This window comes from Gossypium arboreum, chromosome 9 (assembly GCF_025698485.1).
Source record: "Gossypium arboreum isolate Shixiya-1 chromosome 9, ASM2569848v2, whole genome shotgun sequence".
Classification (NCBI taxonomy): domain Eukaryota; kingdom Viridiplantae; phylum Streptophyta; class Magnoliopsida; order Malvales; family Malvaceae; genus Gossypium; species Gossypium arboreum.
This window is the reverse complement of record NC_069078.1, coordinates 6,907,541-6,979,629: the sequence shown is the minus strand read 5'-3', so window position 1 is coordinate 6,979,629 and position 72,089 is coordinate 6,907,541. Positions and strand designations below refer to the sequence as shown.

Genomic DNA, 72,089 nt, shown 5'->3' with positions numbered 1-72,089 from the left:
ATTGGCTTCACTTCTTCTAAAACAGACCCCTCACTATTTATTCTTAAAGATGAGGGAAATATTACCTACATGATTATGTATGTTAATGATATACTACTAATGGGAAGCTCACATGGGACAATCGAAAATACATTTGGTCAATATCACAAACAATTTTCTTTGAATTACCTAGGCAGTCCTGAGTATTTTTTGGGAATTGAAGTTCAATCTATTGGTAATGGTTTCTTCATCAACCAAAAGAAATACACATTGGACTTTCTTACTCAAAATGACATGATGAATTGTCAACCCATAACAACACCAATAGCAGTCGGTAAGAAACTAGCTAAAGATGATGGTAATGCTCTTAGCGATCTTCAACACTATAGAAGCATAGTAGGGTCACTGCAATATCTCTGCCACACAAGGCCAGACATATCATATAGTGTCAACAAAGTTGCTCAATATATGCAAAATCCTAGATATTCTCACTGGGTTGCTGTTAAGCGAATTCTTCGTTATTTAAAAGGTACTTTAGATCATGGATTGGTGTTCACTTCTGGTAAAATAATGAACCTCGTAGGATATGCTGAAGCTGAATGGGGAAGCAATGACTATGACCGAAGATCAACATCGGATCACTGTGTTCTTCTAGGATCCAACATTATTTCATGGAGTTCCAAGAAACAAAGGTCTGTCTCTCGATCGATTGTGGAAGCAGAATACAAAAGCCTCACTGCTTCGGCCTCAGAAATTATATAGTTATAGTCCGTATTATTAAATTTCCAAATCAACTTAATTGAACCACCCAAAATTTGGTATGACAATTCAAGCACTGTTGCCATGGCTGCCAACCCTGTACTACATTCGAAAACAAAACATGTTGATTTAGATCTTCACTTTGTTCGCAAAAAGGTGTTCAACAATCAAATTCATGTTGAATATGTTCCAGCAAAACATCAAGCTGCTGATGTCTTCACTAAACCTTTCCTGACCAAGGCATTTCAAGAATCACGAGAGAAGCTGTGTGTCATCTCCTACGATAAAGCTACGACTCTGCTTAACAAAGAAAAAAGACAGAAAACATAGCCAATATTAGTTGTATATCATAGCATGTTGTAAGCCTATTTGCTGTGTGATACAGCCACGTTAAACATTTTTTGTCTATATTCTCCATTCTGCTACAAAGGACAATCTTTTGATATTATATACTTACATGCATTATAATTGTAAAGAACAGGTTTTCTAGCAATACAATGCTTTAGAAAAAATATTAAGGAAGTGCCCTCTCCCTCAAGTCTTGCCCAGGCTCGCAAGATGAGGATTTGCTCAATTGTGGGAAGTAAGATTTCCAACCAAAAAAGACTAGAAAAAAGTCTTCATTGATGCTACTTGTTCCAAGAGGTATGTCATTGCTCTTAAAATGAGTATTGTAGAAGAGATTCATTTTTGCTAATCATGGCATAGTACTTCTTGGGAATAGTGGTTATGAAATTTTATGCTAATTTGTTGCAAAATGTTTGTGAAAAAAATAATTAGTTGCTTTAGAAGGTATTTTTACGTACAGAATGGTATGATTTTAGCCTTATAATGTTAAGCAAGGTCTTGAACTATTACTGTCAGGATATGGTGGGTGTTGTTGAAGGGGAAAAAAGATTCTGAGAAGCTACCATTGAGAGGGAGATGAACTACTTGGTTTACAATCGAGGAGGAGTAATTTTGATATGAAAAAGCTAAATAGGAAGAAGCATTTCTAACCTAGGAAGTGCCCACTACCACAAGCACGAATTCCATTCCTAGGGGTATAAGGGCTAGAGTTATTTCTGGTATCCGTGCCTTAATCGAATTTTATTAAAGACATTGTGATAGGCTGAGAGCTGAAGCCAAAATAATTAAGAAGATGAATGATATATAACAAGCCTTACTTGCTAATCTTCTGGTCTGATCTAGCTAGGAATAGTTTGGCATTTTATTGGACAAAAAAGGGGAGGAAAAAGAAAAGGATACTTGATAATGCTGGAAGATATTCTTGAGGGGGAAACTATCAAAAGGGGGAGATTTCTATTATTGCATTGAGAGAAGAAGTTTTCAGTTTTTGGATTTTTAATTTATTTTCTTCTACAGTTGCCACTTCATTTTGATGATGATATTACTAGTGATTAATTCTAAACTACTGGTGTATTAATTCTGCTTATGAATTTTTTTTTACTTTGATGCATTACCTCATCACTTAGTTAGCTTATTTAGTTATAATTATGGTTGGTTGGTTATTGATGCAAAGTCAACTAAGCATTGATGATTAATTTACTTAATTATTTTCTAAGTTAAGTTTATTGAGTTAATGGGAAGATGCTTAGGGGGAGCTGAGGTTACTTGATAATTTAACTTCTTGCTTTGTGTATGTTTCGTACAACAAATTGCCAAAAGGGGAGATTGTTGAAAAAATTAAACTAACAATTTGGTGCCAAAGGGAATCCCCATTCCCCTGACCACTAAATCTGTACGAAGATAGTTTTCATATTTAAGGTGTTGCAATTTATTGAACTACTTATCTGGACTATGTTGAGTATATGGGTGCTATCTAGCCTATCAATGAAGATTATATCATTTGAAGAAGCATATTTTGGAGATTGGATTGAATCGGATCACCCATTATTTTGTTTAGCAAATAAAAATTTTATTGAAATAGGCACAAATGCCTCAAAGAAAACTAAAATACACCATGGAGAACGAATGATAAAGGATCACACCTAGAAAATCAAGACACATAAAACGATAGATCAATGCAAACAATCCCTCGTAATCAAAAGCGCCCGCTTGATTGAATGCATCTCAAGTACATGCTGGAAAAAAAATGTGTGTGCAACAGAACATTCACAAATGACACTTCTCCACCGTACTGGAAATTAAATAAAAAAACTCTTGAAAAGCTCCCAAAAGATACCATAAAAACCAGCTGAAGAGAAACACCAAGCAAAAGACATCTGAGACAAAGATCAAATCAAAAGATACGCCTTAAACTTCCAATAAAAACCAAAAGAAGCAAAACTCTTGACAACATTTCTAGAAAACATTTGGCCAACCATCAAAACCAACTCATACCATAAAACAATTCTGAATTAAATCAACAAAGCAATGAAGCATCAAAATCCAAAAAACTTCCACCCCATTAACCACTGTAAGACATTCCATGGCCATTAAAAACACCTTAAAGAAAACAAATCATCACTCAAAGAAAATCAAAGAAAATTTCCATGTCTCACTCCATATCACTCCCCAAACATATGAAATCTAATCCATTGAATCAAAAAAGGAGGATTGGATTAAATCACTAAAGGCTTAGTTGCCAAGAATCCTTATTTATCTTGTTCATTATTATTATATTGTATTTAGCTTATATAGTGGTTGTTTTATAAGGATTGTGATAGATCTTCTTTTGTAAGCAAGTCTCGATAAACTTTATATAATTGAGAGACTTGTATAGGTTTACTTACGAAGAGAATTGAGCACTTAATTTGTTCTAAGTGAACATTTGTGTTGTGGTGAGAATATTTAGTCTTCAAGGTATAAAGGTGAAAAAAATTGTTACGCAGGATCTGTGATAGATTAAAATCACTTCTTATCAGTGTTGAAAATAGTAGATATTTCTCACTAAATTAAACTTCGTAATCGAACCGCGTAAAAATTTTTTTTGTGTTCTGTTTACTTACTGTGTCATTTGGTGCTTGATGGAAAGTCCACTACGTAAGCACCACTTCAACTATGAAGTTTGATTCTTAGCAACGAATTAATTATTTCAATTATAACAGTTTTAATTGATTGTTCGTATAAACTACGCATCTACTCTTTATTAAAAACATGTAAAAATAAATATAAATTTGTTAACATGTGTTATCTTATTCACAATGCATAAACTTATAAATGCAATGGAAGATTGCTTACATGAATAAAATATAAGAATAATGTTAGTTAATTTATTTAAAATTATTTAATAGACATTTATATATAACTGTAGACATTGCATCCCAACATGAAGTGTAACTTTGTAAAAGTCACGTTCTCATATATAGAATATTGAGGGCTTTGATTGCTAATGTTAACAAAAATTACCTGCAAGCCATGCATGCAACCAACTACTGTTCTGTGCATCAAGGGCGAATCCAGGGTTCGCATGGCTCCGTCTCTCCAGAATGAAAATTTTTTATTTTAGTTTTTAAAATTTTAAAATTTTAAATTAATAAAAATAAAATTACACTTTAATCTTTCTAAAAATAATAAAATTTTAATTTAATCTTTTAAAATTATATTTTTACGATTGTAAAATTACAATTTAATATCGACTTCCTAAAAAATTCCAGACTTCGCCCCTACTGTGCACGCAATAAAAAATTAAACAATATGAAATTGTTGTTTCAAATTATTTATGGTAGAACCATTGAAGTTGGTTCAATTTAGGGTGTTTTCGATAATTTAGAAAATTAAGTGTTGAACTTTTTAGTACTGAATTTTATAAGTACTGTATTTATATGATAGAGTTGTTTGATATATTAGTAAAAATAAGTATTAAATACAATTATTTTATTTGATAATAATAATTTTAATTTTTGAATTTATTATTTCATAATTTTAATTTAAACAAATTATCGAAAATCATTGAAGCTAATATGGAAGGGTCACCAAAATTATCTGTGAAAAAATCTTGAATTCCGGTGAAACTTAATTTCCTGCCATAAATGGAATAATGATACCTTTTCTATTACTACATTCAAATAAATATTTCTTACCTATGAGGATATATTCTAAAGAAAAAAAGAGAAATATATTTTTTCTTTTTGTGTGGAAAAACTTCAAATTCAAATATAAATGATTTGCTAAAACCAATATATGACCTATGAACAAATACTTTCGCATTAATTTAAAGCCAATAAATAGCCAATTAAATCTAAGAACGCCATGGCAATAGAAATTTTGCAGGAATTGGTAGTCATAACAAACGGCAAGTGAGCGAAAGAGATATGGTGAAAACTGAAGGGATTTTGGGTATAACAAGGGCAAATATGACAGGGCCATTAGAGGTTGCGGTGGGGGAAAAAAGGGAAAATTTTGGTGATGAGGAACTATGGTTGGGGAATTCTACCATCTACTTGCAAAATAGAAAATCAAAATTTCTAACTAAAATGTTAAAAATTTTGGTAACGTTCTTCTTGTTGATGGTTGTTGAATGTCTTCATACATCGCAAGATCAAGAACAAGAATTAAGACTTTGGAGATCAAATCTTTTACCAAAGTAAAGCAAGTTAATTAATTAAAACGAATATTATTAATCTCAAATTAATTATTTAAAAATTAAATTAAAGATTCCTCGGTAATTGAACTTTTACTACTTTTACAATTTACTCTTTGTGCCTTAATTAATTACTTATTTTGGAAAAATTATTTATCTAAAATTCAATTTAATTAAAAACTAACTCTATAAATATTAAATAGGAATATTTATGGTCTCAATTTACAGAAATGGGGTCTCGAAACTGTATTTTTTGACACCACTAACTTTCAAGTCATTACATCACATTTCAAGATAATTCATATCATTTCTCATTTTATTCAATCGTAAGCGTTGTACTTCAATTCAATTAACCATTTATACATACGATCATAAAACATATATCAATATAAATTTCTAGCCAATTCACAACCAATTATCAATTCATGCATATTTTTCAATTTATTCAATTTAGTCTCTAAACTCCGAACAAGCATATCTTTCGATTTCTAGCCTCATATTAAAATATGATTTCATAATAGTTTTTCATTTTATTTAGTTTAGTTTTTAACATATGAATTCTATAATTAAATTTTACAATTTAGTCCTTTTCATAAACTAAGTTTAATTCTATCAATTTTACACCTAATTCTTCAATAAATCAACAATGAAAACTTTCTAAAACTTTAATAATTTTACAAATTGACACATAGGTTAGCTGAATCAAGCTTCCATGACTTCAAATCTATAAGAATTACAAAAAAAAAACCCTTAAATTTACTTACAAAATTATGACCGAATGGTAAGAAAAATTCTTTAGGTTTTTCTCCTCTTTGGGACCGCAATGGGAAGAAAATAGATGAAGAAGATGATAACATCCACTAACTTTAACTTTTATACATGGCTTTATGGTTAATTGCTTAATTTATTTAATTAATTATGTTTTTACCTGATTAATCTTTATTTTCTTAAATTAATCAACACACATTAGCACATGAAAAATGGTTTATTAACCATTTTGGTCCTCTAGATAATTGTAATTTAAGTCCTCAAGTTATTTCTTAATAAAAGATTTGAGCGATTAGACTTGACAATTTAGTCCCTATGCCATAATTAACTATTAATCCAATAAATATATTAGATCAATCTTTAATATATTTTATATAAACTTCGTAAATATTTATATTTAATATTTACAGACTTAATTTATGAAAATGAGATTTCAAAACCGCAATTTCTAATACCACTGAAAATCATGTCGTTACCATTTCAAAATAGTTTATAATAGTTAAAAGACTTAATAAAAATTACTCAATTTGTTAAAAGAAACTATATTTCCTTTTCTGTCGTAATCAAATTAACGTTGGAGCTGCATGAATTAATGCTTAATATTAAGCTTTTCTCTCAACAACATAAAACGAAAGGCGAAGTGTAGCCTTTTAGTTGTGGCATATTGAATCTTATTTTGTTAAAATTAATAAGGACATGTTCTTGTTTGCTATGGTGCTCAATTTTTTGACAGTATTTATATTCTTTGTAAGCAAAGAATGGAAGGCAAGAACATGTTTTATTAAATCATACTAATTAACCAAAAGCTTACAACAACAATGACGACGACAACCCATAAGGAGAAGAAAAACTTAAAAACAAAATAATGACCTGACCACGAAATGAATTGCAAAAGAAAAACACAATTTTTGAGGATAAACCAACATGAAACAAAGTTTATCAGCGAAGAAACGAAGTTGGAGGGTCAATTTTTGTAATCAACTGGTCTCTTCTGTTTCACTATCGCTTGTGGCACCACTGCTGCTGCTGCTGCTGCTTTCACCACTGAAAACCTGGAAATAGTTCCATCCAAACTCACTTGCAGGGTAACTGCTTCCTTGTGGTCCTGAAGGGTAATGTCCTGGCCCCACATCTTGACCGCCAAAAAGCCCTAAATTGTCGCCTTCAGGTAGATCGGTATCGCTGTTAGGGAATTCGAATATCATGAAAGGGGATGTTCTTGAGCTACCGCCAGATGGTGGTCTTGGCAGCCTCAAGTGATCAACAACAAAATTTGAGGAGCTACCCTCACTAAATGGAGGCCTTAGCGGCCCCTCTTCTGCAACAACACTTGAGCTTGCACCAAATGAAGGTCCTTGCAACCGTAGGTGAGGTGCAAGGCTTGAGTCGCCAGCACCACCTTATGGTGGTCCTAGAAGCCCCGCACCTGAAATGGGTTATGAGACTTACTACTCGATATGCTGCTACTAGCTTCACCTCTAACCATAGCTTTGGCATCGCCAATTTGGTCTGTAGTTGCAGGGCTTTGGGATGGTGGTGGTAAAGGAACATATCCTTGAGCGGCAGCAGCTGATGAAGAAGGGAATCGTTGATAATATTCTCTACGTTTCCTGATGTCAGTCCACATTATTTCCACATACCAGATCAAGCAATCCAGTTCATTAACATTAAAGTCATTCAACATCTTACCTTGATGTATTTGGAGCATGAACTGCGCTGCCTCAAGTTCTATATGTTTTATCAATATGCATCTAAATTTTATTATAAGTTGTATATGTTTACACATGAATAAAGTCTACCGTCCAAAATAACTTGAGAAGATGAACAGGAAAAACATGGAACTTGATGTATTTGGAGCATGAACTGCCCTGCCTCAAGTTCCATGTTTTTCCTTTCATCTTCTCAAGTTGATCTTGCAACATGGAAATCTTCTATTGCATATAGGTCTCCAAGTTCATCATTTTCTTAATGCGTTAAAATCAGGAGCTTGATAGAACTTGATCAGTCGTTGCACCTCGTCATGGGATGGCCATACCACTGGTGGTTGTTCGTCGGGACTATATATAACAAGACAAGCTTCTGTACCACACAGCGTTGTCAGCTCCATCACTTTTTTCACCAAGCCTAGCCTCCTTTTCTTGGGGCTAGCTCGTCGGGCAGCGTTGTCTGCTATCCAAGCAAGTTTAACCCTTTTTGTCATTGCTATTGCTTTGCAAACCGCCTTTAACAATGGGTGAAGGAGAGAACTGGTTTGCTTCAAAAGAGTGGCCAGTGAGTCCTTTATATAGTGAGTGAGATAGAGACAGACATTTGAAGGCCTAAATTTTCATTTGGGATTTCAAGTGTAATTTGGAGATTCAAATCCATATATTTGGTAAGATAATTTAATTTGTTGCTTATTTTGATAATAAAATTCACCATTATTTAATGCTGGATTTGTTTTAATTATTACTTGAAATAAACTCTTTTCATTTACCGTGAATAGCGTAGAAGATAAGTAAGAACAAGTTTATTTGTCTAATTAACTTAGAAAAAGTAAATTTATCCATCGGTTGGTCGGTTTTTAAAAATATTATATAAATTGATCGATTTTTAAAGACAAAATTATATTATCATATGCTAAAGAGATTAATCTCTTTTATCTATTTAATTCATAACAAAAAGTACCGATCATGTAATCAATCTTCAAGATAAACACGTATTATCTATAATGAATGTTATTATATGCTAGAAAATTTATATGTTCACTTTAAATGAGAGATAAATAAACATATTAATTTTAATTCAAATTAATGTACTCCAATAATCTAATTTGACCAAGATAAATGTAATGTCGATCAGTCGTCATCTATATTTTACATTGAAGAAAAACATATAATGTTAGAGTAGAAAATACAAGCATTTTAAATTTTTATTCAAATACATAATAATTAAAAAGTGAAGATATTATCGTGTATATATATATATATATATATATATATATTTCCATATCTAACTTCTAAAATATATAAGAAAAGAAATCATAAACTATGTAAATCAATCAACCATCCAAAATGTGTATAATTGACAATGAATTTTATTGTAGGAGCCAAAATTTCAAATGCGAGAAAGAGAATGAACATACTAATTTAAATTTAAAGGTCATTATAGTAGTTTTCTTGGACATTATACTTTATTCATGTACGTAAATATAACTTATAATTAAATTTAGATGTATAGTGATAAAATTATGAAAACATACTATATGTTTTCTTCATTGTAAAATATAGATGACAGATTGTCGAAATTACATGTATCTTGGTCAAGTTAGATTATTGGAGTACATTGATTTGAATCAAAATTAATGTTTAGTTATCTCTCCTTTAAAGTGAATATATAGATTTTCTAATATATAATAACATTCATTCGAAGATTAATTGCACGATCAATACTTTTTGTTATGAATTAAATAGATAAAGGAGATCAACCTCTTTTACATATGATAATATAATTTTGTCTTTAAAAGTCGATTAATCTATATAATTTCTTTAAAAACCATCCCATCAATAAATTTACTTTTTCTAAATTAATTAGGCAAATAAACTTAGTTCTTACTTATCTTCTAGACTATCCATGGTAAATAAAAATAGTTTATTTAAGGTAATGATTAGAACAAATCCAATATTGAATAATGGTAGATTTTACTACCATAGCAAGCAACAAATTAAATTATCTTACCAAACATTATTCATCTTTATATTTAGAGTATTCACAAATTGATTTGAATCTCCAAATTACTCTTGAAACCCCACATGAAAATTTAGGCCCTCAAATCTCTATCTCACTCACTATATAAAGGCCTCATTAGCCACTCTTGTGAAGCAAACCAGTTCTCTCATTCACCCATTGTTAAAGGTGGTTTGCAAAGCAATAGAAATTACAGGAAAAAAGGTTAAACTTTCTTGCATAGTCGACAACGCTGCCTGATGAGCTAGCCTCAGGAAAAGAAGGCTAGGCTTGGTGAAAAAAGTGATGGAGCTAACAACCCTGTGTAGTGCAGAAGCTTATCTTGTTAATTGCTATATATAGTCCCGATGAACAACCTCCAGTGGTATGGCCATCCTATGACGAGGTGTAACGACTGATCAAAAAGTTCTATGAAGCTCCTGAGTTTGAACGCATTAAGAAAATGATTAACTTGGAGACCTATATGAAAGAGAAGATTTCCAAGTTACAAGATCAACTTGATAAGATGACCAGGAAAAACATGGAACTTGAGGCAGGGAAGTTCATGCTCCAAATCCATCAAGCTAATAGCTCAAATACTACCGCTTGTGGCACCACTACTGCTACTTTCACCACTAAAAACCTCGAAATAGATCCTTTCAAACTCACTTGCAGGGTAACTGCTTCCTAGTGGTCCTAAAGGGTAATGTCCTGGCCCCACATCTTGACCGCCAAAAAGTACTAAATTGTGTTGGTGTTGAGAGTAAAGTGAAAACAAGTTTGAACTAAAACTTGTGCAGCAAGGCTCGATGCTTGCTGAAGAAACAAAACAAAAATAAAAGGAGGAATTGAAAAAAAAAGAATGTGGAGAGTATTTTGAATGAATAATTCCAATGAATTTTCATTAATTTGAACAATGGCATGATGTCAATACAAATATCAAAACATTTTCTGATCAAGGTAAGGCAAACATCACCTAAACACTACCTAACTCCACTAATTACATTGAAAATGAAATACTATGCTTGCACACTTGGAAAAGTTATTTTATCAGCTCAAATGTAAACAAAAAATACATCAAATACATCATCAACTTAGTTCAAATTTAACTAGATTACAAAACATAACAAAAAACACAAGTTGAAATTGGATAGCAACATTGAACTTCAGCTGCTGCATGCATGGCTCGACTACATGTGCTTCATGACTGCTTGTGCTACATGGAGACCAGCTTCAACACTCCTCCTTGGTCTCCATGTTGCAAATTCCCATTTTCTTTCTCAATTCAATAAACCTTGACACATTAGGAGGTTTAGTTAAAATGTCAGCAAGTTGCTCTTTAGAACTGCAATGAACCAGTTCCACTTCTCTAGCTAGTTCCATCTCTCTAATAACATGAAGCTTGATATTGAAGTGCTTTGTTCTTCCATGAAAAACCAGATTCTTTGCAATTGCAACAGCAGATTTGTTGTCACACATTATCTCTGTTGCTCTCTCTTGATATAGGTTTAAATCAGTCAAGACTTTTCTTAGCCACACAGCTTGGTTAATGGCTCCAGCTGCTACTACATACTCTGCATCAGCAGTTGATTGAGCAACTACATTTTGTTTCTTCGAGCTCCAACAAAAAATGGCTGAGCCAAGGGTGAAAACATACCTTGAGGTGCTCTTCATGTCATCCATCGAGCCAGCCCAGTCACTGTCAGTATAGCCAATCAGTCTAAAGCTCTCAGCCTTGCTATACAGCATTCCATAGCTCAGGGTAACTTTGATGTACCTGAGAACCCTTTTTGCTGCTTGAAAATGTTTTTAATTGCAACAATGCATGAACCTCGAAAGTAAGCTTACATCAAACATAATGTCTGGCCTAGTGGCAGTCAGGTATAGTAAACAACCAACTAGACTCCTATAGACAGTCTCATCAACTTGCTCAGAAATAACTTGGCTCGATAGTTTTTCTCCCATAGCAACAGGAGTGCTTGTTGCTTTACTGTTTTGCATGGTGAACTTGGTCAGAATTTTTGAGGTAAAGGTTTTCTGCCTTAGGAATATTCTATTTTCAGTTTGTGACACCTCCATACCAAGAAAGCAGGTCATCCTTCCTAGATCAGACATCTCAAACTCTTGCTCCATTTTGGCTTTAAAATTAGCCAACATTGCTCGGTCTCCTCCTGTAACCAAAAGATCATCAACATACAGGGACACAATGAGCTGTGTTTCAGCTTTTTCCTTCTTGACATACAATGTTGGCTCACTAGAGCTCCTTTCAAACCCCAAACTAACCAAGTAGCTGTCAATCCTGCTATACCAGGCTCTAGGAGCTTGTTTCAGGCCATACAAGGCCTTTTTAAGCCTATATACCATGTGTTCTTTTCCAGACACAACAAATCCTTGAAGTTGATCAATGTAGATTTCTTCTTCAAGGAAGCCATTTAGAAATGCAGACTTTACATTGAGCTGATGGATCTTCTATTGTATTTGTACAGCTAAAGCAACCAGCAACCTGATGGTGTCTAGCCTGGCCACTGGTGCAAATGTCTCCATGTAGTTCAGGCCATATCTCTGACCGAACCCTTTCATAACTAGCCTAGCTTTGAGTTTGTTCAAGCTCCCATCTGTATTCTGCTTGGCTCGATAAGTCCATTTTACCCTAATGACCTGTCTGTTGGCTGGTCTTGCAACTAACTCCCATGTCTGGTTCTTTTCAATCATGGCAATTTCATCATTCATTGCTTGTTTCCAGCCTTTATGAGCTTCAGCATCTTCAAAACAGCTTGGTTCTACCTGAACTACCTGAGCCCTTCCATAAATGTCAGCCATTGTCCTTGTACCCCTAATTGGTTCATCATCAATATTCATTTCAGGACCATTTTGATCAGCCTCAATCTGATCAACCACAAGTTCTTCTGAAACTGTCTCTGGTCCATTCTTCTCCCAATTCTAGCTTGTTTTCTCATTGAACACTACATCTTTGCTTACTAGCACTTTGTTTGTTGAAGGATCCAAGATCCTATAGCCCTTTTTAACTAAGTTATAGACTACCAAAATGCCTGCTTGGGCTTTTTTAACCATCTTGCATCTTTTTGCAGCTAGTACTTATGCATAACACAGGCAACCAAAGACCCTCAGGTGAGCCAGTGATGGCTTGAACCCGAACTAGGCTTCAAATGGTGTTTTGTAAGCCAAAGCCTTGGTTGGAAGCCTGTTCTGAATGTACACTACTGTGTTGACTGCCTCAGCCTACAAATTCTTGGGTAGATTTTTCTCAAACAACAAGCACCTGGCCATTTCTATTAGACTTCTATTCTTTTTTTCACTTACATCATTTTGTTGAAGTATGTAAGTATTAGTAAGCTGATGTTTAATGCCTTGTTCATCACAAAAGGCTTGAAACTGAGTTGAGGTATACTCAGTTCCATTATCAAACCTTAGGGCCTTGAGCTTGCAACCTGTTTCTATTTCAGAAGTAGCCTTGAACTTGCAAAACACATAAGCCACCTCTGATTTATGCTTCAAAAAGTAAATCCAGCAGTATCTTGAGTAATCATCAATAAATAGAATGAAATACTTACTTTCATTCAGTGACTGAGTCTTCATAGGGCCACACCCATGAGTGTGCACGAGCTGTAGCCTTTCAGAGGCTCTCCGGGCCTTGTTTGAAGGAAATGATTGCCTACCTTGCTTTCCAAGTTGACATGTCTCACAAACATCCTCCTTCTCAACTGATTTAATGAAGTTTTCAACCAAATCCTCCTTGCTTAGCTGGTCCATAGATCTGTAATTGGCATGACCAAGCCTTTGATGCCAAAGCTTGGATTCATCTGAAGAAGTAGTATAGGCACTATCTAGGCCTTTGTTCCAGTCCACAATAAAACTCTTATCTGTCATAGCTACTGTCATAAGCATGGATCCTCTTGGATCACTGATTTGGCACTCATTGCCCTTGAACACAATAATATAGCCCTTCTCAAGTAACTGAGCTATGCTGAGCAAATTTTTACCGATTTCAGGTACCAACATCACATTTAAGACTAGTTTATTACCTGTTGGAGTACTTATTAAGACATCACACTTTCCTTCTGCCTTGATGAAGTGACCATTTCCTATCTTCACCTTTGTTTTGCAACTTCTGTCTAATGTCTTGAAGATGGCAGCATCTGGTGTCATGTGATTGGTGCAACCACTGTCTAGAAGCTATCCATTTGAAACTGTCTTCTGAGCTACTGAGCACAATACAGTAAAAACTTGCTCTTTCTGGTCACTGCCCTCTTTTGCTACCCGAGCCTAAACATTTTGTTGCTGGGGTTGATTTTGTCTTGGTTTGCCTTTGTCTTTGCAAACTCTTTCAATATGCCCCATCTTTTTACAGTTTTAGCACTGCACATCTGGCTTAAACCAGCATTTGGCCTCTGGATAACCAGGCCTTTTGCAATGCCTACAGGGTCTATCCCATTTTCTTGGAGAATCTGACTTTAGCATATCTCTCTAAGTCTTCTTACCTTTATAGGCAGTGGTACTCGAGGTAGCCTTAATTTTGGCTTGGAAAGCACCCTCCTAGTGCTCCTCCAGTTTGCTGGCTCTTTTTTGCTCTTGTGCATAAAGAGCATTAATCAACTCAGTTAAAATGATGTTGGTCAGGTCCCTTGAGTCTTCGAAGGAAGATATTTTTACTTCATACCTCTCAAGTAAGGTCGAAAGCACCTTCTCCACTATCCTTACTTCATTGAACTGCTCTTCAAGGATTTTTATGCTGTTTACTACAGCCATTATCCTGTCTGAGTATTATTTAACAGTTTCCTCCTCATTCATCTTCAAGTTTTCGAAATCCCTTCTCAAGTTCAGAAACTGTTGTTGCCTTGTTCTCTTAGTCACTTGAAACTCTTCCTTCAATCTGTCCCAGGCCTGCTTTGGTGTCTCACAGGTTATGATCCTTATGAAGATCACATCTGACACATAGTTCTGAATGCAGGAAATGGCTTTGTGCCTCTTGGTCCTTTCATCAGCATGTTGCCTGATCTGAGCCACTATGGGATTGGGTCTGAGTGGTGCTGGTTCAGCATCTGATTTGACCACCTTCCATAGATCGAATGCTTGTAGGTAGGTCATTATTTTGACCACCCATGTGTGATAGCCTTCTCCATTGAAGACTAGTGGTATAGCTGGTGAGAAGCTTGATGAAGCCATCGATTTCAAAGTTGAAAAGAAAAATAGGTCCACTGAGATTACAGCTCTAGATACCAATTGTTGGTGTTGAGTGTAAAGAGAATACAAGTTTGAACTAAAACTTGTGCAGCAAGGCTCGATGCTTGCTGAAAAAACAAAACAGAAATGAAAGGAGGAATTGAAAAACAAAGAATGTGGAGAGTATTTTGAATGAATAATTCCAATGAATTTTCATTAATTTGAACAATGGCATGATGCCAATACAAATATCAAAACATTTTCTAATCAAGGTAAGGTAAACATCACTTAAACACTACCTAACTCTATTAATTACATTGAAAATGAAATACTATGCTTGCACACTTGGAAAAGTTGTTTTATCAACTCAAATGTCAACAAAAAATACATCAAATACATCATCAACTTAGTTTAAATTTAACTAGATTACAAAACATAACAAAAAACACAAATTGAAATTGGACAGCAACATTGAACTTCAGCTGCTGTATGCATGGCTCGACTACATGTGCTTCATGACTGCTTGTGCTGCATGGAGACCAGCTTCAACAAATTGTCGCCTTCAGGTAGATCAATATCAGTGTTAGGGAATTCAAATATCATGAAAGGAGATGCACTTGAGCTACCGCCAGATGGTGGTCTTGGCAGCCTCAAGTGATCAACAATTACATTTAAGGAGCTACCATCACTAAATGGAGGCCTTAGTGGCCCTCTTCTGCAACAACACATCAAGGTAAGATATTGGATGACTTTAATGTTAATGAACTGGATTGCTTGATCTGATATGTGGAAACAATGTGGACTGACATCAGGAAACGTAGAGAATATTATCAACGATTCCATTCTTCATCAGCTGCTCCCGCTTAAGGATATGTTCCTTTACCACCACCATCCCAAAGCCCTGCAATTACAGACCAAATTGGCAATGCCAAAACTATGGTTAGAGGTGGAGCTAGTAGCAGCAAATCGAGTGGTAAGTCTCATAACCCATTTCAGGTGAGGGGCTTCTAGGACCACCATATGGTAGTGCTAGTGATTCAAGCCTTGCACCTCACTTCCGATTGCAAGGACCTTCATTTGGTGCAAACTCAAGTGTTGTTGCATAAGAGGGGCCGCTAAGGCCTCCATTTAGTGAGGGTAGCTCCTTAAATGTTGTTGTTGATCACTTGAGGCTGCCAAGACCACCATCTGGCGGTAGCTCAAGTACATCCCTTTTCATGATATTCGAATTCCCTAACACTGATATCGATCTATCTGAAGGCGACAATTTAGTGTTTTTTAGCGGTCAAGATGTGGGGCCAGGGCATTACCTTTTAGGACCACTAGGAAACAGTTACCCTGCAAGTGAGTTTGGAAGGAACTATTTCGAGGTTTTCAATGGTGAAAGCAGCAGCAGCAGCAGTGGTGCCACAAGCGGTAGTATTTGAGCTATTACCTTGATGTATTTGGAGCATGAACTACCCTGCCTCAAGTTCCATGTTTTTCCTGTTCATCTTCTCAAGTTGATCTTGCAACTTGGAAATCTTCTCTTTCGTATAGGTCTCCAAGTTCATCATTTTCTTTATGCGTTCAGACTAAGGAGCTTGATAGAACTTTACAATCAGTCATTGTACCTCGTCATGGGATGGCCATACCACTGGTGGTTGTTCGTTGGGACTATATATAATAAGACAAGCTTCTGTACCACATAGGGTTGTCAACTCCATCACCTTTTTCACTAAGCCTAACCTCATTTTCTTGAGGCTAGCTCGTCAGGCAGAGTTTTCGACTATCCAGGCAAGTTTAATCTTTTTTCCGTCATTGCTATTTCTTTGTAAACAGCCTTTAACAATGCGTGAATGAGAGGACTGGTTTGCTTCAAAATTGTGGCCAATGAGGCCTTTATATAGTGAGTGAGATAGAGACGGCCTAAATTTTCATGTGGGGTTTGAAGTTTGGAGATTCAAATCAATTTGTGAATACTCTAAAGATTATAAATAAAGTTTGATAAGATAATTTAATTCGGTGTTTGTTATCGCAATAAAATTCACCATTATTTAATGTTGGATTTGTTCGATCATTAATTTAATAAATTATTTTCATTTACCATGGGTAGTGTATAAGATAAGAATGAATCAAGCCTAATTAACTTAGAAAAATAAATTTATCTATCAATTGGACGGTTTTAAAGAAATTATATAGATTAATTGGCTTTTTAAAGACAATTATATTACCATACGTGAAAGAGATTGATCTCATTTATCTATTTAATTCATAATAAAAAGTATTGATCGTGCAATCAATCTTTCAAAATAGACACATATTATCCATAATGAACATTATTATGTGTTAGAAAACCTATAAGTTCACTTCAAAGGAGAGATAAATAAACATGTTAATTTTGATTCAAATTAATATACTCCAATAATCTAACTTGACCATTATAAATACAATATCGAACAATCGTCATCTATATTTTACAATAAAGAAAACATATAGTGTTTGAGTAGAAAATACAAACATTTTTAATTTTTATTCAGATTCATAATAATCAAAAGTGAAGATATTATTAAAAGGTTTAATATTTAACTCCTAAAATGTATATAATTCACAATGAATTTTATTGTAGGTGTCAAAATTTTCCCATGCTAGAAATAGAATCAACATACTAATATAAATTTAAATGTCATTATAATAGTTTTTCTGGACCGTATACTTTATTCATTCATGTGTAAACATATACAACTTATAATAAAATTTAGATGCATATTGTTAAAATTATAAAACGTTTAAGGTAAGTAAGTATATATTATATATAGATTTGTATTTAATTCATTATCAGTATATAAATTACACACTAAAAGCTAATATGGAACCTTTTTCTGCAGCTGTCAAAGCTAAGGCTCTTCTGAGCTAAGAACTTTTTGGGGTTTAATTTAACGGAAGAGGGTAGGCAAGGTTTTTATCTTTCTATTGTCGGCTATAATATGCCATTGAAGTTAAAAGAAATAGGCTTAATTAACTTTTGCATGTTATTGCTCGAAATTGAAAGAGGGTTAACAGCTTTATATTGGCTCCAATAGGAACCCAGGATTTCAAAGAATCACACCCTTATTGCTAGTGATTTGATTCCTGTGATTAAACAAAATTACAAAAAAAAAATTACAATTTTTAATTATGCATTAGTAGACAGTTTGGAAGACCAAAAATTGTACATCTTTCGTTTTTAATTCAACTTTTGGCACACCTTACAAACATGGGCTCTTAACAGGGAGAAAGATTGCATCTCGGGCAACAAAAATCAAAACAGTACAAAAGTAATATCTTCAATAATTTTATCAATATCGATACGGTACAATAACCCTGCTCACAAGTTACAATCATTGTTATGCTCGACTCATAATATTTATATACCAACAATGAAGGATCCAACCTCATAATCAATGAACCTAATCTGGTTAGGAGCTACAATTTCCTCTATTCTCCAAAATTTCAAAATCCCCGAGGTTTAAGAGTGCAAACCATGCATCGTACAGGGCACATGCAAAAGTATGTCATGCAAAAAACGAAAAATGAAATCTTTTAAGTATTATGGTTCGCCCAGCTGTAAAGACTACCTTGCTTGTACAGCCACCAAGAAAGCTTCCTCGTGTACTTCAGGGTAAATTTATATTCATTGATCCGCCTTTGCACATGCTTGTTCACCAAAACAGTGTCGATAATTCAATAATATTCAGCCATCGGAGCAATAATATCCATCGAACACCAATCTCGTCTACATCTATAAGAACATTATTCCCAGCAAGGACTGACAATGTGCTATCATTCTTCATCCACCATAGACATGACCGGGATACCTTTACTTTCTATGTATTTTACTGGGCCACGATAATCCACTAAAGGCCTATTAACTTAAGTTTTAATGTTTTGTCCACTGTAATCCCTTCTTTATACCAAGTTTTCAGTTGAGTCTTAATTCGACTGACATGAATTTTTTTATCAATATAGGAGAATGTAAGTTTGAATATATTAAAGCGTATTATCTTCTTATTTATCAATATATTTTTAAGATTATTATCTTATTCATTACGAGTTTATTTTTAAAAATTTCAAAAATTTAAACTAGAATTAAACTAATTTTTATTTTATTTATTTTTTCAAAAGAATGCATATAATAGTGAAAACTCAATTATGAATATATAAAATATAAAAATATTTATATTATTTAAAGTTTTGATTGAATTAGTGTTACTCTCGATTAGATTTTAACTTATTTATAAAATTACTAAAAGTTTAATAATTTTATTTAAAGTTATTTTTGTTTTTTATAAACTTTAGAAAAATACATGTCTATATGAAACTTGATAAATTTAGCTTTCATATCATTTTTTTTTATAAATTTGTGTTTCACCCACGCCTTATGTCTCATAATGTAAGAATTAGTTGCATCAAATATCTTTAAACTATGATACTCATTTTAAATTAGTCCTCAAATTTTAAAATATTTTAATTGTATTCTTCAACTATTGATGTTATATCAATAAGATCATTCCGTTAATTAAATTATTAATTTAACCATTAAATAAGATGTCAAATCTTATATGACATAATTTTGACTAAAATTTCATACTGAGCTTTATTATTTCATATTTAACAAAGAACAGAACAAAAGATAAAAGTTCAAAAAATTGACAGTAAGCATAACCAACGAAATTTGGCCCAAAACTAAAAGGTCCGAAATAGTTTAGCAGAAATCAAATAAACAGAACAATCTAGAACCGTAAAAGCACCGAAGAGTTGCCCAATCAGAATTCTTTGTATTGCCCATCTCGGTTTCAATTCTCAGGAAAGCCTGTTCTTCAAAAAAAAAAAAACTTTTCAACTGCTATGTGATACTTTCCTTTAACCTTTCCCCTCTCCTGGCCTATTTCAATTTGGTTCTCGCATCCAGTCAACAATCTTTTTGCTTCTCGGCATACCCAGGGACGTTCTTTAACAGCTAAAACTCCTCCCACTTCTACAGAGATTCTGTTGTTAGTATATGGGCTAAACCATTTGCTGATCTCGGAGTATATTTGAACATAATATTGTTGAATCTGTCTGTTATCTGATGAATATCATGAATGTACACTCCTACTTGTGATCTATCTTGACTTTTTGATTGACACTTTTTGATGATGGCTAATGAGTCCCCTTCAATAATGATCTCCAGCTACTGCATTTCAATACCTATTTGAACTGCTTTACGGCATGCAACTGCTTTGGCAGCGAAAGCGGAGGGTACCTCTTTACGCGTCTCTGAGTAGGAAAGAAGAGCGATTCCTTCAGCATTTCTGGCCACAATACCCGATGCCGATTTGTAGTGACACCCATCATACGCACCATCAAAATTGATCTTGACAATAGAACCAGGTGGGCCACTCCATTTTATCAGCTCCTACGGTTTTGAGGGATTTCTTTTTTCAATCACGTTTAGCTCAGTTATGTAATTATTGACAAAAATCGCTATTTCTTGACCAGTGCTAATTTTCCTTTCATGGATTCTAGCATTTGTCTCCCCAAATGGTCCAGAGTGCACAACAAAATATTCGACAACAAAATATTCGACAATGGCGGGATACGAAGTATCTTTTTAGCATCTCCCTTCAAAAAGGTATTAACAGTCAGCTCTTATTTCATTTTAAATTATATCACATGAGCTCTGAAAAGGTATTAACACTCATTTTAAATTAGTCATTAAATTTTAAAACATTTTAATTGTATTCTCCAACTATGGACCTTATATCAATAAGGTTATTTCAGTAATAAATTATTAATTTAACTATTAAATAAGATGTCAAATTTTATGTGACATAATTTAAAATAAAAATTTAAAGAAAAATAAATATTATAAAAGTTGATGTTCTAAAATTTTCATTTTAAATTATATCACATAAACTTCTACATGACATTTAATAGTTAAGGGTTAAACATAAAATTAGTACATAAACTTGTTCACTTCTCCCAGATTGATACTTATGGATTTTTTTTGTCCCAGATTAGTCTTTGAATTTTTTTTCATCCACTGGTTTGGTACCTGAACCTAACATTATTAACATTTTGCTGACGTGGCAGCGTTCACCACGTGTCACAATCCCATCACCCCTTTTGACCCGTGTTTCTTTTTTTTACCTAAACCTTTGGTAAAAAAATTAAATGCATCATTTAATAAAATAAGAAAAAATTAAAAACAATTAAACATCTTCCATCGGTTATTGAATGGATTGGGAAAAAATCCTTTCGATTAAGAAACTGTTGAGTTTTTTGTTGAAGCTCAAAAGGCAAGGAAAACAAAACATTTTAGCAATCCCATTTTAAAAAACTCTTCCTTCGATTACTATATTTCGTTTGAAACCTCTCACCAGTTCCAATTCTATTCTTAAGTGAAACCCTTTCGATTACCCACCCATCTAAAAAATTCTTCACCATCTCATTGGAAAAAAATCTTGTTTCATCATCGATTAGACATCCCTTTTAATTTACTCAACTATTTGTTGTATTCAAATCAAGATTGCCATATTTTCATTATCGATAACAGGTATTTCACTCTATTTTTGTGGGTTTTTTTATTTCATTATCGAATTAAGATTGTTATATTTTCATAATATAAAGCTTTTTTCATCTTTGATGGGCTTTTGGTTGTCTATTTTTTAAAAATAAAACCTCTTTGTTTTGACTCATTCTCACAAACTGACAATTTTTTTAGGAACATTCGGTTTTTTGGTATAGGGTTTAGGGAAACAATTTTTTTCTTTTTTTTTTTGAAACATTCGATTTTCTAGTTTAGGATTTGGGGAAACAAAATTTTCTAGTTTGATATTGACAAATTTTTGTTTTTGTTTGTATTATATCTAACTTCAAATTTGTTTTTCTTTTTGTTGGCATTCGTGACTAGAGTGATTTTTTTAAGGTTAAAGAGATTGAGATTGAAGGTGAAAGGTATGTATGTTATGTATGTTTCTTTATAAAAGTATGTTATGTATATTACTATTATGTGTGTTGTTATTTTGTTTGTTATATATGTATGTTTTGTATGTTAAAAGAAATTGAGATTGAAGGTGAAAGGTATGTATGTTATGTATGTTTCTTTATAAAAGTATGTTTTGTTGTTATCTATGCATGTTATGTATATTATTTTTATGTATGTATGTTGTGTTTAATGTATGTTATGTTTAGCATTGTTTAAAATATGTATGTATATCATGTATGTATATTACAGTTTATACTATGCATGTGCAGTATGCTATTGTCACATCCTAAAAACTGGGTTAGTATAAATTGAGTTAATGAACCAAGAGAGTAATCGCCCAAATTTTATTTATTTATTTTAGATGATCTTTTGATATTAATAAATATCAAGTATAGTGGTTGTGTAGTGGTGGAGCTATTCATGATGACTTATGTTCAAATCTCATTCCTCACATTATTTTCTAAGTGGTGTAATTTTGTCTCAAAAGTTAGCAAAGGTCACACCATATTTTTAAAATAAATGTGGTAGGAATTAAAATAAGGAAGTAAAGTGGTCAAATGGTTAAGTGCTTTTAAGCTATCTTAGAGGTCTTAAGATTAAGTCCCTTTGTTTTCATCTTTTTATTTAATTTTTTTACACAATATTCATGAGCATAATGCATTTGCTGTCAACTAGAGATGCTCATGGGCCGGGCTGAGTTCGGGTCGGGCTCAACTAAAAATTCATGTCCATTTACTAGGCCCAGGCCCCGTTCGCCCTAAAAAATGGGCTTAAAATTTTGCCCAAGCCTGACCCAAATAAAAATACTAAAAGCCGAGCCCGACCTGGCCCGTCCATATTAATTTTTATATTATTTTTAAATATATATAATAAATCAAAATACTAAAAATATCAAAATAAATAATTCCCAAAAATTGAAAATAAATTTTAAAAAATATATAAACTTAAATAACACTAAGATAAATACAACTTAATAAGTAAATGTCTCTAAAATAATAACAAAATTAACTAATACCTTTAAAATAATAACAAAATTAACAATAAAATAAGTTTTATACAATATTCAAATAATAATAATAAAATAGTAGCAACATAATAGTAAAATAGGAGAAAATAATAAGAAAATAACATTCAAAAATAAATAAATAAAAAATATTTTGTCTTTTAGTGAATTCGGGCTAGGCTCGTGTCAAAAATGCCTTACCCGAGACCTAACCCATTTTTTAAACGGGTCTTTTTTTATTTGTTCAAGCTAATTTTTTGAGTTTATATTTTTGCCCAAACCCTCTCACATTTCGAGTGGGCCTTCGAGCAGGGCCGGGTGCTCAACCCATGATCAGGTCTACTATCCACCCCATTATTACCATGTTTAATTTGATTCATTTTCCCCTTTTTTGAGTCAAACTTGCCTTAAGTTGGGAAACATGATCCCCCTTTATGCTCTTATGTTTTCTCTCTTTCCTTTCACTTCATTCTTGCCTATTTGTTATAATTCAATGAACTTGGTCACAGTTGACCAAGCTTACCCTACCTCTTTGCCATCCATGCCACTCATTTGCTCCCATATTCTCATTTTTTTTTCATTTCTCCCTTTTTCATTTTCTTTCCTTTTTGACAAACAATTACCACTTTCAACCACCATCTAAAATTCCTCCACCACGAGCAATAGTTTCACCACCTCTACGCCATCGTCCAAGGTTCTCTTCTCCTCCTATTTTCTTTCAATCACCGCCTTTCATCGCCACCATCACCGTCATGAAACGCCACAAAATATTGTGGGAAAACCTTTCTCCACCACTCCTTTTCTTTTCTCTTTTCTCTCAATATTGTGATCGAACCCTTCGACTCTTTTTATATTTTTTTCTCTCACCTCATTGGACCACCGCCAAACCACAGTCGTCGATGCCGTTTTCTACCTGGATTTAGTTTTTCCCCTCTTTCTTTCCCTTTTGACCTCTCCCATCTTCTAAGGATTCAATTATCTTATTTTAATTATTTTGTGCTCAAGACTCATCGATCATATATTTTTGTAGATTGTTAAACCTCTCCGCTTATTCGTTAAGACTTATCAACGATCTTGTAGTATTGTTAAGTAGGGTAAGTGCACAAAGGGTGTTGGGAACATTCTTTCCTCTTTATTGTTTTTCCTCATAGCCGAATGGTGTTAAGACACATTTGTTTTTCATGTGTTAACATTTTATTCCTATATTCTTTGAAGGACTAAACAATGCCAATCCAAGAGATCCTCAGTGTGATAACGAAGGCATCGAATCTAAGTCTCGATTTAAGGGTAAGTAATTGGTGAAAATTATTTTAATGATTAATCTTTAAGTAATAAGACATCCGGTAGATCTATAACTTAAATACTTGTTTGATTCGATGGATTCATCTACCGGGTTTAGACCTAAGCAAAACCTTTTCTAATAAAATTGTGGCAATCGGATCTTCAATATAATATGTTGGATTTAAACCTTGATTTGAGTGTAATATGTTACTTTTATTTTTAATAAAATATTATTAAATAATTATTTGAGAGTACACTAAGTAAAAGCGGAATTGAAAAACTCATCATAGGGAAATTCTAAGTAAGTGTTCTTAAAATTATTAGTTCATGAAAACTATGGTTTGTGATGTATTGATGTATGTGATGATGATATGTGTGTATATCTCATCTCTATGTTATGTGATACATGGCTTCATTGATATGTGATGATCTAAATATGTGTTATATATATGTGTATGTGTGTGATGAGATCCATGATTTAATATGAAAATATATTAAAACATACTAAAGTGAATAAAAAGTGAATATTATGTGATATATGAAAAAGTGAGCATGTTTACATGCAAATGTGTAAAATTGAGAAATATGAAAAGTGATTATATGTGTTAAATTTGAAAATGCCATATCACATGCATGGGGTGGGTCTGTTGAAAGGTAGAAGTTATGTGGCAGTTTATCTACGATTATGTGGCTATTATCGGCAATTTTGTGGTGGTTTGTTCACAATGTGTTATGTGGCCATTTATCAGCATATATGTGGTGGCTTATCCAGAAATGGTGTGTTATTGGATAGACGGGTCATGGGAAACTCGATACTATTGTGTAGCGGAGATGGGTAGAAAACTTTATAAAATGTGCATCGTTTTAAAATATGCATTGGCATGTTCATGCATAAGAATCAGTGTTATAATTTATGAATATTATGATGATTGATATGTTGAGATTGATATTTTGTTATGTATATGTTTGTGTTGATCTCACATTGGGCTCTTTAAAGCTCATCACTTTACTTATGTGTTTCAGATAATCCTCGTGGTTAGGACTCGGATGCGGTCATCGGTGATGCTATCAGAATGGTTTTTAAATAAATATAGACTTTCATTTATGATTTGAATTTTTATGGACTTTATTGCTATTTGGGACTTTTTATGTTAAATTATGGTATTGTGGCATGAGACTTTATTTTGGGGATTTTTTATTCTGATTTGCATAAATTGCTTGCATGATATTAAATTTTAAAATTTACATAAAATAGTATTTGATAAGATTTCACTTGAAACTCAGCTTTTAAAATAGAATCCATCAATGTTGCATTTCTAAAAATGTGTTTTTAATAATATTAGAATTAGTTTTCAAAATTATTAATGTTTACAAATGAGTTTTCTAAAGTCATTTGAATTACGGTTAATATGTTTTTATTTCCAAAATAATGACGAATAACCAAGTTCTCTCAATTTTGAATAAAACAAATGCTTTAGAAGTATGATTGAAAACCTGAAATAGTTTTGAATAAATGATTGAATGTTTACAATTGAGATATTATTTATTTTGATTCTTGAAATTTGCACGGTTTTTATGAAATTAAAATAAATGCTTTATTTCATTTGTTTTGAATTGATAAGCCAATAGTTTTAAAATAAATTTTTAAAATTTTCGAAAGTTTATTTCGGCCATGTTCGTGGACAAATGGTTTTGGAATAAGATTTGAAAATTAAGTTGAATATTCGATTTTATTAGTTTTGAACGAACCGTGTAAATGGTTTAAAAAGTATATTTGAAGTTACGATAGTTTTTCTGGGTTATTTCGGTGGCCAATGTAGCCTTCCGAAGTCGGCCACAATGATTGGGTCGGGTTTGGGGCGTTACAGCCATAATGTCTGGTGATAAATGTGTGATGCATATACATTTGGGTGGAATTTTTGTTACAAATCCTTGTACATCCTATGTTGGAGGGAAAGTGCTGCAAATTTTGACCTTATTTTTTGTATCATTACACTTTGTATGAGAAGGTAGTGGAAGCTCGGTATAAAGCTATGAGGAACTTTGTATACTGTGAGGGTGGGGTAGATTTTAGTAAGAGACTTAGTGTTTGCTATGATAATTCACCATTCATAACAATGATTAACCATATTAGAAAAAAAAAGGTCCATACATGTATATGTTGAACACGAGGTAAACACATTTGATGTTGTTGATGATATCATGTTGTTGCCTACCATTACGGAAAAAGATGTAAATATTGGTAATGTGGAACCAAATTGTAATGAAGAATTAAATTGTAATGAGAAAGTTAATAGTGGGGTTGGGAAAACATTTATTGAGTTAGGTGAGTGATAAACCGTAATTTATACATATTTCTACCTTATGCTTAACACATTTTATGGATGATTTTTCTTTATAATTAGTGAATTCGATGCTCCTAATGCCTTAATTTCATGTTTTATACTTAGATGAGTATAAGAGAGTGAAAAGAACGAGAAACGGGTCAAAAACGGAGAAAATGGGCTAACGTACGAAATCAACACGGCTTGAACTTTCTCATACGGGTAGATCACACGGCCGTGTCAATTTTACAGAATCAAAGCACGACTCACACGGGTAGAACACACGCCTGTGTCATTCTAACAGGCTCGAGCACGGCCTGAAGTAATCGTACACGGGCGTGTCCTTGCCGAGCCTAAGTTGAGTCCAATTCGAAAAAGGCTAATTTTAAGGGCTTTTAAACATTCTAAAGCCTATAAATACACCCTAAAGGAAGAGGAAAAGGTGACGCAGAGAAAAGGAGGCAGGGAATTGTTTAAGGGAAGCCGATTGATCCATCTCAGAAGCCAAATTCACCATCAAGACTGAAGATCTCCCCTCAATTTTCCTTTAGGAGTTTTGGGTTTTCTCTATATTTTGTATTCATTATTCTTCTGAGATGTTTTCCTTTTTAGTTATGAAGTAAATCCCCTAAATACCTAAGAGGAATGAAACCTAAGACGAATCTTGTTATTATTTTCTAAATTGTATGATAAATATTTAACTTATTCGTAATTATGTATTCTTAATTTTTGTTTCGATATCCCAGGATACTGATTCAAGATAAGCTCTTATTCAGAGTAAGAATAGACCCTGTCTAAGAGTACATTTGTCATAATTAAGCGGAATTGATTGCGCGCCTAGAGATAGGGTAACAAGATTTTTCCGAATTAGGGTGAAACCTAATAAGGGGATCTATAGATCGAGTTAATGCAACCCTAGGGTGTTAATTAGAGAAAAGTCTCAAATATTCAATCTAGGGATTAAACGTTATTAGTCTTGAATAGGGATAATAACATAACTTTGGGATCTCTACGGAAAAAGTTAAATGAATAAATCGTCCGATTCGGAGTCAGAATAACAAGTGAAGTTTAGGTGGATTCTTCTTTAGGTATTGTTTTAATTCAATCGTTTTTCCAAAAGTAATTCCCAATTCTATTTTCTGTGAATTCTTAGTTTAGATAATTAGTTAGTTAAAACAAAACTCCCTTATTCTTAGGCTAGATAATAAAAAGACAGTCATTACTAGTACTTTTAGTTCCTTTGGGTTCGACAATCCGGTCTTGCTAAAACTGTACTACTGTTCGATAGGTACACTTGCCTACATCGTGATAATACTTAGTTTCATGAACGATTAATTATAAATATATAAAACTTACCTGTCACGAAAATCGCGATCAAGTTTTTGGCGCCGTTGCTGGGGAACTAAGATATTAGGAACACTAAATTTTTATTACTTTAGCCATTTATTTTTCTTGCAAGTTAATTCTATTTTATTTTTATTATTTATTAATTTACTTTTTCTTTATCTTGGCAGATTTTTATAGTTTATGAGTAAAAGAAACCCGTTAGGACCACTACTTTTTGACGAAGAAATCGATCGCACAGTTCGCAGAAACCAAAGAGAAATAAGGCAAAGCTTAAAATATACAGAGAACAAGCAAGAAGACGATATTCAAACCCCAACCGAAGAGATGGCTGAAAACCAAGACAACCAGCTATCTCCTGCGATACCCGTTGAACTAGCAAATTAAAATCATACTCCTCGTACTATGTATGATTATGCTAAACCTACTTTAACAGGAACTGAGTCAAGTATAGTTAGGCATACTATTGCTGCAAATAATTTTGAACTAAAACCTAACACTATTCAAATGATACAACAATTTGTTCAGTTTGATGGTTTGCACGATGAGGATCCAAACACTCACTTGACAAATTTTCTGGAATTCTGCGATACATTTAAAATTAATGGCGTTTCTGACGATACCATTCGTCTTCGTTTATTCCCTTTTTCATTAAGAAACAAAGCTAAACAGTGGTTGAACTCGTAACCACGAGGGACAATCACTACTTGGGAACAAATGACCGAAAAATTTTTATTAAAATATTTTTCGCCGGCTAAAATAGCCAAATTACGTAATGATATTTTTTTGTTTGTGCAGATGTACTTAGAAACTCTTTACGATGCATGGGAGAGATACAAAGACCTACTGCGAAGGTGTCCTCACCATGGACTACCTCTATGGTTGCAAGTTCAAACATTCTACAATGGTGGGAACCCCTCGACAAGGCAAATGATTGATACCGCAGTCGGGGGAACCATCAACAACAAAACACCTGAAGAGGCTTACGAATTTATTGAAGAGATGTCACTGAATAACTATCAGTGGCAAGTCATGAGGACTAAGCCAACTAAAATAGTAGGCATTTATAACATCGATTCAGTTATTATGCTGTCAAACTAGGTAAAATTTCTAAATAAAAAGATTGATAGTTTACTTGGTTTTACTCAAGTACATCCAGTAATGAGGTGCGAGACGAATGGAAGAGGAGCATGCACAGAGTATCAACCCTCCAACCCTAGCATTGTGGAGGAAAAAGTCCAATATATGGGGAAAAACAACTCTAAATCCCAAAATAACCCATATAGTAACACTTATAATGCAGGTCTCGTAGGGCGGTCAAGGAAATCAGAGACCACAACATCCTCCGGGTTTTCAACAACCATCCTATTAACAATAAAAGAAACTGAACCTTAAAGAGATGCTATCTAAATTTATCTCGGTGACAAAAACTCGTTTCTAGAACACTGAGACAGCACTTAAAAATCAACAAATGTCGATCCAAGGGCTCGAAACTCAGATAGGCCAGCTTTCCAAACTAATCTCCGAACAACCACAAGGTAGCTTGCCAAGTAATACTGAACCCAACCCAAAGGAACAGCTCAACGCGATTAATGTTCAAGATGAAGAAGGATTCGTTGAGCCTGATCCAGAATCGAGGCAAAAAACTGTGGTGAGCGGAGATCAAGGTGAGATAGGTCATAATAAAAACAAATCAGTGAATGTCGAATATAAACCTCATGTGTCATACTCCAACGCGATAAGGAAAGACCGCTCAGATGAATAATTTGGTAAATTCCTTAAACTCTTAAAAAAATTACATATTAACTTATCGTTTATTGAAGCTCTATCGCAGATGCCAAATGCAATGAAATTTTTAAAGGAGTTTTTATAAAATAAGCGAAAGTTGGACAAGGCATCGCATGTGGAGCTAAACGCAGTTTGCTCAGCTATTTTACAGAATAAACTACCCAACAAACTAAAAGATCCAGAGAGTTTTATGATTCCTTGCTTAATTGGTAGTTTATATGTTAATAATGCATTAGCTAATTTAAGGGCTAGTATTAACGTCATGCCCTACAAAATGTTCAAACAATTAGGTCTTGGAAAATCCAAATAAACTAGGATGAGCATTCAATTAGCAGATAAAACTATAAGATTTCCTAAGGGTATTATTGAAGATGTGCTAGTTAAAATCAATAAATTTATATTTCCCGTTGACTTCATTGTTCTAGACATAGAGGAGAATAGCAACACTCATTTGATTTTAGGACGGCCCTTTTTAGCAACAGCTAAAATGATTATTAATGTTGGCACAGGTGAGCTCAAACTCCGTATGGGAGACGAAACAATCACCATTCAAGCTCGCAATTCTGGCAACACATCGGAAATTGAAGGTGATCGTCTAAACCATTCTACTAAACTGACAATATGGTGTAACTTACTTTGCAGGAAATGAGTCTGAAGGAAGTACATGAGCCATTCTCAATTAGTAGCAGAGGACCTATTCATGAAGATCGAAGGCTACAAATCGAGGAGCTAGATGAATGGCGGATGCATAAACCGAGAACACACGATAAACCAAAACTACGCTAAAACGAGCTCAATACCTTCCCAAATCAACTTAAGGTTGGAGATAAAGTATTATTAGATGCCGCAGATCCTCACATTGTCACTACCAAATCGAATAAAGAAATCTCTCTTACGATACTTAGCATTTTCCCATTCGGTACAGTCGAGGTAAGTCATCTCAAGTTCGGCACTTTTAAGGTAAACAACACCCGTCTAAAACCTTATTTTGATGAGAATGATAGTAGAAATGAGGAGTATAAACTTCTCAAACCACCATGATCATTCAATGGAGAGGTAATTTGAGCTTAGACTATAAATAACTGCTTCTCGGGAGGCAACCTTAGCACTAACTGTATTAACTTCTTTCAATTTTAGTGTTTAACACTTAACTTACTAACGGAGCTCTTAAATACAGGTTTTCTACACAGACACAGCTAAGCACACAGGCGTGCTTATGACCGTGTGGAAATAGGACAAAGATTTTCCCAACACGGGCTACGATAAATTGCCACGGCTGTGCGACATGACCGTAGGCGAACCTGCCAAAACAGCACGGGCGTGCGACACGCCTGTGCCTTAAACCCGTGGTTGAACCTGTCAAATTAACACTAACGTACGACAAGCCCGTGCCAAGCAACCGTGGGCGAACCTGTTAAATTAACACGGGCGTGGGCCTACATACACGGGCGTGGGAGAAGCGAACGAAGCCAGACACGATCGTGCAACATGACCGTGTGTACCTACACGCCCAAGGGACACGGGCGTGGACAAAATGTCAGACGTGCTCAAATTCAAAATTCACAAGTCACACGGGCAAAAATTGGGGAACACGGGCGTGTTCCCTAGCCGTGTGCCCCAAAATCTATAAATAGGTAGCACTATTCATTGTCTTCTTCACCTAAAAACCCTAACCCTAGCCGCTGCAAGTCCACACACCCTCCCTATCACGCCAGTGCGCTACTTCCAACTTCATTTTTTACGCCCAATCCCTCTCCCTTAGCTTTTATTTACTCTTTTCACTTCTATTTTATTTATTTTTAAATGTTTATTATCAAAATAATCTTTATTTTTATCATACTATTTCCATTTTGCTCATTATTATCATTTAATTTGCATTATTAGATTATTTATCATACATTTCATGTTGAATCGAGTTGTTAGGAAAGCCTCATTCTATTGTCATACCCATGCCATTACTATGCTCATTTTCATGCTATTACCATGCTAATGTCGCAAAATTATGCTATCAAATCGATTATTGTGGTTGAGTTTAGTTAGTATTAGTAGCTTTGGATGAAATTGTTAGTTCAAATTCATGGTTTTTTCCTTTTCAAATTCATGTACCTATTATTATTCTTTTTATATTGCAGGTATACAATGTCGTTTTTACGTGGTAAAAAGGCTGTCATCCCTGCTTCAAAAAAAAGGAAGAGAGCGTTATCTTCCTCGGGTCCTACCGCAAAAATTCACTACCCTTTACTGCAATTCACCATCGGGCCCCAAGAAAAACTTTTCCAAATACTTCAGGTCTGACCTTTAATTGCGGGCTGCTGCATCGACTGGGCTACAGTAGGACAAGTTCAGTTGCCTGATGCGATTCGGGCCCTTCTAACTACTGACCCTTGAGAGCTTTTCTTTGGGATCATCGAGCCAACATATCTCGAGCTCACGATGAAACTATGTTCAACATTTCATAATGACGGACTACGATGATCCCGGCACGGTCCAATTTCTCCTAGGCGGATTACTCCGCCAGCTAAGCATCCTAGAATTCGGTACTGCACTAGGCTTATATACGGAGGAATTTAAGGAGGAGAATAACTTACATGCTCTCAATCGCCACAACTATTGTTCTCCTTCACGGTGCTGGGATGCACTAGTACCAGGTTCAGCCACCTACAATCCTAGCCGCTCCAAGGCATCGGTTCTCCCTCAATCTCTGAGGTACCTACACGCCATTTTGGCTCACACGATTATAGGAAAACGAGAGAGCACCGGCATCATCAACACTCACGACGCCTACTTTCTATGGTGTATGTCACACGTGCACGTCACCGACCTTGCCTATTTTATTGCCCTCACCATTCAACACCAGACAGAGCGGCATAGGAAGGGGGTCATCTCCGTTGGCCCCTATGTTGCTCGGTTGGCTCTACACTTCAGGATCTTCCGCACCGCGGCCCAAGAATCATCCTTGACCCTCATTGGCCAGATGTCTCCACAAGGCATCTCGAGCATGCTTAGTATGAGGATGATCGAAAAGCGCCGAAGAACTTACCCTCTTCAATATCGTCTCGCCCAATCTATCGAGGAGGAGGCTCCTGAAGACATTACTGATGATGTCTCCCCACAGCATGAGGACCCACCGTCTCAGCCACCACTACCCTCTCGTTTAGTTCATGCGACAACTTCATATGCTGACATTTCTGAGCGCCTTACTCGATTCGAGTAGCAGTATTTTCAATGATTTGACAATATTAATGCTACTCTACAGCAGATCTGTCAACACCTCCATATCTCATCGCCACCCCCATCTCGCGAACCATCTAGCGATGAAGATGTTTAAAAACTTTTATTTATTATTTTATATTTTTACTTTTATTTTGTTTTAAGACTACTTTTATTTTTCTTTCATCTTATTTTTATTAGGATTTATAATTTTTATTTAACAATTTTAAATTCTGGCTATTTCCTACCAAGTAATCATTCTTCCTTATATACTTTCTAAAAGAGTTTCTGATGCTATCACAATTATAAAAGGCTCCAAAGCTCACTATTACCCAAGGACTCGAAACTCCACCGGGAAAGGTTCTCCATGACTGTCATGTCCTGCTTGACCACTACTATAGCCACCACTAGATATAATATTCTTTTGGTGCAGAACTTATGGATTAATGAACCTTTACAACCGCCGGAGTATCCTCATCCACCCTCACGCCGATTATTCTCTAAAACTCCAGTTCAAGGAAATTCATTCATCACTCAGGAAGTTTCACTTCTCTCCCTATTTTATTTTTATATTCTTATATCTATCTTTGTACATTGAGGGCAATGTACATCTTAAGTGTGGGGGGTATTCATTTCATTATCAGAAAAATCCCTGAATGACTGTCTTGTTCTCTTGAAAAGCTCTCATATCATATCTAGGATAAATTTTGATTGATTTATGATTTTGATTGATATATCTTGAATTAAAACATAAGTATTTATGCATTGATTGTTTAAATGTCAAGATATTAGGGAATCAAGCATGATAAGTTGATTTTTAAGAATTTAAAATTTTCGGTTGTTTCCCCAAAGTTTAGGTATTACTTTGAGTTGGAATTCACAAGTTTGAAACATCAAAAAGCCATAATTCTAGTGAGATTTTTGAACCTTTTGAGCATCTATTAATTCTTTCATGCTCACTTTTATTATTGCTTTGAGTGCGTCAGTATTGAACTGTTATTCTAGAACTTGCTTGATTATGCATGTCAAGGCCACATTATTTGATTTGATATGTCAAAATGAGAAAGGCACTTAGGATTAACCCACTCATGCCATGAAAAGCCTATCTCCACATTAACCCTTAGTAAACCCTGTTGAGCTAACAAGCCATTTTTTGTATTATCCTTAATATTAACCTTTAACCCATTATTGTTGAAATCCCCTCAATTATTTTGATCCCTATTTGTGATTTGATTTGAATAAATTGCTTAGCTATGCCCTGTTCTTAATAGTTAGTTATTTAACTTGTTCTTAAAAAAAATGTATGTATACATATTAGTAGTAGTGATCTTTTGAGCCAAAGAAGTTAAATTCCATATTCTAAGAAGAAGCTCTGTTATTCGCGATTAATGACTACTCATTTTTCTAGTTAGGTAATTTTTCAATTCAATCTCGATTCTAACTTTTTCTTTCAGCTTGTGACCATACCCTCTAACCAAGCCTCATTACAACCCTCTAAAGACCTTTTGATTGATGTATCATCTTACTTTATAGTGGTGGAGATTTGATTTTCATGCAAGCCTATGGTAATAACTTTTCATATTGACTGATGAGTGCTACTTTCATTATCCTTAAACACTTTGAGTGATTTGAGTAAATCTTTTGTGAGGATGTTAAACTCCGTGAGATTTCGAAACGAGGTAACCACTTAGATAAGGGAAGATGCCTAAGTTTTGCATGATTAAATACTCAACTTGGAATGTTTGAAGCTCTAATGTTCTTTTAGTTGAATTTTCAATGTATGATTACCTGTGGATTATTTTGAGATATTTTCGATAGAAATTATAAGTTGAGAAAAATTTATTTTGATTATGAGTTGAGAATTTTGCTTGAGGACAAGCAAATGCTTAAGTGTGGGGGTATTTGATAAACTGTAATTTATACATATTTCTGCCCCATGCTTAACACATTTTATGGATGATTTTTCCTTAGAATTGGTGAATTCGATGCTCCTAATGCCTTAATTTCATGTTTTATACTTAGGTGAGCATAAGAGAGCGAAAGGAACGAGAAACGGGCAAAAAAGGAGAAAATTGGCCAATGTATAAAATTAACACGGCCTGGACTTCCTCACACGGGCAGACCACACGGCCGTGTCAATTTGACAGAATCAAAGCACGACTCACATGGGTAGAACACATGCTCGTACCATTCTAACAGGTTCGAGCATGGCCTGAAGTAATCACATACGGGCGTGTCCCTACCGAGCCCAAGTTGAGTCCAATTCGGAAAAGGCTAATTTTGAGGGCTTTTAGGCATTCTAAAGCCTACAAATACACCCTAAAGGAAGAGGAAAAGGTGACGCAGAGAAGAGGAGGCAGGAAACTACTCAAGGGAAGTTGATTGATCCATCTCAGAAGCCGAATTCACCATCAAGACTGAAGATCTCCCCTCAATTTCCCTTCAGGAGTTTTGGGTTTTCTTTATGTTTTGTATTCATTATTCTTCTAAGATGTTTTCCTTTTTAGTTATGAAGTAAATCCCCTAAATACCTAAGGGGAATGAAACCTAAGACGAATATTGTTATTATTTTCTAAATTATATGATAAATATTTAACTTGTTCTTAATTATGTATTCTTAATTCTTGTTTCGATATCTCAGGATACTGATTCAAGATAAGCTCTTATTCAAAGGAAGAATAGACCTTGTCTAAGAGTACATTTGTCATAATTAAGCGGAGTTGATTGCGTGCCTAGAGATAGGGTGACAAGATTTTACCGGATTAGGGTAAAACCTAATAAGGGGATCCATAGATCGAGTTAATGTAACCCTAGGGTGTTAATTAGAGAAAAGTCTCAATTATTCAATCTAGGGATTAGACGTTATTAGTCTTGAATAGGGATAATAACATAACTTCGGGATCTCTACGGAATAAGTTAAATGAATAAATCGTCCGATTCGGAGTCAAAATAACAAGTGAAGTCTAGGTGGATTCTTCCTTAGGTATTGTCTTAATTCAATCGTTTTTCTAAAAGTAATTCCCCAATTCTATTTTCTGTGAATTCTTAGTTTAGATAATTAGTTAGTTAAAACAAAACCCCCTTATTCTTAGGCTAGATAATAAAAAGACAATCATTACTAGTACTTTTAGTTCCTTTGGGTTCGACAATCCGGTCTTGCTAAAACTATGCTACTGTTTGATAGGTACACTTACCTACATCGTGATAATACTTAGTTTCAAGAACGATTAATTATAAATACATAAAACTTACCTGTCACGAAAATCGCGATCAGTTAGGAATCTAATGTGGGACTAAACTTTAATGGGAGTAGTGATGCATGTGCTGAGAGTAGAGAAAGTTCTGAAACTAGTAAGGCCAATGATACAGACAGCTCATTAGGCAGTGAATGGGCTTTAGGGGAAGAATTTGAGGATGAAGAGGTAAGAAAAATCAAAGCTTGATATAGAAAATATAAGGGGAGAAAAACAAAGAGGTGAGGGTCCAAAGGCTGGTGAAAGTAGTGAAAGAAAAGAGAAAAATGGTGAGGTTTTAGATCCATCAAGTGAGGGATTAATTACATTGGTTCATTAGATTTGGGTTCTTATGAGAGTGATTTAGATAGTGAGGTAGTTTGTAGGAGAAGCTGACATGTATGTTTAGATCCTAATAACCCAATCCCACATTTGGAGCTTGGTATAGTGTTTAGGGGACTAGAAGAATTTAAGACTACATTAGCAAAGTATGCAGTGAAAAAAAGGTTTGACATTGTTTACCTTAGAAATGAAAAGGGGATGACTAGGGCTAGGTGTAGGGAAGATTGGTGTCCATTTAAAATATATGTTACTTTAGATAATAGTGATGTGTTTACAATATAAAAACCTTCGTAGAAACCTACGAGTGTTCTATAACTTTTAAGAACAATAAGACATCTTATAAGTTTGTTAGGGAACATTTCTTAAGCAAAATTAAAGTGATTCCAAAGCTGAAGTTAATTGAGATGCAGAAAATAGCTAAGGAAGAGTTAAAAGTTGATCTCAGCAGGGATGCATGCAATAGGGCTAGAAAATGAGCACTGAAGGAAATAAATGCAAGGGTAATCTATGAGTTTAATAGCCTATAAGACTATGGAAATAGGCACTGAACGTAATAAATAGAAGGGTAAGCTATGAGTTTAATAGCCTATGGGACTATGAAAATGAAGTTAGAAAGGTAAATCCGGATGGCAATATAGAGGTAATGGTAGAAAGTCCAACCCTTATTAAGGTTCCCAAGTTTAGGAAATTTTATGTAGGGTTTCGTGTTTTGAGAAAAGAGTTTATAAAGTGGTGTAGACCTTTTATTTGTCTGGATGGATGCTTTCTGAAGGGAAGATTCAAAGGGGAACTTTTGTATGCTATGGGGAGAGATGGTAATGACCAAATATACCCTATTTCATAGGTAGTTGTGGAGAATGAAAGTAGAGAAATGAAAGTAGAGAAACATGGAGATGGTTTCTTACTAATCTTATTTCAGATTTACAAATTGGTGATGGTTCTAGATTCACTTTTATGACTGATAAACAGAAGGTATGTTAGAGACATTACTTCATACTTTATTAAACCAACCATCTAATACCTTTGTTTTTGTTTGCATTTAGAGATTGATGGAGGAGATTTCTGAGTTGTTGCTAAGGGTTGAGCACAGAGTTTATGCAAGCCATTTATGTCAATTGGAGGAGAAAATCCTGGAGAAAACCTACAACAAGCATTTGGAGAGCCTGCAAATCATACATAACTGCTGACTTTGAAGATTACATAAAAAAGATTAACAGTATCAAACATAGTGCCAAGGTAAGTCTACTAAGGATTGATCCTGAGCAATGGTCAAAGGCCTTTTTTTTTTGGTAGGTCAACATGTGATGCAACTAACAACAATTTTACAGAGTCATTTAATGCAACAATTTTAGGAGCTAGGTCAATGTTTATAATTTCCATGTTAGAAGGAATTTGGCAATATGTTATGAGAAGTATTGTAAACAATTTAGCCAGATGTAAAAATTGAAATAATCAAATTTATCCTAAGATATGTGAGAAGTTACACAAGAGTATCCAAATGAGTTCATACTGTCATGTTAAATGGAATAGAGCAAAAGGGTTTAAAGCGGCAAACTTTGGCGATGTAGTAGTTGTTGACTTATTTCAGTGGTCATGTAGTTGTAGGAGATGAGATCTCACTGGCATCCCATGTCCACGTGCTATTGCAGGCATTTTGTAGAAAAAAGTTGATATTTTTTATTTTGTATATAAGGGATTTAAAAAAGATATGTTTGAAAAATTGTATGGCTTTGTACTGCTTGCTATCCTAAGTGAGAAATTTTGGTTGAAAACTTATATGAGACCAATTGACCCCCATTCCAAGGAAAATTTTTGGGAGACCAAAAAAGAACACAGCCAGAGAAGAAAGAAAGAAGAGTGGGAGTAAACTAACTAGGAGAGGGAGGAAGATAAAGTGCCACAAGTGTTCCATGGTTAAATACAACTCTAGAAGCTGTCAAGTTTTATCTACTGTAAGTGTAACTCTATCCTATGAATTTTATTTTAATACAACACATGTTAAGAATACTAACATGTTTAAATTTGCAAAGTACACATCTACCAATTGGAGTAGCTCTAGTAGCTCATTTTCTACCAACTCCTACTCCACCAGCCCCAACAACTCTTACTTCACCAGCTCATTCTCAAACTTTTGCATCCGAAGCATCTGCATCATCACCACTAGCTCGTTCAACACAACCAACTCCTCCCACCATGCCAACCACTTCAACATAACAAATACTTACAAGACTTCGTAGCAGGGAAAAACAAGCTGTGCAAGGGATTAAGTTATACACAAATGAGAGGATAGGGATGCAAATTTTGAATGTAAGTAGCCGATTGTTAAATTGTTTATTGTATTTTGGTGACATATTTTTTAATTAAGTGTTTTATGCATTATAGCCTAATATGAGAGGGGAAACCATGGTGACTGCCTCAACCAAGTGCACCAATAAAAGGAAGGGAAGAAGCAATAATGACACTGCTGGTAGGACTCAAGAAAGTAAGAACACAAAAAATGCTAAGTCCAAATACCCACCCAAGCACAATCGTAAGCCATGGAGATAATTGATGTCAATGCATGTTTAATTTGACAGTTTTAATTTGTTAACATATGACAGATGGTTTTTTTTTGTTGGATCATTTTGATGGATGATTTAATTTTGTTGAATCATTCTGATGGTTGTATTTTGATGAACAATTTATATTTGACTTTTATATATGATGGTGGTAATAGATAGTTCAATTTTACTGATGTTGATTTTCGTATATGCATATACTTTTACATCAACATTATACAAAACCTTTATTCAATTCATTTATTCTTAACAACTAATGCAAATACATGGATACCATTTCACCATCCACGAGCAAGATAATCAAAAAACACCATCTATGATACAATTAACAACTTATAAAAAACTAATAATTTGTTGTTTCTTGACATTTTTTACTTGTACAATGTTATCTCCTCTTTTGAACGAGTTAACCTTGATCGCATTCTTCGCATTTTGTCAATATTGAGCTCATCGTTCTCAAGTCTTAATCTTCTGTTCTCTGTCAATAAATTCTTATTTTCTAGCATTATTTTATCGATTGTGCATCATTCTCCTTTTCCAGTTGAGTCCGTCTCCTCACTGTTACCTTCAACCTACCAAAAAAAATTACATCCCCCGGCCTTCATTTATCATATTCAATAAAAAAAAAACAAAATATCAAAAAACTAAGATTACATCTTAAACCCAAATTGCAACAAAATGGCAAATCCAAAACATAAACCCTAATTTACCTATTTGAAGTTCGAACACCCAAAGAATTTCCTCCCTTTTTCTTTGGACTATTTGCGTTGCAAACAGGAGCCCTTAACCCATAATGACAATACACAACACTTCTCTACCCACTTGATTTTTGGTTCATAGAAGAAGACATGGTGGAGAAGTGAATGAAATGGAAAATGTAGGAGATAGGAATTGAAGAAAACAAAAGCAAACACAAGAATGAAAGAGGGGAAAATTTAAGAGAAAACGAAAGAGGGAAAAATGAAAAATGTTAAAAAATAAAAGAGAAATAGATGACAAATGTTGAAGATGATGGTGAAAAATTAGATGTAGAGAAAACAAAAGAGAAAGATGTTGGAAAATGATGAAGATGATGGTGAAAAAATAACTTCAAAGGCAAAAAAAAAAGTTAAAATAAAAAATTCTAAGGGTTCGGGTAAAAAAAAAAAGGGTAAAAAAGGGTGTTGAGATTGCAACATGTGGCGGCACGCAAGTGGTCAGTGCTGCTACATCAGCAAAATACCAAGCCAATAGAAGAAAAAAAATTAGATACTAATTTAGGATAAAATAAACTATAAGTATTAATACGAGACAAGTGGACAAGTTCATGCGAGTAACAATTTCGAAAAAACTTAATTAATAAATATAATATAAATAATTTAACAATCTAATTAAAATATTTTAAAATTATAAACCAATTTAAAATAAAAGTGATTGATAATATATGATGCAATTAACTCGATAATCTAGTAATTGACGTTATTTTCTATTGGCTTTTATCAAGTGAGACGTATTACCATTTTTCTAATAACTCCATAATCTAATAACTCGAACTTGACCCAACCTGGCCAATCCCTATAAATACCGCTGCTTTACCAATTTTCTCATTTTCCTTTTCCCTGTAATAACATATTCACTCTTTCTCTCTGAACTCCTCCGCTTTATCTCTCTATAAGTCGCATTGCCGCCATGACTGACGGCCATCTCTTCAACAACATCTCCCTCGGCGGCCGAGGTGGCACGGTTAGTCCTTTCCCTCGCTTCAACCTTGTTTCTCTCTTTTTTGTTTGCTCTGGATTTTTTCGTAGCTTAAATTTATTTTCTTACCCTTCTCTATCTCTTTTTGTATTTTTTTTGAATCCTTTGGAAACCCTAATTTCGTTCTTAGCATGTTTGATTTCACATGGCTTCGTTATATTTAGTTTAAACTTTGGAGGAAGCTCGACCGATTCTTTCAGCTTTTGGTTGTCGTTTTTGCTAGGGTTTATTCCTTAAAATTGTTGTAGAAACTCTAATATTTAGTTCCTTTATAGTGATTTTTTTTGTTTGTTTTATGTTTTTATCTGCTTTATAGATGCCTATGTTTGATAGGACGAAATGGAGCATATACATTTATAAGTGCGGCTGATTCTTTTAAGACCCTAGTTTTTCGGGGTTTGAAGATTCCTAGCTCTTCCAGTTCAGGCTTTGTTGATTGATGAGATGAAACGGGAAACCCTTTGTGTTGTTATTTTTTGTGGTTACTTATTTGGAAACCCTAATTTATTTAATAGAAGAAAATTTCAAATTTTTAGTTTGCTGCTGAAATGTAAAAATTGAGAAAATGGCTAGAATAGGGAAAACTTGTGGAACATGAGTACATGACTGCTGCCTTCTTTTGTATGCTCCGCTAAAACCTTAGGCTACATTTGGTTTTAGAAAACAGAAGCCATTTTGGTTTCCGTTACATGTGTGATTGAAAAAATTTTAAAAATAATTTTTAGAAAATGAATATGGAAAGGGAAATGAAAATATGTGAAAATAAAAAAAAAAGAATAAAATGTTATTGTTTTTACTAAATATGCTTTGTAAAACGAAAAAGTTAAAAAGACAACAATTGTTAACTTTAAATGAATTGACCTCGATTCAAACCCTTTAAAAGCAAAAATATTCTGTTTTTCAACAGTTTTAAATATCATACCATAGTTTGAATTCATATAAATCTAACAATTTTTTCTATTTTATTTCATTTTTTCTATTATAAGAAATAATTACCAAATTCATGTTTTCATTTTTAAAAACATCTTTTGTTTCTATATACCAAATCAAATTTCAAAATATAGAAAATGGATGTTATTTTTGAAAATGAAAATAGAAAATAGAAAATAAATTAGAAAATATTTTCATAAATCAAATGGAGTCTTAGGTATTGTGTTTTGTGAGTTCTAAATTGGAATGTTATTTACCCTGAGACTGCTGAGGAAAGCATGAATGTCTGCAATCTTGGTTCTGGCTGTTTTTGACTGACCTTAATATTTAGGTCTGAAGATGCTAGTGTGGTCATTCGTTTTTCATGACTTAAGTTATTTTTCCCCTTTGCTTTTCATTAAGCTAGTGAAGAAATAAAAACCAGAATCTTACATACCTGTTACTTCGTGCGATTAAATGCAGAATCCTGGACAGCTTAAAATTTATTCAGGGGGGATTTTATGGAAGAAACAAGGAGGTGGAAAAGCTGTAGAAGTTGATAAGACTGATATCTTAGGGGTTACATGGATGAAGGTCCCTAGGACAAATCAACTTGGTGTTAGAATCAAAGATGGGTTGTATTACAAATTCACTGGATTCCGTGACCAGGTTAGTATTCATTTTTTTCCCTAGCAGTGGTGTATTTTCTCATTTATGCCTATTGGTTTTCAGTAGCAATTATGAACTATGTTAATTGAGAAATAATATTGCATTGTATTTGTAGTCCCAGTATGGGAGTATAAAAATTAATGATCCTTGTTTTCTTCTGTTATGTTTGCTTTGCAGGATGTTGCCAGTTTGACCAGTTTTTTTCAGAATAATTGTGGAATAGCCCCAGAAGAAAAGCAGCTTTCTGTCAGTGGTCGTAATTGGGGAGAAGTTGATTTAAGTGGTCGGTGAATCTCATTTGATTTCTTTCTGGTTATCGATGCTTCTAACAATATTAATTTCTGTTTGTACCCACAGAAGTAGATTACATAAAGCGCTTTCAAACTGTTTTCCATTATTTGTGTTCTAGATTGGTTTATCTTGTGTTCTTGATATTATTTGCATCTTGATGTCTGAGATTTAAAACAATTTTCCTAGGCCTTCAACAAATTTCCATCATTTTTAGGTTTGCATGGTTTTTATGGTCAGGCCTGGGGGTCCATAAAATAGGATGCATCATTAATCTTGTTAGATGGTAAGCTTGTACCGAACTTTGATGATTTCTTCTGCTGTGGTACTTCCTTACAGTTTTTGGCTAATATACTGTTTGTCATTAGTAGATAGTGGTTTATTATCTATTTTCCATGCAAATAACTTCATATCTTGTGCACTTGAGAGAATGAGGTGTTTATGCTTAATTGGGTAGATTCTAGCAACCTTTTAATTGAGATTCTAAGGTTTTTCATCATTCGTCTCGGTCCATGGATCGTTGATCTTTATCCTTTATGATGGCTAGGTTTTGCATTCTGACTGTCATCTGGTTTTTGGTATGCCAGAAACAGCTTTTTCTTATAGTTTTGAAGTACTCAATATTGCATGTGTAGGGAATATGCTTGCCTTTATGACTGGTGCGAAACAAGCTTTCGAAGTGTCTTTAGCAGATGTGTCACAAACACAGCTTCAAGGAAAAAATGATGTCATCTTGGAGTTCCATGTGGATGATACAACTGGAGCTAATGAGGTGTGTTTCATACTGCTCTGCTGGTTATTTGTTAATGTTGAAAGAAGTCGCTCTCTACATATATAATTATAAAGGCCTGTGACCACGTTATTTATATGTAAGCTGTACTTGGTATCTTCTATTCTTCTAAAGTTGTTTTTGTTCCTTTCATGATAGAAAGATTCACTGATGGAGATAAGTTTCCACATACCTAATTCTAATACCCAATTTGTTGGTGATGAAAACCGCCCACCTGCTCAGGTAAGTTTGTTGTCACTTCTCTGTTAGGATAAAATATACAGATTTTGAATACCGTACTAATGTCATGTTCTGTTAACTTTCTGCTAGGTTTTTCGTGAAAAAATCATGTCAGTGGCCGATGTTGGTGCTGGAGTTGAGGAAGCTGTTGTTACTTTCGAGGGCATTGCAATCCTCACACCAAGGTAGGTCTTTCTCAAAGATTGAGATAGTGATGAAATGAAGCTCATATGTAATCAAGGCTCACTTCTGATACATCTATAGTTGATTTGTTTCATTCGTTAGTTTATTATTGCTGTTTTCTTATACGTTTATGGATTATTTAGCATGATTTCTTATGGCTGATTAATCATGTTCTTTACACAGGGGTCGGTACAGTGTCGAACTTCATCTTTCATTCTTGAGACTCCAAGGGCAGGCAAATGATTTCAAAATTCAGTATAGCAGTGTTGTTCGCCTGTTTTTGCTTCCAAAGGTTTTAATTCTTTACCTTGATATCAAGGTCATAGTGCTCATTTATAAAAAACTTATTTGTGACCTCTGAATGTATTTTTCCCTACTCTTTTGTGTGTTTGACAGTCCAACCAACCTCACACTTTTGTTGTTGTCACGCTTGATCCACCTATCCGCAAAGGGCAAACTTTGTACCCCCATATTGTCATGCAGGTATTGCTGGTTCCCTAGATTTGTGTTCACTGCTTGTGCCACTAGCGTTTTTGCATTCATATTCTCCTTGTTCTTTTTTTTGCAGTTTGAAACTGATTATGTCGTTCAAAGCACCTTGTCCATAAATGAGGATCTTTTGAATACAAAGTACAAGGACAGGTTGGAACCTTCTTACAAGGTAATGGAACATTTTCATATAACAAGTCCATTCAAGCTTTGCATTGTGCTTATCAAATTTACCCTATAATTATGGCCTTCTTCATGAAACAGGGACTCATCCATGAAGTGTTTACCACAGTAATGCGTGGTTTATCTGGTGCAAAAGTTACAAAGCCAGGAAAATTCCGTAGCTGCCAAGATGGTTATGCGGTCAAGTCTTCCCTGAAAGCAGAAGATGGTGTCCTGTATCCACTTGAAAAGAGCTTCTTCTTTCTACCCAAACCACCTACACTTATTCTTCATGAGGAGGTATAGATTCTAAATTGTCTCTATATTGATTTGTTGGTCTAAATGCAATTGTTAATTATCCCTTTTGAATGACTTTTTTTGTGGTTATTTCCATTTTTCAAATGCCAGATTGACTATGTTGAATTTGAGAGGCATGCTGCTGGTGGCTCAAATATGCATTACTTTGATCTTCTCATAAGATTAAAAACTGAGCAAGAACATTTATTCCGGAATATTCAGAGAAATGAATATCACAATTTGTTTGACTTTATCAGGTCTGGTTTAAATATTCATTGGATGAACAGTTTTGGTCCTTTTGGCTATATATTAACTGCTCTCTGTCTCTGCAGTTCGAAGGGTTTGAAAATTATGAACCTTGGAGATGTACGGACCACAGATGGGGTGGCTGAAATTCTCCAAAACGATGATGATGATGCTGTTGATCCTCATCTTGAACGCATTAAGAATGAAGCTGGTGGGGATGAAAGTGACGAGGAGGTGAAATCATTATCGATTTTCCTGCTTTTTACTTATATATATTTAGTTTGAATTCATTTGGCTGTTGCACAAATGCATATAGTTGCTGTCTTGTCGATAAATGTATTATTTGCAATTTTATTTTCTTGCCCTGTAATGTGGGTGAACAATCTTTGATGTTTTTTTATGTCATGTGCTTATGTTTGTACTAGGTTTACATGCTTCATCCCCAAATACGAAGCATGTCTTAAGTCCATTGGTTTTGCTAGTACTAGCAATAGAATAGAAAATACCCAGTTATCATAGTCCATTGGTCTATATGTCCTCTACAACTGCTTGTGTGAACATTGAGCAACAACCATCATAGATGTCCGGGTCTGACTTTCTTGCTTCAGCGTTGCCCCTACTGGTTTTCTTTTTGTTGATGTTGTAAGCACTATGAATCAATGCAGGATGAGGATTTCGTTCTTGACAAGGATGATGGGGGATCACCAACTGATGATTCTGGGGAAGAAGATTCGGATGCTAGTGACAGTGGAGATGAGAAAGAGGCAAGTCATTGTTTGTTATTTCAACATACTTTATTCTTGTAGTGTAAATTCCAGACAGATCATCTTTTGGCATCTCACACTGAATATCCAATTGCCAGAAGCCTGCCAAAAGGGATCCCAGAAAGGAAGCTTCTTCTTCTAAGGCAACTAAGAAAAAATCTAAAGATGGACAAGATGATGGGAAGAAGAAAAAAAGGAGAAAGAAGGATCCAAATGCACCAAAGAGGGCTATGTCGGGTTTCATGTTTTTCTCACAAGTGGAGAGGGAGGTGGGTCATGAATTTTCTGAATTTACATTGATTGATGGTGAAATATGTTTTTTTTTTTGGCAGCCGATCAACAATGAAGTGGGCTTTAGTGAATGTGCTGATTAATCTCTGATTATGTTTACAGAACATAAAGAAAACTAATCCTGGAGCTTCGTTTGCTGAGGTATCGAGAATACTCGGAGAGAAGTGGAAAAAGCTGTCAGGTACGCATATTTTGGGGAAGAATTTAGATGTTTGTTAAATCAATATGTTAATTATAGGTTGAAAAATAATAGATTGGATGGTAACGATGAAAACCTTTTGTTCTTTTTTGTGTGCAGAGGAGGAAAAAGAACCATATGAAGCAAAGGCTAAAGTAGATAAAAGACGATACGATGTTGAAAGGAATGCATATAAAAATCCTCAGCCGATGAACATAGATTCAGGAAATGAATCTGACAGTGAATAAAATTTAGAAGGCAGTTGGGGGTGCTTTAGGGTTGGAGATTCCATTTCATCACTGGCGTAGAGAGATTAGAAGGAAAAAAATGGGTAAGAGAAACTATTTTGTAGTGAATAGGGTTTGGGTTTCAGAGTGTGTATTCTAAAGATATTTACATGTTGTAGGAATATGGAGAACGAACATATATATTTATATATACCCTGAAATCCTAAAATATAATTGTATGGTATGGTTGTAGTATTAGAAAGGCATTATTCGAAGTCTCAGGTTTGAATTCCATGAACGAATTTTCTCTCGATTTATTGAGGTAGTGTGTTTTTTTTTATACAAGTTCACACGATGATGTTTGAGAAAAACTTTAATCACAGTTTATACAAATCAAAATAGATATATTATGGTTATATTATAATTATAGTACTTATAATTATTTGAACCATATCGTTATAGTTGTAATGTAACATCTAAAAAGGTAACATCAGAATAGATATATGAATATGTTATTTTTGTAAAATAGATAAATATATAATTTATATCTGTAATCTATTGTATAATAGAATTTTAAGCAAAGATTATGATTTGATAGTTGATCATCAATATTTTCTTTTCTTGCATGCGTATAAATGGTTGTAATTTTCCATAATTTTATCATATAGTAAATTAGGAATTTTGATCAATTACTTCACCAATTTTTATTTTCTCTCCAGTCATTTCCTTTCTAACATGGTATCACAGCCTAAATATCAAACCTACGGTTTTTTTATTTTGTTGTATTTGGGTAGTGATTTCCTCCTTTTGGGCATCGAGTATTATTCTTTTATCTGTTTTCTGGTGCATTCTGTTGCCCTTTTTATTTTTTTGGGTAGACCCTCTTTTTTTGCTTGGAGTTTTTATTGTTCTCTCTTAAAAGAAAAAAGGTTGGTTCAATTAGTTATGATAATCCCTCCTTACTAGTAAGCCCTTTTAAGCTTGACGAAAGGAATTATCTCATATCATGGTCGCTCATATTTGGCCTTCATCAAAGTTATAGAGGTTTGTCGGGATATGTTATTGGATCCGCTAGAAAACTCGTAGAAAATGATCCCACCACTGAATTGGGAATCGGAGAATTCCCTTATTTGCTCATGTTCAGCAAGAAGAGAGTCGAACTGTCATGCTCTAGACAACACCTATTGAAAAATGCCAAATTGGTTGTTAGTAGCTCATAAGAGCAACCAAAAGCAAAGAATCTTGAAAAAGAACACTTGCAGAGTGATCATTGTGGAAAGTTATGGCATATTCAGGAGATTTGCTGGAAACTTCATGATTGACCCACTGGAGGAAGGGGAGGAAAAACAACCATTAGACTTGTAATAAAGCAAATTTGTCTGAACCCACAGAGTGGTCTAAAGAGGTAGCTTTTACCAAGACGTTTTCTTTAGTTGAGATTCAAGATTTTAGGCGTCTCCTGTCCTAGCTCGGCTCTTCCTCCAATGCAACGTCAAATTTTGTCATGCCTTCAATGCTCACATTCATATTAAATCATGGATCATTAATCCTAAAGCGAATAGAGGCCTTTTTACATTAATATTATAAAATTAAAAATTAAATTTGAAAATAATATGTATGTCCAATTAGATACGAGTATAGGATGTTTGAGGGATAGAGGGTGATGCATAGGTGGCACCACCTTATTTTTTTTCGGTAGAAAATAGTTTTATGTAAAATAAATTAATATTTTAATGGGTCACACCATTATGATTGGCGGCACTCAATATACAGGTTTAGTATAAACCCAGCTATAAAATACGGGTATAGGGCAAGGGGTGGTGTCATATCAATAGGCGACACTAGTGACCCCTATCTAATAGGCGGCACCAACGATCCTTATCTGATAGGTGGCATAGGTGGAGAACCTGATTTGGGGGACCTCATAACCATGGTTCCCCTATGTAGTTTTAAAACAGGAGAAGTAGTTTTTAAAAAAAAGGAAAGCAGAAGAGAAGAAGAGAGGGAGAAGAAAGAAAGGTAAAAACAAAAATTAGTAGAGAAGATTAAAGGAAAAAAAAGCTATAAGAAAGAAAGGAGAAGAAAAAAAAAAGAAAAAAAAAAAAGGATAGTAGAGAAGATGAAGGTGAAGGTATGTTTTTATTTTTAAATAGAAGTTATTAGATGTTATTATAAATTATTTTGTTACTAATTTGTTTAGTTTGATGTTTATTATGATTTGTTATAAATGTAATTTTTATGTTGTTTTTAAATTATTTTAAAGTTATTTTGTTAGTAATTATTATAAATTAATTTTAGTTAGTGATGACACTAGAGGAAAATAGATAAATACTGAAATTTGAAAAAAATTATTTTCTATTATAGATATTAGAAGAAATGACAATAAATCGATATTTCGATAAGATAACAACTTCAGCACAAAGAGAGAATTGATAGGATGATTAGAGAAGTGCAAGATTATAGAATGAAACCAGAAGAAGACATCGTTCAACACATTATTATCGTAAATCAAAAGATGCAAGAAGTGTTATGGATGATTCATGAACTGATTAGAAAGCATAAAGTGCAATACTTGACACTTAGAGCAACATTAATAGAACGAGAGCATAAAATGATTTTAGACCAACTTTGTACAATTACAATCAATCTTATTTTCAAAAACTAGAGTAAGAGTTAGGAAATTCCTCGATTTTGCAAATCAAAGGATATTCAAAACTTCATTGTATCCTGGGAGGACCTTTGTCTTAACCCTCTAGAAACTTTGTGTGGGGGAAAATAGTTCTCTTTCAAAAGCGTCATTCGTGCCTCGAAGTATGCTGTTTATTTCCATATAAGTCTCCGGTTCTATCGTCTCCACTCAAATTTCCAACAATCAAAGAGAACTATTTTTGGAGATGGCGACGGAGGCTAACACCGCATTCAAAGCGATGAACCAAGAGTTTGTGAAACTTAATCAGTTTGATGGTTTAAATTTCAATTATTGGAAGGACAAGATGTTGTTCCTTCTTACTATCCTAATTGTGGCATACGTTCTGGATCTAAACCTGCAAGTCGTAGAGGATCCTGCCCCCAATGCAAATTCTGAGGAAATTAGAAAAGTGCCTGAACTCAAGAAGAAGAGCGAAGAAGACAATTTCACATGTCGAGGACACATCCTCAACACTTTGTTTGATCGATTGTATGATCTTTACATGTCGATGCAGTCCCCGGTGGAAAAATGGAAAGCTCTTGAAGAGAAATACAACACCGAGCGATAAACTACTGATAAATTTTTAATGATGAAGTATTTCGAATTCAAAATGCTCGATTGTATCCTGATCATGGATAAGTCCATGAATTACAAGTCCTTGTAAGCAGGTTTCGTGATTTGAAATTTGTTATTCCGAAATTATTACAAGTTGGGGGTATCTTTTCGAAGTTGCCCTCATCTTGAAACAATTATCGGAAGAAACTTCTGCATATGGCAGAGGACTTCACTGTGGAGAAAATACTTAGACAATTGTGTATTGAAGAGGAAACTCAGAAGCGTGTTGCGGCATATATTCCCAAAGTTCTAAAGTGAACCATGTGAGCGAGTCCAAGAACTCTTGAAATGGTAAGCGAAAGGCCACATTCGAGACCAAGGACGTGCAAGACAAGAGGAAAAGAACTCGCTATTGTTATAATTGCAATAAGAAAGGACATTAAGGATTGCAGACTTCTCAAAAAGAAGCAAGATGCCAAAAATTCCAATGCCAATATGGTGGAGGGCATGGACTCAGTAGCTATGGTTACGGAAGGGATAAAAAATTTGGAGATTGGTATGATTACTGAACTCAACATAGCCATGACTGATAAGTCTAGTAATTGGTGGCTCGAATATGAAGCTACTGTCCATGTGTGTAATGACCAAAAACAATTCAAAAGTTATGAACTAGTGGCAAACCGTGAAGTGCTTATTGGAAATTATCAATCGGTTAAGGTGCTCAGTCAAGGGACAGTGTGTAACAGCCCGTTTTTAAGTCAATTCGGAATAGTGGTTTTGGGACCACAAATTCGAAGTCAAAATATTTATTTTATTATTTTATTAAGGTTTACAGCATGATAGAATTATTTGGTGAAAGTTTCGTTAAGATATTTTACCGTTTAAATGCTTAATTCGGTAAAAAGGACTAAATCACGTAACGCGTAAAAGTTGAGTACTATTGTTTAAAGGTAATAAATAGCTATGGTTTATTAATATGGAAGTCCTTGTTATTTTATTTGACCATTTGAAACTTGAGTGGACATATTTGGTCATTAAATGGAAGTTATATATGTTCTATTATTAAGGGTATAATTGTAAATTGGTTAATAAAATAAGATAAATAAAAACTAAATAATAATAAGATGGTGTTCATCTTTCATACACCATCGAAATTAGAATAAAAAGAAGAAAAAAATAGGTTTTTCATTCGGCAACTTTAAAATCTTCAATTAAGGTACGGTTTTTGATTCGTTTTTAATGATTTCTACGTTTTTGAGCTCGTTACAGCTTAATCTAGCTGACCCATACCTTCATTTTTAAAAATTTTAAAGACTTTGAGATATGCCATTGTTGAATACTTAGGTATTTTAAAGTTTCTTGTTAAATTATTGATGCTTGTTAATAGATATACAAGTTTTATAAAGTGATTTTTGACATAAATGAGAATTAGGGATTAAATTGTGAAAGTTAGAAATGTTGTAGTTGGAAATGTGAATAAAGTGAAAATATAGGCTAGTATAATACCATATAGAATTTGGCTTAGGTGGATTGTGGTTAAAAATGTGAAATTTGCCATTTTATGTATAAAGGACTAAATTGCAAAGTAGTCAAAAGTATAGGGGCAAATATGTAATTTTCCAAATATGTGTGAATTGAATTAAATGGTTACTAAAAATGTTGAATTTGATAATATATAGACCAAGATAAGCCGAGTTCGGGTTTAGATCGGGGGAAGGAAAAGCTTAACGAGTAGCCAATAGTTGATATCCGAGCAACTCGAGGTAAGTTCGTATAATTAGAATCAAAATTATATTTATAATTGAAATTTCTATCTTGAATATTGTATGAATGTATATATATGAACTATAGAATTGAAATGCCTATTGGTTATATGCTCAAATTTATTTTCGAGTCCCATTTGAACCATAGAAAGTCGTAGAATACAAGTGACATGTCACTAGGGTTACCGTTTGGTTGAGCTCTGGCATTTGTTGCAGACTCACCACAGCTCGTATGAGCTTACCGTTTCAGCTCTTATGAGCTTACCGTTCAGCTCTTCAGAGCTTACAGTTTCAGTCCTTAGGGGCTTACCGTTTTAGCTCTACGGAGCTTATCATTCAGCTCAATTGAGCTTACCTTTTATCGGCTTAGGAGGAGTATATCGATAATGTCTCAAAAGAGCGTATATGATGATGAATTGACGAATTTTTAATTTATACACTTAGTGTGTATCACCCGAGTATCCTCGATATTTTTGAAGGTTCAACAGACATTATACTGATGTGAAACATAGAGTACATGTTACATGAATAATATACCTTACATGAATTACATGTTACATGGATTATAAGGTTTACATAGATTATATGTTATAAGAGTACATGAGATTTATGATTAGTATGGATACAATGATACTTGAGTTACATGAATTGAGAGTTGTTTTGGACGTTATATGAATGTATATGTGGTTGGTTTCATTTTTATGAATTGATGAATAGATGAATATGAGATAACTAATTTGTGATTGGTGATGTGAATAGGCATTATGAACAAATGGATTGGATTTTAATTTGTTAAAATGCTTATTGTCATTTGGTAAGTTTAATTCTATATTATACGTGCTTACTAAGTTTAATGCTTACTCTATTTATTTTTTCGTGTTTTATAGATCCGAAGCTTGCTCGATTCGGTTAAAGTCAGAGATTACTATCACACTATCCAGGTGACTTTTGGTACTTTTGGAACTTATGTAAATGATGTCAATATGGCATGTACAGGCTAGTTTTTAGGTTGAATCATATGGTTACTTATACTAATAAATGTGATGTGAATTTTGGTATTTGATCAAGCTATGTGATATGGCTTGAGTTGGAAAGGTTAGTATGAAAGCTTATATGATATGTCTTTAATATGGTAAATTTGATGAATGGTATTTGTCGTATATGGTGTTGAATGTTGATAAATTAATATGTTTTGTTGTGAATGATTTGATAAAGATGGAATGGGTATGAATTGGTTATATTTTGCATATGAAATGGTTGTAAAATAATTGCCAATTGTGGTTATGTATGCTTGTGATATTAGTGTGGCAATATGGCTTTGCAAATAGCCTATTTTTGCCCACACGGGTAGGGACATGGACGTGTGTCTCAATCGTGTTGCTCAAAGGCCATTTCGAAATGAGCTTAAGCAGGCTACATGATCAATCACACATAGGCGTGTGCTAGGCCGTGTGGCCAAGTCAGTTTCGAGCACGGGTTAGACACATGGGCATGTGACTAGCCATGTGGCCAAGTCAGTAGCCTCCCTAATTTTCACATGGCTTGGCACACGGGCGTGTCATGTGGCTGTGTGGACAAATCATTATGTATGCCCTGTTTTGCCATAGCCTAGACACACAGGCGTGTCTAATGCCGTGTGAAGCACATGGCCTGTTCACACGGGCGTGTGATAGTTAAAAAAGTTGAAAACTTTCTAAGTTTCTGAAATTTGTAATATGTTACGATTTAGACCTGAATGTATGATTAAAGTTTAATATGTTTGTTTTAAGTTCATAATGGTTGTGAATGAATGTTCTTGATTGAATTATGATGTTTCTGGATAAATAATTATTCTGAATTGAATTACAAGTCTGGTAATACCTCTTAACCAATTTCGGCGACGGTTGCGGGTTAGGGGTGTTACACAGTGGAACTTAACTTCACATCTGGGAAGAAATTGACTTTGACTAATGTGTTGCATGTTCTCGATGTGAGAAAGAATTTAATGTCCGCAAGTATTCTATGTAACAAGGGGTTCAAGATTATCTTGGAATCCGATAAGTTTGTCTTGCTTAAGGGTGATATATATGTAGGAAAATGATATTGTAACGAGGGTATGTTCAAGTTGAGCATTGATATGAATAAAGTTAATTCTTCTGCTTATATTGTTGAATCTTATCCCTTGTGGCATGCGCATTTAGCACATTTTAAATTTAAAACTTTACAATATATGCAAAAGAATGGTTATATAAGTCTAAGTAATGATGAGTTTGAGGATAAATGTGAAATTTGTATTCAATCAAAAATTACCAAGAAGCCGTTTCTTAATAAGTTTGAAAGGAATTCAAAAGTGTTAGATTTAATTCATTCGGATGATTGTGAATTAAATGGAACACTAACAAGAGGTGGAAAATGATATTTTATCACTTTTATAGACAACTTCTCTAGATTTACTTATGTGTATCTCATGAGAAGTAAATACGAGGCTTTTGATATGTTTAAACGTTTTAAAAATAAGGTTGAGAATTTTTTTAGTAAGAAAATCAAAGTTCTTCATAATGATAGAGGTGGTGAATATTTTTCAAATGAATTTAATATATTTTGTCAGGAACAAGGTGTGGTACATGAGTGTTCCGCGCCTTATACTCCGCAACAAAATGGTTTGGCGGAAAGAAAGAACCGTACTTTAGTTGATATGGTTAACTCAATGTTGTTGAATAATAAACTTCCATATAATCTATGGGGTGATGCATTATTGACTGCGTGCTATATTCTTAATAGAATACCATTGGAAAAATTCAAAGTATCTCTATATGAGTTATGGAAGGGTCGAATGCCAAACTTAGATTATTTCAAAGTGTGGGGATGTTTGGCTTACTATAGAGTTCCCGACCAACAGAAAACAAAGTTAGGTCCAAGAGCCGTCAAGGGTGCATTCGTTGGATATGCCTAACAATTTAAGGCTTATCGTGTTCTTGACTTAGTGTTAAATACGACAATTGAAACAAGAGATGTTGTATTTATTAAAAATAAGGTTTTCAATGATTCAACAGATTCGGAAAAATAATATCAACCAACGATCTCAAGTGATCAAACCAAAAGAAGTCTTTGTGATAATAAGGATACGGAGCCGAGGAAAAGTCAAAGAGTGAGAAAAGTAAAGGACTTTGGTCCTGATTTCATTTCCTTGCAATCTTTAGCATTCTTTGTTGAGGGAAATAAAGAATCCGTAATTAGAAAGATCCCCATAATGTTTAATGTGGATGGTGATCCACAATCCTATGGTGAAGCCATGACTTCTAGGGATGCAGCATTTTGGAAGAGGCGATCAATGATGAAATGGATTCAATATTATCCAACAATACTTGGATTCTAGTTGATCTTCCTCAAGGATCGAATCCTATTAGGTGTAAATGGGTGTTTAAAAGGAAGAATACTCCAACAGGGGGTTCTCCAACCTTTAAGGCTAGTTTGGTGGCTAAAGGGTTTAGGCAAAAAGAAGGCCTAGATTATTTTGACACCTATGCACTCGAATTCTTATAGCACTTGCATCTATCCATAAGTTACACGTACATCAAATGGATGTTAAGACGGCTTTTTTGAATGGTGAGCTCGAAGAGGAAGTCTATATGGAGCAACTAGAAGGTTTTGTGTTTCCTGGAAATGAATATAAAGTGTGTAAATTGATCAAGTCATTATATGGTTTAAAACAAGCGCCTAAACAGTGGCATGAGAAATTTGACTCAGTTATCTTGTCAAATGGTTTTTTTCATAATAGTGCGGATAAATGTATTTACATTAAATTCACTGATAGATATGGTGTAATTATTTGTCTCTATGTAGACGATTTTTTGATTTTGGTACGAACATGGAAGGTGTTCGTGAGACCAAAGAGTATCTAGCCTCGAAATTTAAAATGAAGATCTCAATGAGGTAGATACAATTCTAGGAATAAAGGTGAAAAAACATGAAAATGACTTTGCACTAAGTCAATCTCACTACATTTATAAAGTATTGGAAAAGTTTAAACACTTGAATATCAAGGATTCAAACACTCCATGCGATTCAAACTTCAAGTTAAGTGAGAATAATGACAGGGCTATAGTGCAACTTGAGTATGCTAGCGTAATCGGAAGTCTAATGTATGCAATGCATTGCACTAGACCCGATATCACATTTGCTGTATGCAAATTGGTGAGATTTACAAATTTTCCTAATACTGATCATTGGAAAGGAATTTGTAGAACATTTGGCTATCTTAAGAAAACAAAAAATTTGGGATTATTCTATAGTGATTTTCTCGTAGTACTAGAAGGTTACTCGGATGCAAGTTGGATTACAAGTCTAAGTGACAATAAGTCCACATCAGGATGGAATTTTACAATTGAAGGTGGAGCCATTAGTTGGGCCTCCAAGAAACAAACTTGCATCTCACATTCAACTATGGAGGCTGAATTCATAGCCTTAGTGGCTACTGGGTGGAATGGCTAAGAGATCTCTTGCTAGATATAAAGTTGTGGCCACAACGTAGGTTCGCCATTTTCGTATATTGTGATAGTGAATCTACCATGTCTCGAGCGTACAATAAGGTGTACAATGGAAAGTCTAGACATATAAGTTTGAGACATGAGTATGTGAGACAATTGATTAAAGACAGTGTGATAATTGTTACCTATGTTAAGTCAGTTGACAATTTAGCGGATTCATTGAGAACAGGTTTGTTAAGGGATTTGGTTAAGAGTACCACCGCTAAGATGGGATTAAAATCATTCTAATCACATCATTGATAATGGAAACCCTACCTTGTTCTAGCCAAAGTTAGTTTCAAGGTTTAAAGGGTAATAACAAGTTATCGAATGACAACGTACACTAAGAATCAAGATTTAGCGTTTATATTTTAGGAGGATGAGTTTTACTCTTAATGGATGGACATCAATTATCATGAAATCCACCTATATGGACATGAAGTGGTGTCGCTTCAACGAGATTTTCTTCATGGTTTTCTCTCGTACATGTTCATGAAATGAGATGAGCACATGGCCATAACGGTGTTAAAAGTAAATTAAATTCTTACTCTAATACTTTACGATTATGTGTGAAATTTTTTGGTATTAACTTTAAGAGTGATGGTTCAAGCGACTAGCCACTATTCACTTTGTTGATACTCTGAGAGTTTGCACTAAAGGAAGGTTCAATCTGGGGACACCCTTCTTTATGCATAATCGTTGTGTACTTATTTTCTGAAATTAGCAATCTAGTGGCGGATTGATGGAAAGTATAGATTGCAAATTAATAGGTGCACTATTCAAAAGTGATGATTTATCGTCTTACAAATTTAATTATTCATAAGCATTATTCAAATTAAAAGTGATGATTTATCATCCAATGAATACATTTTTATGGGATATCTTTCTCCCAAGGAGTATGTCCAATATGAAGGATTGTGGCTCTTCAAATTGTATTCATTGAATGCATATAAATAGAGGCATTATGGTGCTCACAAAGATACAATTACAATCAATCTTATTTTCAAAAACTAGAGTAAGAGTTAGGGAATTCCTTGATTTTGCTAATCAAAGGATATTCAAAACTTCGTTGTATCCTGGGAAGACCTTTGTCTTAACCCTCTAGCAACACTGTGTGGGGGCAAATAGTTCTCTTTGGAAAATGTCATTCGTGCCTCGAAGTCTACTGTTTATTTCTATACAGGTCTCCGATTCTATCGTCTCCATTCAAATTTCAACATTATATTTGTAGTTTTCATATATATACGTATGTGATAGAATTTCTAGTACATTTTATTTGTTTGGTTTTAGAAGAAGGGAATTTTTTTTTTCATTTTTAAACTTCGGAGAAATTTAATGAGGGAATGCAAAGTACTTCAAATTTCATAACTATATTTGGAATTGATATAGGTTTTTTTGCTAAATTTTGGGTATTTATCACCAGTAGTAGTGACTAATTTTTTCGCTTCGAATGCTTTTTAGAAAAGTAAACAGCTAGTCACAAAGTATGCTCAATTGCTAAAAAAACGATGGTTTTTATTTTTATTTTATTTTTTAATGATAGTTTTTTATTTTAGTATTACTTTTTAATCACTTTGTTTTAGCTTAAATTTAGGAAAAAACTGAGGACCTTTAAGTTTCATAACCATATAGATTTTTTTAACTACTCATAGTCTCTTCCCAACTCCCTAAATAAGAGGATAAACACGCTTCAACATGCTTGAACCTGCATCCTCTTACACTAGCAACAATATCGATGCCAATAAAACAAAAAAAGTGTGTTTGATTAACTGCAAAATTAAGTATTAAATTTTTATTGTTAAATTTTATAAGTGTTGAATTAATTTTAAAAAATTGTTTGGTAAATTAGTAAATATAAATACTGAATATAATTAAATTGCTCGATAAAGGTAAACATTAAATTTTAAAAGATTATTTATTTTTAAATTTAATCTTATTAATATAATATTTTATATTATTTTGGATGAAAAAGAATATGTTAATTTGAATATTGCAATTTTTTAAAATATATAATTTAATAACACCCCTATATCATGTTCGACTTAAGGAACCTGATATAGGAATGTTACATTTGGTGTCAAAGTAATCCTTGGCTAATTACTATTATATCTGAACATAAAAACGGACAAATAATAAATTTAAATAATTTATATTTAAATCCATTACTACTACTTGGGACATACTTAATTTTTCCTATGTACATGCCATTCTATTCAAAATTTTAAAACGTACCCTCTTGTTGCTCAAAGATGTGATGAGATGAAGACTTGTAATCTCAAATACAACTCTTCAAAATTTCTGTACCTAATTTGTGCACGGAAACAAACCGTACGCTGAGTATACACCTAGTGGTATTACTATAATTCAAATACTTAAGGTAAAAACAATATATTTACACATTAAATATTACCACTATTTTATCTTTAATAAATCATTCATGCATTTAAATTTTAAATTTATTCTAATAATATATATCTTAAATAGCTTTTCTTTATTTTAATTTATATATCTTCTTATTATATCAATATCCATTTCATGCATTTCATCAATAACCATTTCATAAATCATTATTTCATAAATTTCATTTCTATATCTCAATTCAATAATTTATTCTCAAAAAATATTCATTTCTATTCATAATCAATCAATAACAATTAGTTGTTCAAGACTTTAATATAATCATTCAAGAATCATTAGGTATTCAAGAACTTTAGTCTTTCAATAATTATTTAAACCAACATTTTCAATAAAAATAATTATAATTAATTCATATGATTATATTCAATTAACTCATACACTATTTCATTATTTCCTATTCATTCTATTTTCACTTCTTATTTCGATATCTCAATTTCAATTCATAATTTCACTTTCTCATACTTTCAATAGTTCAATCGATCAAATTCATTCGATTGTCTCGTTTCATTTATTCAACTGATTTCAATATCGATAATTCGATATTTAACAATTTCATGAACCTTAAGTTCATGCTTCAAATCTCATGTCTCAATTCAATTCGCAATTCAACTCATAATTTCTTTCTCATACTTTTAATAGTACGATTAATCAAATTTATTTAACTTTCTCATTTCAGTTATTCACCCTATTAACAAACTTGGACCTTGGCGGTACACGGATCCAACCAACACACCAGTACGACATTCAGTGCCTCATTGGCTTTGCCGAAGTAAACAGTAACAGTACGGTACTCAGTACCTCATTGGATTAAACCGAAGTAACAGTAACAGTACGACACACAAGGTGCCTCATCGACTTAAAGTCGAAGTAACAGTATGACACTTATAGTGCCTCATCGACTCAAGGTCGAAGTATCCCTGAACACTTCCAATCCTATGGCATGCCAACTATATCCGACTCAGCCTGACTAGTTAATAGGGTATTCAAATCATTTTTCTATTTCAAATTCACTTTCAATTCAATCACAATTCAATTCAAATTCACTTTTTCACTTTCTAATCAGTATACAATTCAATACCAATACATATTTCAGATAAGCACATATAATCATACTTTGATTCAATCCAATCCACTTTTCAATCAATACACAATTCACATGTTCACCATATTCATAATTTAATTTACTTTTATTCAATTCATATTTTCGATTCATTTTCCAATCAAGTTCAAGTCACTAATCACTTTTCAATTAATGTACATTTCAAATAATCACATATTTTCTTCATTCAATTCATTTTGATTCAATTCAAATCACTTTTAATTTCCAATTTGTTCACATTTAATTTCAATAGCCATAAACACTTTTAAATCAATTTCATTCAAATCAAAATCATTATTCCAATTATTTTCCTAAATTTATCTACCATGCATTTTAATTAAAATATAACAATTAATAATAAATAGATTTGAATTATAGTAATACAAACCCGGATTTATTCGATTACTCCTCGACAACTTTTTCTTTTTCTTTCGGTGCCGATGCCTCGGGTTCTTTGCTAGCTACAAAAAATTAAAATAATTATATTATTAATTACAGCACTAATTATAATAAATAATTGAATTTCTAATCAATTCCTACCTTATTCCCAATTTAATCTCGACTAATTTTACTTACTTTTCTAATTCAATTCACACTCTATTTCTATTCAAATTTCATCCATACTCAAATTTAACTAATAATTTTTCAGCATATTTTCTTAATTTCAAATTTTCCTCAATTTAGTCCCTACAACATAAAACTTATAACTTAATTTACAATTTAATCCTTTAATCAATTCTAACTAGAAATTCATTCAATTAAACCCCTAATTCATTATTTTATTCAACATGAACTATGTTCAAAAACCTAAAAATTTCCAAAACTTCAACTTGATTTAAACAAAACTTTGTTCTAAATCTTCTAAAATATCAAAATTAAGTAAAAAGGACTTAATTGACTTACCAATTAAAGCTTTAAACCTTCAAACCCCAATTTTTTCTTTTCTTTTTCTTTTTCTCCTTTCCCCTGCTCTGTTTCGAAATGTTCTTTGCTTCTTTCTCCTTTCTCCTTTCTTTTTCTTTTGTTTTGTTTTTATTTCTTTTATACCTTATATATATATATATATATATAAAATATACTTTATTTTTTTATTTACTTAACATATATTATAATATATTTATTCTAAATATCAATTAAGTTTTTAATCATATATATACAAATGTGCACTATCAATACCATACAATTGTCATCATTTATTTTATTTTTCATACAACAATCTTATAATTTAATTATTTAATTAACAATAATATAATTTAATCTAATTATCTATTACTTTAATATTAAGTAAAAAATAATTTTATAACAAGTGTACATATATCTATTTATTAACAAATATTTATATTACATTTGTCACATTTTAATTAGTTTGTCATATAAAAATCTTATATAATAAACAATACATGTATTACAATTGTACTATACATATTATTACACATGTATTTTATCTCCACCCTATATTTTTCATAATTAAATTTATTTTTTATAATAATAATAATAATAATAATAATAATAATAATAATAAATATCTATTTGCTTAAATAAAAAGTAATTAAATATTTTTGTTACAATTGTATACATATTATTATTACATTTGCATACTTTTATCACCATCCACTTATCAAAATCATATTATATTTATCATATAAAAATCTAATTATTTTAAATTAATTTAATATAATTTATTACTAATATATATATTATAATTAAAATTTAAGTAAAAATATTAGATTTTTACTTAATATGTCCTCAACTTATGCTAAATGGTATATTTGCTATTTTGGCCATTTTTACTTTCTATTAATCTATAATTTAACTTTTACCCTTATTCAATTTAGTCCTTTTCCTAATTACCCTTAATTAAGCTAAATTCACTTAATCAAAACCTAATTAAACACACCACTAGACTCATAAATATTTCTAATAATTATTTACGAACCTATTTCACTAAAATAGAGGCCCGATACTGCACTTTTCTAATGCCCGTTAATTTTGGGTCATCACAAAATTTATTTCAATTTTAATGAAATAAAATCAACTTAATATTTTCTACAATAAATGATAAGTGGTTACTTACTTACGTATCTTATTCAACTCTTTTTGTTAAAAATTTATATTAAATAAAAATTAAAATGATTGTCAAACATATTTAAAATATTAAATGTTAAAATTTTTAATAATTTATCAAACACACCCTAAAACTCAACCAACACCATATTTAGAGTTTATAGAGTGTTTTTCCATAATGATAACATTTTTTAGTATTATTTTTATAATCCTTTTATGTTATAAAATTTTAATCCAAAATTTTATAAATATTTATCCAAAAGAAAGTTATAAGTGATTTGTATTTTGATTGAGTAAATAAAAGTTGATTTGATGAGTAAGTGCACAATAATTACTCTATAATATCTTTAAAATAGTGAGGAGTGATTATTTATTGATAAAGATTAATATGACATTATCAATTGCTTACCCCAATAATCGTAACAGTAAACCAATTAAAGAACAAATAAGAGATCGATTTGCTTTATTTGGTGCTCATAAACATCAAGGATAAGTAAAATATGATATTAGAAAAAATTATTTAATTCATTATTTTTATTGAATTTAAGAAAAAAACAATAAGTTGGTTACATTTTATTGTATTGTGTTAACCAGTGTAAGAATATTTTTTTTCCATGTATCACTTATATTTTTTACATTTCATGATTTTATTTTTAAAGATTGGTAAAATTCAACGTCATATCTAGCACTTGATACCTTTTTTGCAATTAAGAGTTCCTGCAAAACGAGTGAGTGTTCTGACATATGTTCCAGGCTTAGCTTTGATTATATCTTTCTCGTTGAATTTTAAATCGGGAGGCGTGAGTGGCCCAGAAGTTCTGAATATGGCTCCATTCATAAGCAAGTCTTCTTCTGATCTCCATACCCAATTTTTCCATTCTGACTCTGATGCATAGATCCTATGGGTTACCTACAAAAGTGGAATGGAAAAAAATGGTATGATCACAAATGTGTTTCTGGTCATATCGTGTTTAACATGATTACAAATGTAATGAATGTTATCAACATGGTTCAAGTCTATTTTGATTTACCTCTTTGGCATTGAGGTCATGTGGAGCAATGAACCTGTTGCCTTGGCTGATGATGGTGGGATGCATGCTACCACCAATAGCATACATTTTCCAATGAGTGTAGTCATTGTTGACAACATGAAAGAAACCCCACCGACATCTAGGCATTCTTTGTATTAATTCCTTGCCAAAATGGTTGAATGATATTGTGACTTGCATGAATTGATCTTTAGAATAGGCATCACTTGCACCAAACAACATCACCTAAAAGACAAATCCATAATATTGAATAAAAAACTAGGTGACATATTGTGTAGCCTGTTAAGTATTTTAAGCAAAACTTACATCATTGTGATGGGTGAAATGGCAGTTTGAGATGGTGATGGCAGTGGAACCCTGAATTGCATCAATGAGTCCGTCTTGGCCCTCGGACATAGAAATATGATCAAGCCAAATATTTGATGACCCAAATATGGAAATCCCATCTCCATCACCTACTGTTCGAAAACCGAAGTGATCTTCAGAGTCCCTGATTAGGCCACCAGAACTTGGAAAAATGTGATGGATATGAATGTTGTGAATGATGACATTCTGCACAAATTGAAGTGTAATTCCACATCCATATGCTATATGAACATCTGCTCCACGACCATCAATTGTCTTATGACTTTGAACTATTAGCTCTTGAGACAATTTGATGTGCATACTACGAGCAAAGATGATCCACAATGGCCTTTTTTGGATCACAGCATAACGTAAGGTTCCTGGTTTTGGGTTTAGAACATCATCATCAGAATTATCCGTCACCAAGTAGTAATCCCCATTACTTCCACCACTAGTTTTGTGGCCAAAACCAAGCACACATTTCGCCAATATTTTACGGTTTTTGGCCCAATTTTTCTTGCACCGCCAACAACTATCAATTGGATTGGTTGCCATGCATGGGCCAGTGTACTTCTTATGTTTTCCTCTCAAGTATCTTCTTGTGTTGTTAGTAAGACTATCTTCAAATTCTATGGTTTGGTTGGCACTAATTTTTCTAATAACCCTGCAACAAATTGTCCAAGATAATATATAACACCACTATTTAAAATATAAGTTACCAAAGTTTCAAATGGTGGAGGAAATTAAATTGTAAGAGCGGTGACTCTCATGCATCTAAATTATGATAATATAATCATTAAGCTAAAGGCATATGATTATTGTAACTTAATATAATTATGAGTGATAATGTAATAGAATATATGTATGGATGATTACTAATTGCAATCAACAATAATGAAAATGAGAAGAACTCGAGTTTAGCATAATTAATTTATACATAGATTCTAAATTGATGGTATGCAATAATTCTATAGTTCAACTTTTAATATTTGTAACTTACTTTATTATCTCTAAACTATGACTTTTTATATAAAAGATTAACAATAAGAAATAAAATGAAAGCTATAATATGATTTACTTATCAACATTATAGTTGAGGTGATTGATGATGTTTTCTGGACTCGACTCATAAGCTACCAGAGTAATATTCCATGCTTCTTTCTCACGTTGCTTCCAAAAGTCATCAAATTCAATAATATTTGCCAATAGTCTTGGAATTATGGCGGCAAAAGAAAAGAAGAAAACAAGCCTCAGCGTAGTTACCTCCATAGCTATTTTCTTATGATATGTTTCTTTTTTTTTTTTAGGGAAGTCTAGGTTTTGAAATCAAAGAAGATGGTGAAACCCAAATATATCTAGTGCTTAAGCTACTTTTGGTTATTGTGATGAAAGCCAAGAGCTTTGAAGTCACCTTAAATAACCCTTTCCATCAAATTGTGTGTCGCTAAAATTAGAGTGCAGAGGTAAATAACTAACCAACCATTGTCTTTATAATATACTAACCTAAATTTTTCCCCTAAAATAAAAAATGGTTTAACCAATAACTATATGCAAAAAAATGGTTGGCTTTCATACCTAGTTTAGATGCTCAATTGAATAAATGCCAACAGCCTATTGTTGTAACATTCAATATTTTTACCATTTAGTTTTTAAATACTTTCATGTTCTCTCCATCAATTAAATGAATACATCTTCATTAGCTAATATTTTCATTATATGTTCATATGGAAAACTATTAGGATATTATTATGAGATATTTTCTTTTTAGCAATTTTATTTCTAATGGGATATTGTAGGATATTATCTCTTAGCAATTTGATTCCTAATGGGATATGTAGGATATTATCTCTTAGCAATTTGATTCCTAATGGGATATTATAGGATATTATTACGGGATATTATCTTTTAGCAATTTGATTCCCACGTAACAACTACTGTAGAGATATATATATACCTTTGATGTTTATCAATAAGATTCAAGAGATTACCTTCTTCTTGTCATGGCATTTAGGCAAGGTTTTTGATATTTTTTTTTTCTTTCATCATTCTAAATGGTTGGCGACGATAATTCTCCTCCTCCACCACCACCACCTAAAATTGAACCTAGCTCTCCTTTTTTCTTGGGTCTTCAAGATCAACCCGATGAAATTATTACTCCTATTCAATTAAAGCTCAACAATTTCGATGACTGGGCCTATGTTATTCGTGTCACTCTATCTTCTCAGTGCAAATTTGGATTTTTTGATGGTAAGGTCTTATTCCTTTTTGCTCAATGGATGATTGCGTTACAGTCCATTGTATGCTTATGTCCTAGATTCTGAAGACTATCGATCTAGAGGTAAGATCGATGCTTTCCAATTATGATAATGTGAAAATTTTGTGGGATGATTTACATGAATGTTTTTTCATTGTCAAAAGTCGACATATTCTACAATTAAAAGCATATATTAGTCATTGTAAGCAAAACAAGACTATAAGTGTTGCAGTTTATTTTAGTAAATTAAAAGTTTTGTGGGATGAGTTATATAATCATGAACCTTTGATTTGTTGTAAGTGTGGACAATGTTTATGTAACTTAAGAAAGGTACATGAACAACATCATGAGCATGGTTGGCTTCACAAATTTCTTCTTGGTCTTTATTTTGATTATTATGCCCAGATTAGGTTTACACTGCATTCCCAAGATCCTTTGCCTTCCGTAAAGCAAGCATTACAAGAAATAACTCAAGAGGGATGTGTACACGACATTACACAGGTCAAGGAAGAGAAGCACATAATTTTGGGCTTTTCGATACTCATTGAGGGTTATCACAAAGGTCGAGATAATGGTATTGATAAGCCGACCTTGTTGTGCACTCATTGCAATTGCAAGGGGAATGAGGTGGCTAATTTTTTAACTTGCATGGCTGCTCGGATTGGTGGCTTGAAGAGTATGGAAAGCTGAAGATGAAATGTGATGGTCGTGGTGGCAAGAGAAGTACCGCATCTTCCACGTAGCAAGTTTCTCGTGGAAAAGTCAGTGTGCAATTCAATTCTACTGTTGTAGATAGAAGCTATTATGCAACACCAATGCAAAACATAGAACGAGCAGTGCAATTTTTAGGGGGCGACACTTCCTGGTTTTACCACTGAGCAATAGTAGTCTCTTTTGGCAATGTTTACTAATAAGCAATCAAGTTCCACTTGGTTGAATGATAAGTCTAAGGATAATTGATTTTTGATACGGGGTGTTCAAATCTTGTTACAGATGATCTTATATGTTTGAAGAATGTGAGAGATGTTGTAGCATGTTCTGTAGGTTTCTCTTATAGACAAATAGTGGTGGCTACCAAAGAAGGAATGGTTAAATTGATGAACAAAATTCACTTAAAACACGTTCTTTACGTTCCTAAAGTAAACTATAATTTAATTTCAGTTTCTAAGTGGAATGATGATATGAACTATTTTGTCCAATTTTCTACTAACATATGTGTTATTCATGACCTTCATTTGAGGGAGTTGACTGGAGCAGGTAAGAGACGTGATGGACTTTACTACTTTTGGTAGGTTCTAATGGTCAAAGCGGTTTTGGTTGAAGCTTCATCATCTTTGGCATAGAAGATTAGGTCACCCTTTTGAGAAAGTGGTAAAATTACTTCTTTTTGTTAGTAACTCTATAGACTATCTAAATAAAACATGTGGAATTTGTTATCATGTTAAGCAGACACGAAATTACTTTCCAATTAGTGAATAGAAAGCCACTCATATTTTTGAGTTAAATAATTGTGATTTATGGGGTTTTTATGAAACTCATTCATTTTGTGGATCTTATTACTTTTTGACATTGGTTGATGATTTCTCTCATGTTGTTTGGGTCGATCTATTAGTTGATAAAAAGGAGGTTTCAAAGTTTTCATGTCATTTATTGCTATGTTTGATCATCAATTTTCTCAACAAATAAAGTGTGTTAGATGGGACAGAATTTATCTAGGATTATTTTCTTGCAAATGACATTATTTTTCAAACATCTTGTGTTGGTACTCCTTAACAAAATGGGAGAGTGGAGAGTAAACATTACCATATTTTAAATGTAGCTCGTGCTTTGTGTTTCTAGGGAAATCTGCTTATATCTTTTGGGGGAAGCATGTGTTGGCTACTTCTCATCTCATTAATCAAACTCCTTCACCCCTTCTTCACAATAAAACACTGTATGAAATGTTGTTTGACAAACCTCCTTTGTTTGATGATCTTTGTATGTTTGGTTGCTTATGTTTTGCTATAATTAATGTTCTAAGGGTGATAAGTTTGCTACTCGAGAGTTTATTTTTGTTGGGCACGTTTTTGGCAAAAAAGGTTGGTATTTATATGATCTGGATTCTAAAAGGTTTTTTATGTCTGGCAATGTAAATTTTTTTTAGGATATTTTTTCGTATTTGGATGGGAATGCTACAACCATTGAGCCTGACAATGTTACCTTGCCATATGGGAGTACAGACACAAATTTTGGTACATATTTTGGTGAGTCAGAGGTTTACAACTCGTGAAAGTTCCTCTACTTGCAACTCTGCAACCTGTGAGTTCACGACCTGTGAGTTCTCTGACACCTGTGGTATCTTCTTCTTCCTCCAATGACATGGTGGTGTAAAGGGATTTAGGTAATGATGCACCTGAATTGGGATGAGGGCATAGGTAGAAATTTCTCTCTATGAAGCTTCGAGATTTTGTCACTCATATCGTCATAAAGAAAAGTCCAACTCCCGCTTCATCTGCTTTAGAGGATTCCTCAAGTACTCTATTTCCTATAACGCATTATGTTAATTGTGAAAAATTTACTATGAGACGCCAAAATTTTCTTACAACTATTACTGTAGGGGTCGAGCCATAGTTTTTTAAAGAGGCTGTGAAGGATGTAGGATTGTAACAACCCATTTTTTAGTGGTGACGGAATAGTAGTTTCGGGATCACAAATTTCTGTCATGTTGACTCATAAATATTATTTTATAATATTTACGGAGTCATTAGTGTTGTATTAAAATTTGGTTAAGAAAATTATAATTTTTAGATAGCTAATTAAAGAAAAAGGACTAAATTGAAAAAGGTCCAAAACTTAGTAATTATTGCATTTAGATGATTAAGTAGCCTAACAACTAAATGAGGAAGGACCTATGTAGTAATTTAGCCCTAGTTAATAGTGTTGGACAACATTGGATATGAAAATGATAAAATAATGTATGTTTAATGGAAAAATTGTAAATAAATCAAAATTAAACAAAACAAATTGAAAAAAATTAGAAATTTCTTATTCATTTTCTTCAACCCCTTACTGAAATCACCATTGGAGACCTAGGAAGCTTCGGTTTCATCTTCCTTGAGCATATCAAGACCTTGTAGATTTATGTACAAAAGAGAAAATTGCAAAATAGTCCCTAAACTTCTACAACTATTACAACTCAGTCCAGGTAAGTTCGAACGGATTTTTATTTCATATCTATATGAATTGTATGATAACATGATATGAAATAATAGGTTTAACTTATTCTATTAATGTTGAAAGTTGTCTTGGAAAATGTTGTTGATATCGATACTTGGGCCGAATGAACGTGAGATATAATACAATTGAATGATGACGTGTTATGCGTGGATAGAGTGGATATTTATGTAGAGAGCTTTATATATATTTTTTCCTGACTATACCGAGGTTCAACAGATGTTGCAAACTCTCATGTTATACTACCCTAATTTGGCATGTTATGAGGGTAAATGTATAACCTGCAGGCTAGGCACTTGTGGTGTGTTATCGGTTGGATTAGCTCTTATAAGCGTTTGGCATTTTATCGGGTGGATTAGCTTTTATGAGCGATTGGCGTGTTTTGGTTGGATTACTTATATACTTGTATCTTTAAGTCGTTCATCAGGTTATAAATCGTTGTATTATAACTTATTTAATGAGTTTTGAATGGAATTGTAACACCCCAAACTCGGCCTAGACGTTATGGCCGAATCTGACGCGCCACATTGAAATAAGAATCCATGTTTCGTTTTAGTGTATTAAAAAATGACTTTGGTTAAGCTAACAAAGTGAATGGAAGCTGGGCACCAGGTAGGAATCCGTAACAGAGGAAGTAAGCCATGAAGGCTGCTTAAGTACCAAGCTCTTCGAATGGATCCAATCTTAGACATGCCCACAACGATTGCCACACTTGGTTAAATTGAGTTGTAATTTATTTAAGTTGAAATATTTGATAAATCGGATAATCGTGGCATGGTGTTATTTTGAAAACCATTATCATTTTGAAAACACGTCCTAAGTCTAGCCCATTTATTATCAAACAGATTAAAGTTATTAAAAATAAAATAATTCCAGAAAAGAAAGAAAATCAAGTCAAAATGGCTTTATTACAACCCAAAAATAAATAATAAATAAAGCAAACTTTATGAAAGCCAAACACTTATTCAAAAGCCCAAAGGCGATCACTGTGGCCACTCTGAATCCCCTCCGACTCTAAGTCCCCAAATCAAGGCTCACCTGCAAGGTTAAGGAAAGGGGGTGAGTTTGGAAACTCAATGTGTAACAAGCCCCTTTCAGAGCCCAAAGCAATATCAGCCTACTAGGCCTAAGACCAAATCCAATCTCAACATATACTGGGCTGAAGCCTTTTCATATTCCATATTTCATAACACTGGGCCGAAGCCTTTACTTTAAACGGTAGGGCCCGTAGGCCCATTTCATTATCATGAGTAATGTCAATGAAAGAATGAATGCAAGGCCAATTGGGGAGACTACTCGACCCACCATCCGCTACTCTCCACCCGTACCAACCAACACACCATGTGGGGAAATGATTCAACCCACCCAACCAACACACCGCTGGCAGCATAGCTGCTTTATCATATATCTGGAGGCCTAGCCTCTTTTAATAACTGGGGCAAAGCCCTTTTCAATAAACTGGGGCATAAGCCTTTTTCGGTAAACTGGGGCATAAGCCCTTTTCAATAAACTGGGGCATAAGCCCTTTTGCACTTCCTCCATCCATATAAAAACCCAACCCAATGCATTTATGAATTCATCATGTGCATTTCATACATATCATGTGCATATCATACATATCATGTGCATATCATCTCAATCATGTATATCCTATCCCACGTATCAAATTTATAATTAAACCCTAGGGGTATAATGGTCATTTTTACCTAGGGGCAAAACAGTCATTTCCATATTATAAAGGTAATTTCATAATTTTACCAAATATTAGGGTTTTCCATGTTCATTACTAGTTACCAACAATTCATATGTTTTAAACAGCGGTTCTGGCCCATTTTTAGCGAAATCGAGTTATTAGGCCAAAAACCCCTAATGGGCCCTACTTAGCCGATTTTGTCATCTAGGCCCATTTAGCCTATATTCCATAATATTGTTACTAGTCTTAATGTGCAAGTTAATAGGTTTTCATTTTCTACCAAGTTTACCCAAATGGGCCCGAAAGCCCGTTGGGCCCAACTTCAGCCCCTCGAGGTCCGACTTACCGTCATGCCAAAAATCGTGCTCTTACCTGTTCCAATGATCTCGATCATTAACTTAGCGATCTAACTAACCAATGAGCATTCGCTTGCTCACAAGTCCTTGAAATGCCAGAATTTCGGCATTTCAGCTTTTCGGCATTTATCGTTTTAAGCTATGAAAAAGGGTTCGTTACACACCTGTTTTGCGATATTCCTCGACGAGATCTCCTACACGATTTCTCCTATAATCAACCGTTAATAGATCAGCTCACAATAATTGAACCAAATCGAGAACCATCTAATTTCAACACTTACACATTCGGCCACCCTCCATAATGGCCTTAAGAACCTTACCTTTGCCGAAATTGATGACTAGCTCTAGCCACTCCGATGATCCAAACTAATCCAAGTCGACCCTACGCCTTGCTGCTCCCCCACTAAACAAACTATAAAAATATTAAAAGAAAAACCCAATAGAGCCTATACCTACATTCGACCATCTCCTAAACTATAGGGGTTTCGGCTTTTGTCAACAGTTACTATAGGAATCGTTTAGAGTTCGAGCACTTACCACAGTCTCTCTTCTTGAATCCATTTATGCCTAAAAGATAAGGGAATTGGCCACTAAAAAGTGAAAAGAAAAAAAAAGAGGTTTGCTGGTCAACAAAGAATCGGCACCACCTAGTCTCCACGGATTTCGGCTTTTGTGGTATTTCGGCAGTAGTGGTGGTAAGAAAAACAATAGGTGAACAAAGGGGAGTAGTGGGCTAGTTTTAGAAAAGAAAAAGAAGAAAAGATGAATGGGAGGAAGGTAGATTTGGCTGGAAAAGAAAAGAGAGAAAAAACTACACCAAAAAGAGAAAACGGCACACCCTAATTCCTATTGTCGAAAATCCCTAACTAAAACCCCTCTGCCGAAATCCCCTCTCTAATCCCCCCAATTCGGCTAAGATCTATCCTCCTCTCAAATCCCTAAAATTTCTTCCCTTATCCCTCCTTAATTCATGCATTTGACTGTTTCAAACTCTCTCCCACAGAGTTCCATCCAGCTTTAAACTCTAGCATGCACAAGTATAAAAATAACATTACCTTTGCCATCACAAGGAATCGAACCCAGGTCTTCCCCCAACACTTACACGCCACCTTTATAGCTCCCTAGTGTCGTCACTTAGCCACTTTACTAGAGGATCTTTAGTGTTACATTTTACCTAAAAATTTTAATAAGACCACCTATCCAAGGCCCTTAACTTCTTAAGTCCAAAATTCAAAAATTCCACAGGGTTTTGGCCAGTACATGGGCCTTCCATAAGCCCATTTACCTACTCAAATTATGAATTCCACAACCAAATGCCAAATTTTAAAAACTTTACCAAAATATCGAGAATCGCAAAAAAACCCGAAAATCAGGATGTTACAGGCATGACATGTATTTAAGATCTTGAATTGACATGTAATAGGCTTGTTTTGTCATTACTTTTGTTTTGGTATGTATATATGTAAAGAACCTATCTACAAGTTGATAACATGAGCATCACTACATGATCTTGATGTTTACTTGAAAAATGTTTAGATAATTACTCGTTATGGATCATGAATGATGGAAGATGTTTTTTATATAAACTTGTAGCATATAAATTACTAAAAGATCTATTTGAATTGTTGTGATTTGAGGTGCCTATGATA

General features: G+C 33.6%; 2 protein-coding genes and 1 long non-coding RNA gene across 4 annotated transcripts; 2 read left to right on the top strand and 1 right to left on the bottom strand.

Annotated features, from left to right (window-relative positions):
* The first annotated feature begins 20,322 nt into the window (after positions 1 to 20,322).
* On the top strand, positions 20,323 to 25,441 carry LOC108455846 (uncharacterized). 2 transcript variants are annotated; one of them, XR_008271062.1, is made up of 4 exons: positions 20,498 to 20,549; positions 21,831 to 21,874; positions 24,124 to 24,195; positions 25,213 to 25,441. It is a non-coding gene; the product is annotated as an uncharacterized LOC108455846 (long non-coding RNA). The 2 variants fall into 2 exon arrangements; XR_008271063.1 differs by lacking the exon at positions 24,124 to 24,195 and having other exon boundaries at positions 20,323 to 20,549.
* Positions 25,442 to 40,501: 15,060 nt separating this feature from the next.
* Positions 40,502 to 46,782, top strand: LOC108457334 (FACT complex subunit SSRP1). The gene is made up of 16 exons (XM_017756341.2): positions 40,502 to 40,710; positions 42,118 to 42,303; positions 42,481 to 42,586; positions 43,227 to 43,363; positions 43,520 to 43,603; positions 43,691 to 43,785; positions 43,967 to 44,075; positions 44,180 to 44,266; positions 44,352 to 44,444; positions 44,537 to 44,734; positions 44,843 to 44,988; positions 45,064 to 45,211; positions 45,643 to 45,741; positions 45,840 to 46,010; positions 46,135 to 46,213; positions 46,331 to 46,782. Exons 1-16 carry the CDS (start codon positions 40,657 to 40,659, stop codon positions 46,456 to 46,458), a joined length of 1,920 nt encoding a protein of 639 aa, XP_017611830.1. The 5' UTR covers positions 40,502 to 40,656; the 3' UTR covers positions 46,459 to 46,782.
* Positions 46,783 to 62,046: 15,264 nt separating this feature from the next.
* LOC108455156 (pectate lyase-like) lies at positions 62,047 to 64,306 on the bottom strand. The gene is made up of 4 exons (XM_053019352.1): positions 64,003 to 64,306; positions 62,886 to 63,588; positions 62,562 to 62,804; positions 62,047 to 62,440 (listed from the first exon to the last, which is right to left on the bottom strand). The coding sequence occupies exons 1-4, from the start codon at positions 64,191 to 64,193 to the stop codon at positions 62,213 to 62,215; spliced, it is 1,365 nt and encodes a 454-aa protein (XP_052875312.1). The 5' UTR covers positions 64,194 to 64,306; the 3' UTR covers positions 62,047 to 62,212.
* Between the last annotated feature and the right edge of the window lie 7,783 nt (positions 64,307 to 72,089).

Excerpts from the sequence above, each read along its gene's own strand:
- LOC108457334 (XM_017756341.2), top strand. The coding sequence starts at position 40,657 with ATGACTGACGGCCATCTCTTCAACAACATCTCCCTCGGCGGCCGAGGT. Across the intron at positions 40,711-42,117 it reads TCGGCGGCCGAGGTGGCACG|AATCCTGGACAGCTTAAAAT; the intron begins GTTAGTCCTTTC and ends GATTAAATGCAG. Across the intron at positions 44,267-44,351 it reads ACCCCCATATTGTCATGCAG|TTTGAAACTGATTATGTCGT; the intron begins GTATTGCTGGTT and ends TTTTTTTTGCAG.
- LOC108455156 (XM_053019352.1), bottom strand. The coding sequence starts at position 64,193 with ATGGAGGTAACTACGCTGAGGCTTGTTTTCTTCTTTTCTTTTGCCGCC. Across the intron at positions 63,589-64,002 it reads CTCAACTATAATGTTGATAA|GGTTATTAGAAAAATTAGTG; the intron begins GTAAATCATATT and ends AATTTGTTGCAG. Across the intron at positions 62,441-62,561 it reads ATGACCTCAATGCCAAAGAG|GTAACCCATAGGATCTATGC; the intron begins GTAAATCAAAAT and ends CCACTTTTGTAG.